This window comes from Elephas maximus, chromosome 7 (genome assembly GCF_024166365.1).
Source record: "Elephas maximus indicus isolate mEleMax1 chromosome 7, mEleMax1 primary haplotype, whole genome shotgun sequence".
NCBI classification, from domain to species: Eukaryota; Metazoa; Chordata; class Mammalia; order Proboscidea; family Elephantidae; genus Elephas; species Elephas maximus.
The window spans coordinates 58174768-58246856 of NC_064825.1; the positions used below are offsets into that span (position 1 = coordinate 58174768).

At 37.8% G+C, this 72089-nt stretch overlaps 4 protein-coding genes and 1 pseudogene across 4 annotated transcripts; all 5 read left to right on the forward strand.

Moving 5' to 3' along the window:
* Window positions 1-8391: 8391 nt before the first annotated feature.
* LOC126080033 (olfactory receptor 52N2-like) lies at window positions 8392-13278 on the forward strand (annotated as a pseudogene).
* A 12476-nt stretch (window positions 13279-25754) lies between these two features.
* On the forward strand, window positions 25755-26717 carry LOC126079004 (olfactory receptor 52N2-like). The gene has a single exon (XM_049889876.1). The coding sequence runs from the start codon at window positions 25755-25757 to the stop codon at window positions 26715-26717; it is 963 nt and encodes a 320-aa protein (XP_049745833.1).
* A 9066-nt stretch (window positions 26718-35783) lies between these two features.
* Window positions 35784-36743, forward strand: LOC126079005 (olfactory receptor 52N2-like). The gene has a single exon (XM_049889878.1). It carries the CDS (start codon window positions 35784-35786, stop codon window positions 36741-36743), a length of 960 nt encoding a protein of 319 aa, XP_049745835.1.
* Window positions 36744-48535: 11792 nt separating this feature from the next.
* LOC126078986 (olfactory receptor 52N2-like) lies at window positions 48536-49483 on the forward strand. Its single transcript, XM_049889849.1, has one exon. The coding sequence runs from the start codon at window positions 48536-48538 to the stop codon at window positions 49481-49483; it is 948 nt and encodes a 315-aa protein (XP_049745806.1).
* An 8573-nt stretch (window positions 49484-58056) lies between these two features.
* Window positions 58057-58995, forward strand: LOC126079594 (olfactory receptor 52E8-like). Its single transcript, XM_049890688.1, has one exon. The coding sequence runs from the start codon at window positions 58057-58059 to the stop codon at window positions 58993-58995; it is 939 nt and encodes a 312-aa protein (XP_049746645.1).
* Window positions 58996-72089: the final 13094 nt, after the last annotated feature.

Here is a 72089-nt window from a genome sequence, read left to right on the forward strand (position 1 = left end):
TCAATAGTGGGAACCAGGCACCATCGGGTTGTTCTGGGTTCAGTCTGTTGGAGACTGTGGCACTTGTGGCCCATTAGTCCTTTTTCCCTTGTGTCTTTGGTTTTCTTCATTCTCCTTTGCTCCAGCCAGGGTGGGACTAGTAGATGTATTTTTGATGACAGCTTGGAAGCTTTTAAGACCCCAGATGATACTCATCACAGTTGGTTGTAGACAATGTTATGCCAACCGAGCAAGATGTCTTCTGAGACCATGGTCCCCAGCCCTCAACCCAGTAGCTCCATACCTTAGAACATTTGGATGTGTCTGAGAAGCTTCTGTGACTCTGCTCTGGTCAAGTTGTGCTGACTTCTCTGTATTGTGTACTGTCTTACCCTTTACCAAAGTTACCACTTATTCACTATCTAGTGAGTATTTTTCCCTCCCTACCTGCCCCCCTCCCCATAACCATCAACAATTTTATCTTTCTGTGTGGAAACATTTTCATGTGTAGTGGTATTATACAGTATTTTTCCTTTTCTGATTGACTTATTTCACTCAGCATAATGCTTTCCAGATTTATCCATTTTGTGAGATGTTTCACAGATTCATCATTGTGCTTTATCATTGCCTAGTATTCCATCGTGTGTATATACCATACTTTGTTTATCCATTCATCTGTTGATGGGCACTTAGGTTGTTTCCATCCTTTTGCTCTTGTGAATAATGCTGCACTGAACATGGGTGTGCATATTTATATTTGTGTGACAGCCCTTATTTCTCTAGGACACATTCCTAGGAGTGGAATTGCTCAGTCATATGGTATTTCTTTTCTAGTTTTTTAAGGACGTTCCATATCGTTTTCCAAAATTGTTTTAACATTTTGCATTCCCACCAGCAGTGCACAAGAGTTCCAATGTTCCTGCAACCTCCGCAACATTTGTTATTTTCTGTTTCTTTGATTCATGCCAGCCTTGTTGGGGTGAGATGACATCTCACCATAGTTTTGATTTGCATTTCTCTAATTGCTAGTGATCACGAACACTTCCTTATGTGTCTGTTAGCTGCCTGAATGTCGTCTTTGATGAAGTGCCTGTTCATATGTTTTGCCCATTTTTTAATTGGGATTATCTGTCTTTTTGTTGTAGAGGTGTTGGATTTTTACATAGATTTTAGAGGTAAGAACTTTGTCAGTCATGTCATAGACAAAAATTTTTTCCTCGTCTGTAGGTTCTCTATTTACTCTTTTGAAGAAGTCTTTTGATGAGCATAAGTGCTTAATTTTTAGACAAACCCATTTATATTGCTTATCTTCTGGTGTTTCTGTATTATTAATTATGATATGTATCTTGTTTCTGGAATATATACGGGCCCTAGTGTTGACCCTATTATTTTCTTCCATGATTTTCGTAGTTTCTGGTTTTATATTTAGGCCTTTGATCCATTTTGTATTAGTTTTTGTGTATGGCATGAGGTATGGGCCCTGTTTCATTTTTTGGAAATGAACATCTGGTTTTTCCAGCAGCATTTGTTAAAAAGACTGTCTTTTCCCTATTTAATGGACTTTGCACCATTGTCAAAGATCAGGTGGCCATAGGTAGATGAGTTTACATCTGGGTTCTCAATTCTGTTCCATTGGCCAATATATCTGTCATTGTATCAGCACTAGGCTGTTTTGACTACCATAGCTGTATAGTAGGTTCTGAGGTCAGGTTTCGAGAGGTTATTCTTCTTCAATAATGCTTTACTTATCCAGGGCCTTCTTCCTTTTCATAAAAAGTTAATGATTAGTTTTTCCGTCTCCTTGAAGAATGCTGTTGGTATTTGGATTGGAATTGCTTTGTGTTTGTAGATTGCTTGGGGTAGAATTGACATTTTCACAATGTTGAGTCTACTTATCCATGATCATGATTTGTTCTTCCGTTTATGTAGATCTCTTTTTATTTACTTAATATAGTTTTTAATTAGAAACACAAAGATGCAAAAAAAAAAAAAAAACTTCAGGCAAGTATATTGCCATTCAAATTTTCATAACTTAGGGAAATTTCTAGCAGAGCCTAGGTCTTGGCGCACATATCTTCCCTTTGCTAGTTTACTATTTATTTTATTTAGATATTACTTTACCCAATGCTATTACCTGGGTTTTTCATTTATGTATTTAGCTGTCTGCTCTCAAGTGAGATTTCTCATTATTGGTGATTCTCACCCTTCCTGTGGTGTAGAGCTTGTTTTGTTTTGTGTGGTGTGCTTTGGCAAGTGGGTTGGTTCTCCACAAGAAAAAAATCCAGATTTTCTGGGTTCCTGCTCACTGTAGCTGCCTGTTCTAGGAGAAAGATGGGCTACTGCACCAGATTTCTCCTTACTGTTTTCACTTTCCCATAGACTGCATTCACTTCCACCAACTACCTACTACTAATAGTTGTAGTAGAGTCATTCTTATGGTAACCCCTAAATATCATGGAGGAGTACCTGGGGGCACAAACAGTTAAGTGCTTGACAACTAACTGGAAGGTTAGCAGTTCAAACCCACTGAAAGATGTCTCAAAAGAAAGACCTGGAGATTTGCTCCTGAAAGGTCACAGCCTTGAAAGCCCATTGGAGCACACTTCTGGAGCCAACAAACTAGTGAGTGTTCGTAATTCTGGTCACAATGTTTTCTGTTTCCTTCCAAGAAATCTTTTCATATTGGGACAGTTTCATTTCATCCTTCCATGTTTCTTGGCAGAAGAATGAAAAAATCTGTTTTGGAAGATGTACAGCCAGAAGGTTCCTTAGAAGGGAGGATGGGGAGATTTTGTCTCAAGTACTTTGGACATGTTATCAGGAGGGACCAGTCCTTGGAGAAGGGCATCATGCTTGGTAAAGTAGACAGTCAGTGAAAAAGAGGAAGATCCTCAACAAGATGGATTGACGCAGTGGCTACAACAACGGGCTCAAGCATAGCAACGATTGTGAGGATGCTGCAGGATTAGGCATTGCTTCACTGTGTTGTGCGTAGTGTCGCTATGCGTTAGAACTGACTCAATGACACCTGACAACAACGATGTTTCCTTACATTTGATTAGGATCTAGTAAAGTAATGTCACTTAAAGAACGTTAGATTTCTTCTGAGACAGAGGTGAGCAGGAAGGGATAAACAAGGCATTTAATACTGCATTATTTCACATGAACAATAAAACCCTGCTTTATTACACAAAATATATTTGAATGAATTTCCATGGTAGAAGATTCTGAAACTGTTTATTCTTAATATTTTTCAGAAAGCTTTGAAACCCATTCATGCCATGTGGATAATGCTAGGTCAAAAGTTATAAAGCTGGAATTGAAGTCCTCTGGGAAGTTAGATATAATCCCATGTTTATAATTCAGTAGATGCCTCTTCCCTACAGGGAAAAGATTTTAAAGTTTGAGGTTTATATATATATTTTCCTCCTGCTCAAATATAATCTAAACATGGGCAAAACTAAAATTTAACTCCTCTCCTAACAGAGACCTATGAGACATTTGTCTGTGAAGCCCCAAACGATTTTTTCTCCTTTTGCTTGGAAACTCCCCAGAGAACCGGGTAATTGTTGTTATTTAAGGTAACTAACGCATTGCAATTGTCTCTGACTAAGATCAGTCATGAACGTGGTGATATCTGGCAACATGGTGAGTTTGGATGATATAGAAGGAAAAAGAAAGGAAAAAAAATTTCATAAGATGAATAAGCAATCCTGCTACTAAATAGGGGGGATTTGAATCAACATGGTTGAATAAGGAACACTCTGAATAATCTTGCTTTTTAGACTTCTGAAACCAAAGAGAATTTCAAACTGCCTTTAGGAAAGGGAAAAATAAGTGGGAAAAATTAAACATTGTTTAGGCACTGGAAGGAGCCTTGGTGGCACAGTGGTTAACTGCTTGGCTGCTAACCAACAGGTTGGTGGTTCAAACCCACCATTCCCTCCATGGGACAAAGATGTAGCAGTCTACTTCAGTAAAGATTACATCCTTGGAGATCCTATGGGGCAGTTCTACTCTGTTTTATAGGGTTACTATGAGTTGGAATTGACTTGATGGCAATGGGTTTTAGCCACTGGAGGAAGGAGACTCCATGATGTTAACGTGACAACAGGGACCAAAGAGATAATTTTACAGACAAGCACTTTGCTGTACAATATTAGAGTAAATGTTTCTACTCTCCATAGATGGAGAATGTTTCCTTAGAAAGTAGTAAGATCTCTGTTGCTGAAAATTAATTAGTGAAAGAATTCGAAGGAATTCCAGTGTAGCCCTACTTCCTGACAAGAAAGCTCATGAAACATGCCATTCTCCCATTGCTTGGATACATCTGATGACAGTAATCTCATTATCTTACTAGGAATTTCTAACTGCATGAATAGATTCAATATTACTTGAAACTGAATCTACTTTTCTGTAACTTTTTGCCTTCATCATATACTTGCCCTTAGGGCATGCAAAATGACACAAGAGGCAATTGCTTACATCTACTCCATATATTCTGCTGGTTTGTGCTGTTGAGTCAATTCTGACTCATAGTGACTACATATGACAGAGTAGAGCTGTTCCATATGGTTTCCTAGGCTGTAATCTTTATGGAAGCGGATTGCCACATCTCTCCTAAGAAGCTGCTGGTGGATTGGAACTGCTGACCCTTCTGTTAGCAGCTGAGCGCTTAACCACTGTGTCACCAGGGCTCCCCATATACTCTAGCCAATTGTATAATCTACAAGTTCATTAAAAGCTATATTTAAGCCCCAGATGTCATAAAATCATGTTTGCCTTCTTCCAGATGCAATCTTAGTTTTTAATATGTACATTAACTTATTAACATATTTATGAACAAACAGAACAAAAAAAATGGTCTGAAATGTATTCATCTCTTTAATCATTCATTCATTCTACACATATTTATTGTGCCAGTAACTACTTTATGTGCAAGAAATACACCAGTGAAGAAAATAGACAAAAATCACTGTGCATATAAATTTTACATTCATAGGGAACAACAGACAATACTAATTTCTGTGGAGTAAAGAAAAACTGGAAAGTAAGATGTGTAATGTCAATATTGGCAAGAGTGGTGCACTTTTAAATTTGGAGGCAAAGAAAAACTTCACTTTTATCTTGACACTGAATAGAGAGACCTGAAGTCATCAAAACACGCATCATGGTAATGCCTGGGGATGAACTTACCAGACAATGAAGTACAAAGGCTAGTGCAAAGGCCCTAAGTTGTACACATGCTTGTTGAGTTTGAGAAACCTCGGGTAGGTATGGATAGGCTAAGACAGTCAGAGTTAGAGTAGCGGGACACATAATCAGAGATAAAAAAGGGTCCTAATCATATAAGGTTTTGCCAACAATAATAAGGACTTTGGTTTTTGCTCTGAGATGAAAGAACACTAGAGGTTTTGAGGAACAGCTAGACATGTTTTTAATTAAATTACATGTATTTTATTAGCAAAATAATGAAAATAAAAGCTACCAAAATTAATTGTGATAGTATTATATATGTTGATTATTATATTCCAGGCTGTGCCGAAAATTTCCATGGTTTACTCAAGTTAATGGTTAAAGTATTTCAGAGCGAAGCAAATTGAAGTTTAGAGTTACTGCGTTCACAGGGCTGGTAATTGACCAAGAATTTAACCTCAGCGTGTTTCATTCCAAACAAAACACAAAACTAACCCATTGCTGTCAAGTCAATTCCAACTTATAGAGACACCCTCATTTTTATTCCTTATTCCAGGTGAAAAGAATGCTGTCTGCTCAAAATTTCTGTATCTGGAATTACAACATTTCCCTTCTCCCTGAGGTACAGCTAGTTCAGCACAAAAGTTTCCCCCACTGAAATCTATGGAAAGGAGGGAGGTATTTCCTTAGGAGATTGTTAGAGGGGATACAGCATGTGCTGTGTTCCTGTGTCCTTTCTGTCTTTGTCTCTTTTTCTTGCCCTGATTCTCTTATGTCCTCTGAGTAGAGAAAATGATAGCTTTATGAGCAGCATCACATCTTAGGAGAGGAAGAGGCTGGCCTTCCCAAAATACCACATAAATCTGTGCTCTGTGGAACCTCACAAACATGTTCTATTTGGTTAACGCATCATCATAAAGAGCTCCTGATTAAAAGGGGAGGGGGAAAGAAAGAAAGAGAGATAGAGAGAATGAAAGAGACAGAGAGAGAAAGAAAGAAAAGAAAGAAAGAAAATTATCATTTTAGAAACCGTAAAAATAAGACTACCAAGACTGGATATGGCATAGATGCAAGGCTCTTTTCAGAGGTAGAATAAACTTACAATCATGGTCATGTTTTTGAAATGAAAGTAAGTCAATTATTTAGCCTAAGATGTTCTACAAAACAATAATGAAGAAATAATGGAAAGGAAAAAGAAAATTGTGTCAGCAAAATGTTTACTAAATACCTAAAAAAGAGGAAAAGACTAGAGCCGATGATTTTTTAAAGCAATTTTTGGCATGAAAAAGGGCAAAACTCAAGATAAAATGCAGGCCAATGGTATTCAACCTTTGGCTATCAAGCAGAGGCAAAGTTGGCACTTTTCAGAACCTCTCCATGCTTCAACTAGAAGTATTTGCTTTTGTCTTTTTTATACATTGAGAATGTTTATATGATGTCATTTTAAAAATCTTTTATGATTAAAACCAATGGTTAAAAAATAACACCTACAGAATAGAAAACTCTAGGATAAATCCTTTCAAAAAAGAGAAAATAGAAGCACCAAAATGAAAAGTGCAGTACAGACTGCTTATGGCTTATATTAAAATATAACAAAAGGTGATTTATAATAATTTGTGAAAACGTAATAAAATGTACAGTGCTTTGGGAAAATGAATAACTCAAGTTAATAGTCTAAAACCAGCAATAACTAAGGAAGAAATTTAAAAAATATAAAGTAAAGAAGAATTTTCTACAAAAATAAATATAAGTCCCTAGAGTCTTATGATTTTAATCAGGAAAGATTTTTCAATTTAGATCTGTGTTCCAAAACATAGAAGAAGGGTGGAAAGCTAATAGTTCTCAAAAAACAAACCAAGAAATTAATAAGGATTGCATCTTTTCCAATATAATTTGTCATAGTCATTTGGGGGCTAGAAATAATACACCAAAAAAAACCATAAAATATAATTATAGATTTTGTACTGATCTACATAGAAATTTGATAAGAATCATTAGAAAGCATGAGAATTAATTAAGAGTTTAACAATGTTATTGGTTAAATGTAAATACTACAAAAATTTTTCATGTTTACCAGCAATGAACAATTCGAGATTGAATTCAAATGCACTAGCAACACTTTATAAGTTGTATCTTAGTATATAACTATCTGGTCTTCTGTTTTTGATAGTTCTGACGTGAAAAATCTAGACTTGCCAGGTTTTAGACTTGTAGGTAGATTAGGCTGAGTCCCATAATATATTTGTGTAATACGTAGGTGCTCAAATACTTCATTGACTCTAGTCCACTGGGCACATATAAAAAACTTCTTGGAAGAAGGAAAACTATATGTGTGCGGTGGCAGGGGAGAAGAGAATCACTATTATTTAAACAGGGTTGATAATTTGGAAATTGTTGAGGGAAAAAAAACAAGTATTAGTCACTGGGCTGGGAATAAGAGCAGGTGCATATAGACAAAAGAAACTGGGTGGCACATGCTGTTTGTCAACAGCTATTAACCTGAAGTTTGGTGGTTTCAACTCACTTTAGAGGCTCTGAGGAAGAAAGGCCTGGTGAACTGCTTCACCAAAAATTAAAACCAAGAAAACCCTACGAAGCAGTTCTACTTTGTATCACGTGATTACATAAGTCAGAATGGACTCAATAGCAATGGGTTTGTTGGGGTTTTTTTTGTTGTTGTTTTTAGACGTTGCCTTTTTTTTTTGCTTGTTTTTTGTTCTTTTTTTAGACATACATGTAGACAGAGTTCACAGTATAAAATCAAGCCAGGCTAAGGCTTTGTTACTATGCTTTCATTCTGTTAGATCCTTCGGTGGCACAAACAGCTTGTGCTCATCTGCTGACCCAGGGGATTGAGGGTTCAAACCCACCCAGCAGTGCCACTGAAGAAACGTCTGAAAACCTGCTTTCATAAAGACCACAGTCAGGAAAACACTATGAAGCAATTCTAACCTGTAACATGTGGGGCCAGTGTAAGTTGGAATTGGCTGCATGGTAATTGGTTTTTTTATTCTCTTGATTCGGTAACAGGATCAGGACACTCAGTAGAATCAAAGAATATTAGTCTGGATACAAAGAGATGAATTTTGTTCTTAAATCCATTATTTATATGGTGCAAAATACTTGTTCATCTTTTGTCTCTGGCTGAAAATAACAACGTTGCTCTCTTCTTCTATAAAACAGTGCAGAGAGTAGTGTGCCCTCCAGTCGATCACCATGCATGGAGCCAACACCTCCAGCCTGACACCAAAGTACTTCATTCTCAATGGAATTCCTGGGCTGGAAGCTGCACACATCTGGATCTCCCTGCCATTCTGCTTCATGTACATCATTGCTGTAGTGGGAAACTGTGGGCTCATTTACCTCATCAGCCATGAGGAGAACCTTCATCGGCCCATATATTACTTTCTAGCCCTGTTGTCCTTTACAGATGTTAGTGGGTGCACTTCATTTGTCCCCAATATGTTATGCATCTTTTGGTTCAGTCTCAAAGAGATTGACTTTAATGCTTGTCTTGTACAGATGTTTTTCATACATATGCTGACAGGCATGGAGTCTGGGGTGCTTATGCTCACGGCTCTGGACAGCTATGTGGCCATTTGCTACCCTATATGCTATTCCACCATCCTCACCCACACTGTAACTATCAAGGTTGGGCTTGCCACCTTCATGTGAAGTGTGTTGCTCATGATCCCATTCACTCTTCTGATCAAGTGTCTTCCCTACTGCAAGGGCAACCTTATCCATCACACTTACTGTGACCATATGTCTGTGGCCAAATTATCCTGTGGCAATGTTAAGATTAATGCTATCTATGGTCTCATAGCTGCCATATTGATTGGGGGATTTGACATGTTCTGTATCTCTCTGTCTTACATCATGATCATTCGTGCTGTACTGAATCTGTCATCTGCAGATGCTGGCCACAAAGCCTTCAGCACCTGTACATCACACATATGTGCTATTGTCATTACCTATGTTCCAGCTTTCTTTAACTTCTTCACTCACCGCTTTGGGGGAGGCACCATACCTTACCATATCCACATCTTTATTGCCAACCTCTATCGCTGCCTCCCACCTTGAATCCAGTTGTCTATGGAGTGAAGACAAAGCAGATGCGAACAGGAACTGGATGCAAATAGGTGCACAGAGAGAGAGATTAATTATATTGGTAAAAGTTAAATCTCTCTTACCTTTTAATGTAAAGGGTATATTTTGATATTATGTATATAGGGTGAGATGACTGTGAAATATATTAATCAATTATGTATTTTTACAGTGTGATTTTCACATATTTGGAAGCAAAATCTGACATTTAAAAAAATTCTACCATTATAAAAGTGCCCACATCTGACATAAATTGTAAGATGCTGAGTAGCTTGCCATTAATAAATTTATTATATCTTGGGATTATGTTTTCGGTTTCGGAAATTTTGTTCATCAGAGTATTTTCATTGCAACCATACCAAAACAGTATCAAAGTGATTAAGGAATTACTTTTCCTAAAATGTCATTTATTAAACATTTAGAATTTGTCAGGAACTATAATGTTTTATATATTTTATTTCATTGAAATTTTACATCAGAACTATGGGATAAGTTTAATTATCTCCATTTTATAGAAGAGGAATATGAGCTATACGAACAGGAAACCCAAAAAACCAAACCAAACCCAGTGCCGTCGAGTTGATTCTGAGTCATAGCGACTCTGTAGGACAGAGTAGAACTGCCCCATAGAGTTTCCAAGGAGCACCTGGTGGATTCGAACTGCCAACCCTTTGGTTAGCAGCCATAGCACTTAACCACTATGCCACCAGGGTTTCCATATGAACAGTAAGACTAGGTAAATCTCAGAACATTAAGATTGAATATTAATAAAAAATAACAATATGTAATTGGGTGGGAATTGGGGGCAGCAGGTGCAACAACAGTGTCTACTGAGAGTTATGTTTTATGTTTTACTGAACTAGCAATGCTCAGGCAAAATTAAAAGTGGAATCTTATCTTTTTCCCTGATTTCTGCTTCTCAGTATCAATAAATGAAAAATTTAACTTTTCTTGCATGAAAAAGCACCATAGATGTGGATTATCTCTAAAGAAAGCTTAAAGCTAATTTGAAAGCTGTTTTATAGAAAAACTGAAAAACGATCAATACTGCACAAAAACATGGCTTAATTATTTTGTGGAATGACTAAAGATGAGAAGTTTGAATTTAAGACTTTTATATCTGGCATATATTTGAAGAATGATCAGTAGTTGGAAAATATGGCCTTGGTGATAAAAACAAAGCTGGAGATCACGTGATAGAATTTTGTAAGACCAACAGCTTTTTTGCAAATACCTTTTTTCAACAACATGAACAGCGACTATACATGTTGATCTCAGCAGATGGAATACACAGGAACCAAATCGACTACCTTTGTGGAACGAGACTATGGAAAGCTCAATATCATCAGTCAGAACAATGTCAACGGCCACTTGTGGAACAGATCATCAATTTCTCATATGAAAGTTCAAGTTGAAGCTGAAGAAACTAGAATCAGTCCACTAGAGTAAAAGTATGACCCTGAGTGTATCCTACCTGAATTTAGAGACCATTTCAAGCATAGATTTGAACCTTTGAACACTAAAGACTGAAGATCAGACATGTGGGATGACATCAAGGACATCATACATGAAGAAAGCAAAAGATCATTGAAAAGACAAGAATGGAAGAAAAGACAAAAAGGGATGTCAGAAGAGAATCTGAAACTTACTCTTGAATGTCAAGTAGTTAAATCAAATGGGAGAAATGATGACTTAAAAGAGCTGAACAGAAGATTTCAAAAGGCAGCTCTAGCAGAAGTTAAGTATTATAATGACATGTCCAAAGAGTTGGAATTAGAAAACCAAAAGGGAAGAACACACTTGGCATTTCTCAAGCTGAAAGAACTGAAGAAAAAATTCAAGCCCTGAGCTCCAATAGTGAAGTAATCAATGTGCAAAATACTGGAAGATGCAGGAAGCATCAAAAGAAGATGGAAGGAATACACAGAGTCACTGTACTAAAAAGAATTGGCAGACATTAAGTCATTTAAAGAGGTAGCATATGATCAAGAACTGATGGTACTGAAGGAAGAAGTCCAAGCTGCTCTGAAGACACTGGTGAAAAACGAGCCTTCAGGAACTGATGGACTACCAACTGAGATGTTTCAATAAAGGGATAAAGCACTGGAAGTGCTCACTTGATATGACAAGATATTTGGAAGAGAGCTACTTGGCCAACTGACTGGAAGAGATCATATTTATGCCTATTCCCAAGAAAGGTGATCCAAGGAAATGTAGAAATTATTGGGAAATATCATTAATATCACATGAAAGTAAAATTTTTCTGAAGATCATTCAAAAGTGATTGCAGCAGTACACTGACAGGGAACTGCCAGAAATTGAAGCCAGATTCAGAAGAACACATGGAACAAGGGATATCATTGCTGATGCTAGATGAATACTGGCTGAAAGTAGAGAATACCAGGAGGATGTTTACCTGTGTTTTATTGAATATGCAAAGGCATTTGACTGTGTGGATCATAACAAATTATGGATAACATTGTAAAGAATGGGAATTCCAGAACACTCAATTGTACTCATGAGGAACCTATGCATAGATCAAGAGGCAGTAGTTCAAACAGAGTGAGAGAATACAACGGGGTTTAAAGTCGGGAAAGATGTGTGTCAGGGTTGTATCCTTTCACAATATTTATTCAATCATGATGCTGAGCAAATAATCTGAGAAGCTAGATTATACGAAGAAGAACAAGACATCAGGATTGGAAGAAGACTCATTAACAACCCATATTATGAAGGTGACACAACTTTGCTTGCTGAAAATGAAGAGGACTTGAAGCACTTACTGATGAAGATCAAAGACTATAGCCTTCAGCATGGAATCCAGCTCAACATAAAGAACAAATCAGCCACATGAGGATAAATGGAGAAAAGATTGAAGTCATCAAGTATTTCATTTCACTTGGATCCACAATCAACAACCATGGAAGCAGCTGCCAGGAAATCAAATGATGCATTGCATTGGGCAAATCTGCTGAAGAGGACCCCCTTTAAAGTGTTAAAAAGCAAAGATGGCACTTTAAGGACTAAGGTGGGCCTGACCCAAGCCATGGTGTTTTCAATTGCCTCATATGCATGTGAAAGCTGGACAATGAATAAGGAAGAATGAAGAAGAGTTGATGCCAGTGAGTTGTGTTGGTGCAAAATATTGAATATACCAGGGACTGCCAAAAGAAAGAACAAATCTGTCTTGGAAGAAGTGCTGCCAGAATGCTCCTTAGAAGTGAGGATCACCAGACTTCATCTCACATACTTTGGACATGTTATCAGGAGGGACCAGTCCCTGGAGAAGGACATCATGCTTGGTAAAGTGGAGGGTCTGTGAAAAAGAGGAAGACCCTCAAAGAGATGGACTGACACAGTGGCTGCACCAGTGAGGTCAAACATAACAATGATAATGACCATGACACAGGACCGGCCAGTGTTTCATTCTGTGGTACATAGGGTTGTTATGAATCTGAATCAACTGGACAGCACCTAACAACAACTCATTTGACATAAGAAGTCACAGGTATTTTACTGAAGAGAAAAGACGTTTGATATTGGTCTGTGTTAAAAATTTTTATAGAGACAAGAGTTTAAATAGCTCCCATGGGTCAAGATCTAAACAAAAATTAGTCCCAAGGCCATTACAAGAAACAAGAACTATTTGAAGAACTGAAACTAGACAAGTTTTTCATATCAGCATGAGTTAGCCAGTTAGCCATATTATCAGTAGGAGTTAGCAACATTCATCCAACCAAGACAAGTCAGTTTAGCATTCAGTGAACAACTTCCACAAAACAAAAGGAAAATTAGGTGTTATTAACCAATCAAAGCAAAGAGCAAGACACTTATCTAAGCTTTTAAAGGGCATTGTAATAGCGTAAACTCAAGCCTGTCATTATTTTCAGTTTCGTTGCACCCTGTTGGAAACAGTTCCTCACTCAATACATCCTATTAACTTTAATTGATTCATTGATCAAATTTTTCTTTTTGACATCTGAGATTTCCCCCTGATTCCTTTGGAATGATTAATCTCTGCAGAAACCAGATAATTGAGCAGGCAGTTTGCATCCATAAAGACTACAGCTTTGGAAACCCTATGGGGCAGTTCTACTTTGTCCAGATAATGGTATCTATGAGAAAGAAGAAATAATAATTTTAAGGGAAGGAAAAGGGGAGATGTTGGGGGAGGGGTAAAATTATTCTTCTCTTCTTATTACTTCAAGTATAGGGACTTCATTTAGATTAACATCCTTAGCTGCTCATCCTAACCCTCGTTCCACTGAATAGGAGAGATGTTTCTTATCTTCAGTTGGAACACTGCCCCTCGCACCAGTCAATCTCCCTGTCTGAACAAACCACACATTCTGATCTTCCCACATTCACGCCATTAGAGGCCAGCACGTCGTGGGGAGGCTTGCATTTGTCTACGAAAGAAACATGTAAAGCTTTATTCTCCCAGATGTATGTCATAAAATTGTTGATATTTTGCATCAACTTCCTTCCTCCTGCATGTCTCAGCTCTGAACTGCAGAAGAAAGGATAGGTGTACTATGAAGAGGCCCTAAAAACTCCCCACAAGTATTAAGGTAAAACAAGGAAAAGATAGATAAATGAATGAGATAAGGGAGAGAGAAAAAGCAAGAACACAGTTGCATAATTAATTGACATAAGTACAGTGAACTTGTATCATAGTACAAATTACAACTGTCAGAAAAGGCTTTCAGAGGAATTTAGTACTTAAGCTGATATTGAAAGATGAGTTGGTGTTATTTAGGTAGAAGAAAGATGGAAGACAAAAATTATTTTAGGGAGAGGAAATGGCCTGTACTGAGGACTGGAGGAAGAACATGCTACATTAAGGTACGGAGAACCAGTTCTTGCTGGGTTTATATGTCATTTTTCAACTCTATTGTAGAAATACCATTTTTGCTATAGTACAGAAAATTGAAAAAATAGTGTTTCAAAGTAAACAGTGGGAAAATATGGGTAAACATGTGGAATATACATGAAGTTAAACCTTGGCCTCATATCATATACTTCTGATATACATGGTTAAATAAAACAATGAAATTCATGAAAACTGGAAATTAAAAAAAAAAAAACAACTCAAGAATGGGTCAAGTTCTGTCAATGCTAATCTTAATACAAACATTTATAAGCAAAAGTGATAAATTATAGGGTCCCACCAAGACCTACTGCACCCTATCACCTCTCTTTCTAAAAAGTTACCTAAACGATTCTGATGCAGTTGAAGATAACTCGTTAGGGGCCATGGACCCCAAGTTAAGAACCCCCGATCTATATTTAATCAACAGTTCATGCCAATTTTCATTTTCCTAAATTTTTATATCTAAAAGGAAAGGGTTTATGCAGAGAGACACATATTTTTGGAATACAGTTGCACTGATTTAGTTATTATCAAAATAATTTTAAATGCATTCTATTGTGTTTTTTAAACAAAGTCAAGTTTCTATATTCAAATGAAAGTAGCCTTTCCAACTAGTCACTTTGAACACAACTGGATTATTGCCAGTAGGCCAGAATCTATGAGAAATTTTTAAATAATTATAAGGTCAGTGACCATGAAGAAACTCCTACTCAGTATTAATGGGAAGACATACACACTTTAAGGGGGGAGGGAAGGAGTAGGGTGTACTCCTTTCTAGTAACATTAATAATGCTAAAAAACTAAAGGATAACAAAAAAAGTGATATATACTTTAGAAAATACTTACATGGGAAACTCCTGGAAGTATACAAGCCAGAATTTATTCTTTAATAACATTTACCTCTGAGAAGTGAGGTGAGAAGTCAGTGTACCGGGTGCTAAAACTTTATTTTCTACTTTATATCATTTCCCACATAAGGTTTAAGTATCAAAAGATTTTGCTTTGTGTTTTATTTTTCAATAAAAAGGAAGAAAGATAATACCAACTCTGTACCATAAAATAAAATCTAAAGTATAATACTAACTTGAAAAAATGTTTGCAAACTATGACTGAAAATGGGCTCAAATATTTAGTATTAAAAAGTGCCTTGAAATTCAGTAAAATAAACAGTAAAACCCCCACCGAAAATGGGAAAGGAGGTGAATGAATAATCACAGGATGAGAAAATAATTGACCAAAAACATTAAAAAAAATTGTGATTATGAAATCACTACTAACGAAGTTAATGCGAATTCAAGACCAAACACCAGAAGACAGCATTCTCCCTGTCCTGCTGGGGTGACAAGTACATACAGTAATGAGGGCTTACAGAGCGACGGTCCACTCCCTGATGGAAGTAAAATTCAGAACAAACGTTCTAGAGATGATTTGTCCCAGGATTTATCAACATAATTAAAATTGCCCATGCCTTTTGACCCCATAAACTTTGATCCTACTTCCAGTTATCTGAAGAGAGGAAAGGATCAGTGTTATAAACAGAATGGATAAGGATATTAATGAAAGAAAAATTTTGATAGAAAAAATAATAAATAATTCAAATATTTAATAATGAAATGCTTAATTAAATTTAGTACAGCAATAGCATGGAAGGGCTCTCCAGGTGGTAGAAACAGTTAATGTGTTTTGCTGCTAATATAAAAGTTGGAGGTTCAAGCCCATCCAGAGAAGCTTTGGAAGAAAGTCCTGGCAATCTACTTCTGAAAAATCAGCTGCTGAAAACCCTACGGAGCAAAGTTTTACTCTGACACATATGGGTGGACATGAGTCAGAGTCAACTTGAGGGCAGCTGGTCAGTAAATATAATGGTATGAAAAAATGGTCACAAAATAATATTAGGGAGAGAAAGTAATAGTGTACAAAACCCCATATAGTCTGAAATTTGTTTAAAAAAACACTAAAATATTATACATAATAGCTATAAAATCACTAAAGGAAATGCTCAACACTTTTTACTATAACGATTCCTCTGTGTTGGGATTGAGAGTGATTTACCAACTCTTTGTTACACGTTCCTGCAGTTTTCAGATTTTCCTCACTGAAGACCTATTTCTTTCATAATTAGAGGAAAAACATTTAGAAAATGTTTGGTGGCTTGGTGGCTATGTTTTCCACTTGGGAAAATGAGTTAAATGTTGATGCATTTTTTCTTTCTATACTTCAAAGCCTCTAAATACAGATCTGTTACTCAAAGTTCATTCCCTTTCCAAAAGATTCCTCTGAAACTTCTAATTGAAAAAAACTCAATGAGCCTGGAGACATCTTGCTGGCAATTCCCCAAGGAAACTGAAAACCCTATGTAAGGAGACATCAACCCAGGTTTTGAAGAACCCCCAAAGATTCTCAGCCATGCATAGGGATTTAATTGTGCCTATCACAGAGGTGAGTTTAGGCAAGTTCAAAATAATACCTATCTTAGGAAAACGCAAATTGCTCGCCAAGAACGCAACAGCTTAAAATATGGGGACAGTTAACAAGAGGCAATGTTAGCAAAAGGCAACATTGTTCTCATTTCCTTCTACTTCTTCCCACTCATTTCATCATGGCACATACACAAAAGACTGGGGACCCTGTATATTTTGATTCTCAATTACTCTGGTGTAGGACTATGAAATAATTATTTCTCCACGTGGTGACATTTCTGGAGAGAGATTGTGAGACTTCCATTATGGGAAGGGATCGTTTATTTGAGATAGTTTGGCTTGGGAACCAGAGACCATCAAACTCTAAAACTTGTAGTTCCTTTGTTTTTCATCGCTTCCGTGGCAGCTTCTGTACACTCTGGGGGGTAGGATCAGCCATATCTCCAGAAGCAATTTCCAGAACGTTTAGGTTGCAGGAATATATTCCATGTGTCTTTATAGTCATGTGATCCATGCTATCGCACTGCAAGTGTCTATTTAGTTCTGGATGGCAGGGGTGTCTGGCATTAACTCTGTGCTGCATGGGCTATTTCAGAGGTTAAGGACCATTTTCTCATTAACTTTTTATTTGTGGTAAATACATAGGGAACAAAACATTTTCCTTTTCACAAACCTTTACATGTACAGTTCAGTCCCATTAAATATGTTCATCCTATCATTTTCTTTTTTCATGTAACAGAAATACTTTAACCACTAGGAACCTTCAAATTTTCCTTATAACACATGAGTCTTATCACTGAAATCACATGGGTAGAGGATCACTTTATTCTCACCTGTCCTTATTAGGAGCTTAACTTTCCAGTTTTAACAGAGCTAAAAATTAGCACTTTCGTCCTACCTTAAATTTGATATTCCATATGAAATTTGCCAATAATTACCCACATAACTTGCTCAAGATCATACATTGTTGATGCTCAATAACATATGGGTATGAATAGATGTTTGAATTAGTAAACTTGTGGTATATTTGGTATGTTTGCTACTCCTGAATCCGTAAATGCCTTAAAATACCACTCAACCCTTTCTGCCGCCTCAACAAGAAAGAGCATGCAAAGACGTGATAGTATCTATTGTAGTGATAGCTTGTCCATTTAGAACAGAAGAGATATTATCTAAATTAAATAAGAAAAGGCAGTCAGTGTTCCTTAGGACTCCAAGAAACTTCTGGCTATAATTCTGGTATTGAGGATGGGTTGTTGTGAGTTGCCACTGAATCTGTTCTGACTCATGGCAACCTCACGTATAACAGAAAATGTTGACAGATTTTATCTGTGACATCTTTATGGTCATTGATATGTTTGAATCCGTTGAAGATGGATAGAGAACTTAAAAAAAAAAAAGCCAGGTAGGGAAACCAGAAGGAAATGATGCTGTATCTGACAAAATAAAAAAAAAATTAATAGAATCTTTACTAAGATGTCATAAAACTTACTAATGATGTAGAAATGTAATTTTTTTCTTCTTTTCAAGAATGTCCTATGCATGATATAAGATAAACAGAGTTTGAGTACTAAAAATACCAAATCTTTATTAAATCAAGCATGCATTACTTTCAGTTATTTTACTGAGCATCGCGAATGTATGATCTTTGTGTCTGTGTGGATGTTTGGGTGGTATTACACAATATTTGTCCTTTTTTGTGATTGCCTTATTTCACTTGGCACGATGCCCTCCAGATTCATCTATGTTGTAAGATGTTTCACAGATTCATCATTGCCCTTTATCTTTGAGTAGTGTGTCATTGTGTGTGTATGTACCATAGTTTGTTTATCCATTCATCTGTTGATGGGCCAGGTTGTTTCCAACTTTTCGCTATTGTGAATAATGCTGCAATGAACATGGGTATGCATATGTTTATTCATGTTATGGCTCTTATTTCTCTAGAATATATTCCTAGGTGTGGGATTGCTGGATCATATGGTGTGTCTATTTCTAGCTTTTTAAGGAAGTACCATATCATTTTCCACAGTGATTGTACCATTTTACATTCCCACCAGTACTGCATAAATTCCCAATGTTCCTGCAATCTCTTCAAGATTTGTTATTTTTTTTTTTTATTCGTGCCAGTAATGTTGGGGTGTGATGGTATCTCACAGTGGTTTTGATTTGCATTTCTCTAATTACTAATTGCTAGAGATCTCGAGTATTTCCTCATGTGGCTGTTAGCCACCTGAATGTCTTCTTTGGTAAAATATCTGTTCATATGCTTTGCCCGTTTTTAAGTTGGTTTGTCTTTTGGTTGTTCAGGTGTTGAAGTATTTTATAGATTTTAAAGATTAGACTCTTGTCAGATATGTCATAGCCAAATTTGTTTTCACGGTCTATAGGTTCTTTTTTTTACTCTTTTGGTGAAGTCTTTCGATGAGCATAAGTGTTTAATTTTTGGGACCTCCCAGTTATTTAGTTTCCCTTCTGGTGTTTGTGCATTGTTAGTTATGGCTTATATACTATTTATGCCATGTATTAAGGCCCTAGCATTGTCCCTATTTTTTCTTCCATGATCTATATCATTTTAGATTTTATATTCAGGTCTTTGATACATATTGAGTTAGTTTTTGCATACGTTGTGAGGTAAGGATCGTGTTTCATTTTTTTACAGATGGACATCCAGCACCATTTGTTAAACAGACTGTCTTTTGCCCATTTAACAGACTTTGGGCCTTTGTCATATATCAACTGCCCATAGATGGATGGGTTTAGGTCTGGGTTCTCAGTTCCGTTCCCTTTGTGGATATGTCTGTTGTTGTACCAGTACCAGACTGTTTTGACAACTGTGGCTGTAAAATAGGTTCTACGATCAGGTGCTGTGAGGCCTCCTACTTTGTTTTGCTTCTTCAATAATACTTTATTCACCTGGGACCTCTTCCCTTTCCATGCAAGTTGATTTTTTTCTCCATCTCGTTAAAGAAGGCCATTAATATTTGGACCAGGATTGCATTGTATCTGTAGATTGCTTTGGATAGAATTGATATTTTTCACAATGTTGAGTCCTCCTATCCGTGAGCATGGCATGTTTTTCCACTTTGTAGGTCTCTTTTGGTTTCTTGCAGCAGTGTTTTGTAGTTTTCTTTGTATAGGTCTTTTATGTCTCTTGTTAGATTTATTTCTAAGTACTTTATTTCTTGGGGGGTCTACTGTAAATGGTACTGATTTGCTGATTTCCTTTTCACAGTTCTTACTGTCGATGTAGAGGAATCCTACTAATTTTTGTATGTTAGTATTATATCCTTCTAATTGCTGAAATCTTCTATTAGTTCCAGTAGCTTTTATATGGTTGCTTTGGGGTTTTCTGTGTATAAGATCATGTCTGCAAATACAGATAGTTTAACCTCTTCATTAGCAATTTGGATGCTGTTTATTTCTTTTTCTTGCCTTATTGTTCTAGCTAAGACTTATAGCACAAAGTTGAATAAGAGTAGTGGTAGAGGGCATCCTTGTCTGGTACACATTCTCAAGGGAAATGTTTTCAGTCTCTCTCCACTGAGAATGATGTTAGCTATTGGTTTTGTATAAATGCCATTAATTATGGCAAGGGATTTCCCATCTATTCCTAGTTTGCTGGGAGTTTTTATCAGGAATGGATGTTGGACTTTTTCAAATGCCTTTTCTGTGTTGAGATGATCACGTGATGATTCTTTTGTTTTATCTGTGTGGTGGATTACACTGATTGATTTGGTAGTCTTGAACTATCCTTGCATACTCAATTGGTCATGATGTATTAATCTTTGATATGCTGTTGAATTCTACTGGCTAGAATTTTGCTGAAATTTTTTGTATCTACATTCATGAGGGATATTGGTCTGTAGTTATATTTTTTGGGGTGTCTTTTCCTGGTTTTGGTGCCAGGGTTATGGTGGCTTCAGAGAATGAACTTGGGAGTATTTCTTCCTTTTCTATGCTCTGAAATAGTTTGAGTAGCATTGGTGAAGCTCTTATCTGAAAGATTGATAGAATTCTCCCGTGAAGCCATCTGGACCAGAGCTTTTTTGTTGTTGGTGTTGGGAGTTTTTATTTCCTCTTAAATCTCATTATTTATTATGGGTCTGTTTAGTTTTTCTACCTCAATTTGTATTAGTTTAGGTAGGTAGTGTGTTTCTAGAAACTTTTCCATTTCTGCTAGGTTTTCATATTTGTTAGAGTACAATCTTTTATAATATTCTGTTATGATCCTTTTTATCTCAGTTGGATCTGTTGTGATATCACCCATCTCATTTCTTATTCATGTTATTTGCTTCTTCTCCAGTTTTTCTTTTTCATTGATCAATGGTTTGTTGATTTTTGTTTTGTTTTATTTTCAAAGAACCAACCTTTGGTCTTGTTGATTCAATTGTTTTTCTGATCTCTATTTCATTTATTTCTGCTCAATAGTCTTTATTTTGTCCTTTCTTCTGGTGGTTGTGGGCGTCTTTCACTGCTCTCTTTGTATTTGTTCGAGTTGTAGGATTAATGTTTTGATTTTGGCCCTTTCTTCTTTTTTGATGTGTGCATTTATTGCTACAAATTGACATTTAAGGACTGCTTTTGCTGCCCCAAATGTTTTGGTAAGACGTGTATGCATTCTTATTTGATTCTGTGAATTTCTTTACTCCATCCTTGATTTCTTTTATTACCCAGCAGTTTTTAAGCAAGGTGTTGTTTAGTTTCCATGTATTTGCATTTTTTCTCTGCTATTTCTGTTATTGAGTTCTACTTTTATCGTATTATGATCAGAGAAGATACTTTCCATTATTTCAGTGTTTTGGATTTTGTTAAGGCTTGCTTTGTGGCCTAAAATGTGGTCTATTCTGGAGACTGTTCCGTGTATGTTGGAAATAAATGTATACTTTGCTGTTGTTGGGTGGAGTGTTCTGTATATGTCTATGAGGCTGTGTTGGTTGATTGTGGCATTTAGATCTTCTGTATCTTTATTTTCTTTCCAGATATTCTTTCCTTCACTGAAAGTGATGTGTTGAAGTCTCCTACTACTATTGTGGAGCTGTCTATTTCTCTTTTCAATGCTGTTAGAGTGTGTTTTATGTATTTTGGAATCCTGTCATTGGATGCATATATATTTATCATGGTTATGTCCTCCTGTGGTATTGACCCTTTAATTATTATATAGTGTCCTTCCATATTCTTTTTAGTGTAGTTTGCACTAAAGTCTATTTTACTAGAGATTAATATTGCCACTCCTCTTTTTTGGTTATTGTTTGCTTGATATATAACTTTTCCATCCTTTGGGTTTCAGTTTTTTTATGTCTTTGTGTCTAAAGTGTGTCTTCTGTAGATAGCATATACGTAGATCAAGATTTTTTATCGATTCTCCTACTCTCTGTCTCTTTACTGGTACATTTAGGCCATTTATATTCAGTGTAATTATTGATAGGTATGAGTTTACTGCTGTCATTTGTGTGTGTGTGTGGTGTTAACAGGTTTTTTGTTCTGCTTAATCTTCTGTACTGAGTTCTTTTTTGTTTATGTATTTTCTTTTCATCTCTTTCATTATCCTTGATTTTGTGTTTGCTGAATGTTTATCTTTTTCTTTTTTTCCTTTTTTTGATGGGTAGGTTTATTAGGTTCCTTTGTGGTTACCTTAAAATTTACATTTATTTTTCTAAGTTTAAAACAGGCTTTTATTTGTTTGGTATCAACTTGACTTTCTCTCCATACAGAAGCTCTATCTGTACACCATTTATTCCCTCTTTTTTGTTGTGACATTTTCATTTACATATTGACATCTCCAGTTCCCTATTTTCAGTCTTTTAGCTTTGTTTTGTTTTTGTGAATTCCGTATCTGGGTTGCTATCTGGTTGATCTGTCATGTGTCCTAGTCTTGGATTTTTGTTTGATGTTCGCTGTTTGTCCAGAGGACTCCCTTTAATATTTCTTTTAATTTTGGTTTTTACATATTTTTTTTAATTTCTGTTCATCTGGAAATGACCTAATTTCATCATCATATCTGATTTTTGACTGTAAGGTTCCCCCGCCCCATAAGGGTTTTATATATGTCATCCAATTGCCATCTTGCCTGTATGGTTTCTGCTGAGTAATCATAGCTGAGTCTTTTTGGTTCTCCTTCGTAGGTGACTTTTTGTTTATCCCTAGCTGCTCCTAGATTTTTTGCCTTTGATTTTGACTAGTTTGATTATAACATGTCTTGGCGACTTTCTTTTGGAGTCTATCCTGCATGGAGTTTGTTGAGCTTCTTGGATAGATATCTTCTCATTTTTCCTGATATTAAGGAAGTTTTCTGCCAGCAAATCTTCAACAACTCTCTTTGTGTTTTCCATTATCCTCCCCTGTTCTGGAACTCTAATCACATGTAGGTTTTTCCTCTTGATAGTATCCCACATAATTCTTAGGATTTCTTCTTTCTTTTTTCTGATTTTTCCTCAGGAAGATTGGTGTCAAGGGATTTATCTTCAATCTCACTAATTTTGACTTCCCTTGTCTCAATTTTGCCCCTATGACCTTCTACTGAATTGTCTAATTCTGAAATTTTATTGTTTGGATTTCTAGTTGTTACTTTCAATTGGTTTCTAGTAGCCTATTTATTCTGTCATTTTTTTCTTGTATTGTTTTCCTGAATTCTTCTATTGCTTTGTCTATGTGTTTCTGGGTTTTATCTGTGTTGTCCCTGATTGCCTTCTTGAACTCTTGGAAGGTTCTGTATAGCTTTTCAAGTTCTTTATCAGGAAACTCTACTGCCTTATCTTCCTCTGGAAAGTTTTCTGATTCTTTATTTTGGCCACTGGCTAGAATCATCTTGTCCTGCTTCTTTATGTGATTTGATATTGACTGTTGTCTCCAAGGCATCAAGAAGTTATTGCATTTATTTATTTTATTTTGTTTATTTCATCCTGGATTTTTGTTTTGTTTTGATATGTCCAAGTAGGCTCGGTGTGTTTGCTACTCTGGTTGTTAATCTGGCCACATTGAAGCTCTCACTTCCTGTCTCCAGGTGTGGGGAGCAATTACTAGGTGTGTGAGCCCAGGACTCTGTTCACTGTTCTTATGGGGCTGCTGAGGATGTAGGTGATGTTGTTGGTGAGGTGATGTATGTGTCCTGCTGATCACCTGGCTGTGGGTTCCAGGGGTATTCTCCCTGGCCATTCATTGGTTGCTATGTACACTCTCCCACTTGCTGAATGGTTGTGATGAGGGTGCCTGGGTCATTGCTCACCAAGTGCATGATGTGGAGGCTCTCAACCTGGGTGGGCAGGGCTATGTAGGGGTGTTTGGAGCAGATACAGGTCTCTGGTTGCAGTCTGGTATAATTTGGGGGTGAGACCCTGTACTGTTGGCTGCCTCCATGTGCCCAGAACAAGTCATGCTCCTGTCTGCTACAGCACAAAGAAGGGTTAGTGCAGCTAGTCCTTGGACACCCAGTGCTATTGGCTGGAGGGATTGGGGAGCACCACTGGTTCCTAGGCCCCCACTGTGGGCAACTGGATGGACTGAGTGGTGACACTGCCCCCTAGGCCCATGGTGTGGGTGATCAAGTTCTGTTCTTTGGGGGCCGGTTGGTGTCAAATGCCACAGATCTGCAGCTTCCACTTGTCTGCTACAGGTGAAAATGAGTTTAAACTGGAATTCCTGCCCACTTTGTCCTAAGGGTATGCTGTTCCAGGTCGGCAAGCAAAGCACTGGTACAGGTGATCAGCAGAGGTGAAGGGCACTGCAAGTCTGTGAGCCCTTGCACCAGTGGCAGAGCTAAAGGACAGGCACCTCAGACCAGGATGAGAGCTACAGGCTTAGGGGATGGGGCGGTGTCAAATGTCAAAGATCAGAAGCTCCTACTTGGTTGCTGATGGTGAAAATGGGCTTCAGCTGGAAACTCTGCCTGCCTAATGCCAGTGTGGGTGTGCTGTGTGCAGAAATGGCCAGCAAGGCACTGGCGGGTGTGATCAGAATGGTGGAGGGTGCTTCAAGACCATGGACCCCTGTGCCAGCGTCTGGGTGAAGGGGCATGCACCTCAAGACCAGGGCTGTGAGTTCCTGACTTAGGGGATGTGGAGGTGTTCGATGCCACTGAACTGAGCTGGAGGGAGAGGGAGGTGAATGAGAGAGAGAGAGAGAGCTCCTTAGCCTGTGGAGCTCTGTTGGAGGTGTGGGGCTGTGGTACACAAGATGGGTTGGCAGCATGCACTTAATCTTCATAGGTCTGGTATCGTTCCTGTTTGATTCTGGAGTTGAGTGTTGAGTTGCTCCTTGCTTAGCTGCACCAGGTGGGGTGGGTTTCTGCTTGGGATGCTACTGCTTGTGTCAATATGTCTGCACTGTACAGGTTCGGCTAGCAGGACGCCAGTGATTCAGCAACCTGTAATTCTCCATTTCTGCTGTTTTTGAATTGTCTCTCCTTCCACCTATCACTCAGTCCAATTCTTCAGATTTGTCTTTGTTGCTTAGAGTTTCTAGATTGTCATGTGTATGCAATTCTCATTTTTTATTTTTACGTTCTTTGTGGTAAGGGGGACTACAGGAAGCATTAGACTATTCCACCATCTTGGCCCTCTCTCATAGAATATATGATCTTGAGCAAGTTATATGAGATATTATTGTCATAGTTTATATGAAACATAAGCTTTCTTCATAATCTTTAAAGCAGTACAAAAGTATTAATTTGTGGGTTGCTACTTAAACCATAAAGTTAAACTGCTGATAATGAGTGGTCATATTTTGGCAATACTCTAATCATATTCATGTGATTTTAGTGAGAAGACTTGGGTACAAATATCTGGGGAAAACCTGAGAGGAGAGAGTAGGATTGGCTTATTGGAAGGAAGAAGAAAATTGCAGCCCCAGGCATGTCTTGTTATTGGGATGTGGTGAGTATAAGAGGAATGCTGGGTAGAGGTGTGAAAAGTGAGGATAGTTACTTAGACAAAGTATAAAACGAGACAACTAGTAGTGTAAAACTATACTGCTTACTTAATTTTAGAGATTATAGATCAAAGACTCACTTGCTAAAGCTGGAAAAAATCTTAATATCAAAATAAGATGAAAGTTCATGACATTTATGAATCCTAATGTCTAAACCAATCCCTTTTACCTGGACTCTACTCTTATCTCTCTCTTTCCCTTCTATGCAGAAAAAAAATTGCTGTTAAAGAATGTAAAATGCCCTTTTATCGGTCATTATGTCTGGTGCCAACAGCTCCAGCCTGACCCCAGGGTTCTTTATCTTGAATGGCATCCCTGGACTGGAAACTGCACACATCTGGATCTCCCTGCCATTCTACTTCATGTACATCATCGCTGTGGTGGGGAACTGTGGGCTCATCTACCTCATCAGCCATGAGGAGGCTCTGCACAGGCCTATGTACTATTTTTTAGTCCTGCTGTCCTTTACTGATGTTACTTCATGCACTACCACTGTACCCAATATGCTCTGCATATTCTGGTTCAACCTCAAGGAGATTGACTTTAAAGCCTGCTTGGCCCAGATGTTTTTTGTGCACATGTTGACTGCAATGGAATCTGGGGTGCTCATGCTCATGGCACTGGACCACTACATGGCCATCTGTTACCCCTTGCGTTATGCCACCATCCTTACCAACCCTGTCATCGCCAAGGCTGGTCTTGCCACCTTTTTGAGAAGTGTGATATTCTTTATGCCGTTCACCTTCCTCACCAAGAGCCTGCAATACTGCCAAGGCAACTTCATTCCTCACACTTACTGTGACCACATGTCTGTGGCCAAAGTGTCCTGTGGCAATTTCAAGGCCAATGCTATTTATGGCCTCTTGGCAGCTCTCCTGATTGGGGGCTTTGATATGTTTTGCATCTCAGTGTCTTACACGATGATCCTGAAGACAGTGGTGATCTTGTCATCAGCAGATGCTCGTCACAAGGCCTTCAGCACCTGTACCTCTCACATATGTGCTATTGTCATCACATATGTTCCAGCCTTATTCACTATTTTTACTCACCGTTTTGGGGGACAAAACATTCCCCACCATGTCCATATCATTATTGCTAATCTCTATTTGATGTTGCCTCCTACCCTGAACCCCATTGTTTATGGAGTCAAGACCAAGCAGATCCGGGAAGGAGTTGTCAAATTATTATTTAGGGAAAAAGACGTCTTAACAATGAAATAAATTGATGAATTAATATCAAAATACAAGAGAAGACAAAGAACACTTTAGAGAAATCTCTTGAGTGTAAAATTAAGTGAAAGTGTTGTCATTCCAGAAAGCAAGGTTCATTTGAATATTTTATATAATATTAACCCACTGCCTTTAACTGAACTATTTTTTGTGGCACACTATCAATGATAATAAATAAATAAATAAGTAAAACCAAACTAAAGTCACTGCCATTGGGTCAATTCTGACTCATAGAGACCTTTTAGGTTTGCCTTCCGAGTTAGAGGAGTTCTTTCTTAAAAGGAATTCCACATCAGCGTAATTTCTAAGTTGCTTAGAAGCAGTTGTATTGCTTAGACTCCTAATATATTTTACATGTTAAACAAATCTGAAATGTCATGTACCTTGGGGGACAAAATTAAAGGATACCCTGATCATTTGAAGACCTATTCTTGGAGGAAAGTAATAATAATTTAAAGGATCTTAGAGTCTGTGTAAAAAAGTGTCTTTAAAAACTTGTTTTAGTGACTCCATTTACCACCACTATTCCTCTTTCTGTACAAATTTGTGCACTTGTTTTAGTTATGCAGCAAAAAGATGAAGCAGCTAAGAACTACATTTGAGTCACTGCTGGACTCCTAATTAGCCTGAACACTGTGTGCATTCTGATTTCCATGCCCTATATTTTTCTATTGAATTAAGTAAATCTCATTCTGGATTAAAACTTAATGAGTTTTGTGAACTTTATTGCTAAAACCAAACTCCATACCACTATTGATAGTTATAAAATGTACATTTATAAATATTTAAGTATATCATTGAAAGTAGTTAGAAAAATATGCTATTTTTCTACTAGAAATGTTGAAAACTATGATGTGTAATGTAGATTTTTCTGAAATTATGCTGTGATAAAATTGCTAGCATAATTTAGAGTATCATTTTCCAGTTGCCATTGAGTCCATTTTGACTCCTGGTGACCCCATGTAGGTCAGACTAGAACTCTGCTCCACAAAGCTTTCAATGGCTTATTATTTTGTAGTAAATTGCCAGGCCTTTCTTCCAAGGTGTTTGGGTGGACTCAAACCACCAACCTTCAGTTAAATGGCTGAACATTTACCTGTTTCTGAGACCCAAGTACCCCAAGTTGTTATTAGATACTTCTAAAATGGTATTTTGGGGCTTCCAATTAGAATGGCAATTTAAATAAAAACAGAAATGTGTACACCCCTGTACCCTAAATGCATAGAAAAAAGTGGTTAAATATATTTTTGAAACTATAGGAAGAAAAAATTAAGCAAGAATATAATCTCAAGATTCTGGAAATAGAGGGGAAAATCATAGAGAAAAGTAGGAGATGAGAACTCACTGTCCATATAAACACCCTACTTAGTCATATGTTTTCAACATTGGGAATTTATTGTCTAGGTGAAATGGTGAGGCATAACATGAAGCCTAGAATCTGGACTCACTGAACAGTTTTTGAATGGGAACTAAAATATGCCCATCAGCTCAAAGACATAGATAGAATTATACTGCTATGATAATTTGAGGAAAGACCAATGTAATACATATAGCAAAACCCAAATCAAACCCAAACACTAAACACATTGCCATCGAGTCAATTCTAACTCACTATGACCTCGTGTTACAAAGTAGCACTACAACATAGGATCTTCTTGGCTGTAATAAAGAAATGGTTAAACATTCGACTACTATCCAAAAGGTTGGCAGTCGAACAACCCAAAAGTGCCTTAGAAGACAGGCCTGGCAATTTGCTTCCAAAAAATCACAATCTTGAAAACCCTGTGCATTCGACTCCGTACACATGGGGTCAACTTGGTTCCAGCAAGTAACAACAACATCATGGCCTCATTAACATAAAAAAAATTCTTATTTCCAAACAGGGTCGCATTCACGAGTACAGGTATTAAGATTTCCACATATGTTCTGGGGGGTACACAATTTAATCCATAACGAATAGTATGTGTATCATTAAAAATTACAAGATATTTTCTGAATGTTTCAGCTGCTACTTCTCATTTTGAGTCACGTCACGTCAACAAGTGAAAGTCTCAGAAGCTTTACTCCATCCATTTCACTTTGAGAAGACCGCACTTAGTCCGCTGCATTTTGAGTGCCTTCCAACCCGAGGAGCTCATCTTACAGCACTATATCAAACAACTTTCTGCTGCCATTCACAAGGTTTTCGCTGGCCAACGTTTTTTGAAACTAGATTCCCAGATATTTCTTCCTATTCTTTCTTAGTCTGAAAGCTCTGTGGAAGCCAGTCCACCTGAGGTAACCCTGTTGGAATTTGAAATACCTATGACACATTTTTTTTTTTTTTTTTTTTTATGACACATAGCTTCTGGTGTAGTGGTTAAGTGCTCCGGCTGCTAACCAAAAAGTCGGCAGTTCGAATCCGCCAGGCTCTCCTTGGGAACTCTATCGGGCAATTCTACTCTGTCCTATAGGGTCACTATGAGTGGAATCCACTTGATGGCAGTGGGTTTATGACATAGCTTCCAGCATTACAGCAACACACAAGCCACCACAGCATGACAAACCGACAGACGAGTGGAAGTAACAAATAGTATGTGTATCATTAAGATTACAAGATGTTTTCTAAATGTTTATACCAATTTGTTAATGTAGAAACAAAGAAAAATATTAGAAATATAAACACTCTCAGCTTTTGTGTCTTTTTAACACATTTTAGTACTGAATATATATATTTTCAATATTATCTCAATATATATATTAATAAGCTCAATATATATTTTAATAAGCTGCTTTTTCATTGTAATTGAAAGATACAATGCACATTATTTTGATTCTTGAGTAGGTTAGGAGTCAGAAGTCAAAATTTATTTTTCTCATGTGGATATCCAGTTGACCAACACCGCTAACTAAAATAAATGGTATTTCTTCACTGAGTAACAGTGCCACTTTTGCATACCTTGAATGGATTTATTTCTGGTCACTCCATTCTGTTCCACTGGTCTATTTTCTTCCAGAGTTATACTCTCTTTACTACTATAATTTTATAATGAACTTTAATATTTTAAAGTTATCAAATTTTTTTTTCCTTTTCAAAAAACACCACCAAAATATATGGACTAGAACACATAAAGAGAGCCATTACATGCTTATCAATAAAAAAATGGCTAAACTGGTATTCTTCTACCGTCGTCTGCCCTACAGCCATGATCTTTTGTTCTTGTTGCTCTAAAAGTATCGTGTAAGCTATTGATGGTGAGTTGCATTTCCAAATAAATTATAGTATCAGCTTTTTATTTAAAATAATAATTTCTGGGAGTTTTGTTGTCATTTCATTGAATTTAGAAATCTTTTTGGTATGCAATTATCTCTGTACAATGCCTAGGCTTCCAATCCCTGAATGTATAAAGTTTTAAAGTTGGCCCTGGAGGCTTTCACATCTTTGGTTAAATTAATTCCTAGGTATTTGAAACTGTTGCAAAGGACAGCATTTTTCTTTCTTTCTTTTCTTTTATTGTGCTTTAAGTGAAAGTTTATAATTCAAGTCAGTTTTTCATACAAAAACTTGTGCACACATTGTTATATGACCCTAGTTCCTCTCCTTACAATGTGACAGCACACTCTTTCTCTTCACCCTGTATTTCCCATGTTCATTCAACCAGCCCCTGTCTCCCTCTGCCTTCTCATCTCGCCTCCAGACAGGAGCTGCTCATATAAGCTCACATGTCTACTTGAGCTAAGAGCATATTCCTCATCAGCATCATTTTGTCTTATACTTCACTACGAGTCAGAATCGACTCGACAGCACTGAGTTTCTGGGTTGGTTGGTCCAGTCTAATCTTTGTCTGAAGAGCTGGCTTTGAGAATGGTTTTAGTTTTGGGCTAGCAGAGAGTCTGGGGGCCATGACCTCTGGGGTCCCTCCAGGCTCAGTCAGACCATTAAGTCTGGTCTTTTTACTAGAACTTGAGGTATGCATCCCATTTTTCTCCTGCTCCATCAGGGATTCTCTGTTGTGTTCCCTGTCAGCGTAGTCATTGGTGGTAACCAGGCACCATCTAGTTCTTCCAGTCTCAGTCTGATGTAGTCCCTGGTTTATGTGGCCCTTTCTTTCTCTAGGGCTCATATTTTTCCTTGTGTCTTTGGTGTTCTTCTTTGCTCCAGGTGGGCTGAGACTAATTGATGCCTCTTAGGTGGCCACTTGTTAGATTTTAAGACCCCAGATTCCACTCACAAAACTGGGATGCAGAATGTTTTCATAATATACTTTGTTATGCCAGTTGACCTACATGCCCCCTGAAGCCATGATCCCCAGACCCCCAGCCCCTGCTACTCTGTCCCTGGAAGAGTTTGGTTGTATTCAGGAAACTTCTTAGCTTTTGTATTAGAGGACAGCATTTTTAAATCTTTGTTTTTTACTTCATGTTACAGATTATTAATAAAATTTTTGTTTACCAACACTGTCTTCAGTGGCATTCTTAAATTAATGTATAAATTCTAATAATCCATCTTTAGATTCAATTAGCTTTTCCGTATACCAAAAAATTTGTTACTGTCAAGTCAATTCCAATTCATAGCAATCCTGCACAACAGAGTAGGGTTCCCGAGGAGCAAAGGTGGATTTGAACTGCAGACATATTGGATACCACCCAAGCTCTTAAGCACTGTGCCACCAGGGCTCTGCTTTTCTACATTGTAGTCGATAATCACAGTATTAATTATTCATGTTCAATTCTTTACATACTTAGCCTCATTTCACTGGATGGAATTTCAACACAGCGTTGAATAGGAAAAAAAAGTAAGAGTTAAATCTTAGGTTTGTTCTGATCTCAGAAAGGATGTTTTCAATATTTTACTAAGTTTAATGCTTCTTGTAGGTTTTTATATACCCTTTACTAAGCCAGGAAACCCCAGTGGGGTAGTGGTTAAGTGCTACAGCTACTAACCAAAAAGGTCGGCAGTTCGAATCCACCAGGCACTGCTTGGAAACCCTACTCTGTCCTATCAGGTCACTATGAGTCACAATCAACTCAAGGCAGAGGGTTTGGGTTTTTTTTTGTTTGTTTTTATTAGGCCAGTACTTTTTGTTGCTGTTGTTATTGGGGTATAATTTACATACAATACAATGCACAGCTTTCAAGTATTCACTTTAATAAGGTCTGACAACTGCATATGCCTATATAATGCCCCATAAGATAAAGAACATTTCTATCACTACATAAATTCTCCTAGTGCTCCTATAAGTCGTACCCTCCCAGAGGCTGTCATTTTATCATGTCTATCACCTTTTTTTTTATCACCTTAGATTAGAATGGCCTATTTTTGGACTTCATATAAATGGAATCATAAAATATGTACGTTTTGTTTCTAGGTTCTTTGACTAATATAATATTTTTATATCCATTCATGTTGTTGCATATATAAATAGTTTGTTCCTTATTACTTATGAGTCATAAAGCATTGTATGAATATACCACATATCTTGTTCCATTCTTTGGTTCATTGATAGGTTATATAAGCAATCACATACAAGTCTTTGTGTGGACAAATATTTTCATTTTTCTTTGCTAAAAACCTAAGAATGGAATTGTGGGTCATAGAGTTGGAGCACGTATAACCTAATAGGAAACTGTTCTACAAAGTGCTCAGACCATTTTATACTCCCAGTAACAAAGTGTTAGAGTTACAGTTCCTGGGGTGTTTGATAATACACTTTCAGTGACTATGTAAAGAATTCTTTTAACATTTGTTCTAAGTTTAGGAGAAATACTCCCAAGTTTGCTATCTGAAATAGCAGAAGCATTTCAAGTGTTCCCCCCCCCCCAAATCGTTTCTGTATCACACTTCACAGCAATATATTAAGAAGGGAATATCAGGTAATAAAATATTTGTAAAAATCTATACAAAACTGCTTTGCCACCATCCCCAAACTATAAATAAAAATGTGTTTGTATGTGTGTGTGTGTGTGTGTTCTTTATTCACACCTGGGAGAAGACATGTAACATTGTTACTACTACTGCTTTTCTCAAAAGGACCAAAGAATATTTATCCTCTAACCTGAGCCCTCTGGGATATCCATCTGTGGAGGCCCAATCAGCTGTAAGCACTCAAGCCTGGAGAATCCTCAAAGGGTACAGAAATGCTAGGTAGAGTTGAGACTCAATTGTTGTAGAAATCTTGGTGCTACAGAGTCTCAGTCATGCACAGCAGTCTGGTCTTTGCTGATACTGAGGTAAGGGTGGGCAATTCCCAAAGACTCTTACTTTCCTAAAATGCAAAGCTTTTCTTACAAGAAATACAAGTGCTTGGGATGTAGTTGATGGGAAGCTCAGTATTTCTTTTCTTAACTCCAACCAGAAAAGTGGCCCATTTGTTTGGGGACTAAGAAGGGAAACAGAGTTTCCTTAATAGTGAAATAAATTTAAAACTACCTCATGCTTCACTGGAGATGAAGGAGTCCAGGCAAGAATGGGTGCCAGAGGGAGGATTACAAAAGTTTTTGCTGTAATTAAGGGAGCAGTGGTGGCACAGTGGTTAAAAGCAACAGTGAGTTATGGCTGCTAACCAAAAAGTCAGCAGTTCATAATCCACCAACCACTCCCTGGAAACTCTACGGGGCACTTCTGCTCAGTTCAGTAGGTTCGCTGTGAGTCAGAATCAACTCGACAGCAATCAGTTGACTGGTTTGCTTAATCAGAGCTGGTTCCAGTAGGATTGTTCTTTGTGGGGAAGTGGAAATTAAGCCAAGGTTAGACCTCAATCCTAGAAGGTGTTGGAAAAAATTCCCAGAAAGAACTTTCCTATAGAAATCCTTCCATACAACTCCCCTGTTGTTGTTGTGTGCCCTAGAGTAGGTTCCTACTCAGAGAAACTCTATATGGCAGAGAATAGAACTGTTCCACAGGGTTTCCCAGGCTGTAATCTTTAGGGTAGCAGATCTCCAGGTCTTTTCTCATGTGTAGCATACAGGTGGGTTCAAACTGCTAAGCTTTCAGTTAGCAGCTGAATATTTAACCACTGTGTCACCAGGGCTCCTCAAAACTTTCCTACTAGCTGCCATACAGCACCTGTGTGAGCGAGTTCAGGGATAGTAATATGGCTGTCTCTATAGATGTCTCTTGCTATATAAGGGCTCCCTTATATAAAGCTAAAGGTGGACTTTCCTTAACTTTACTCATTTGTCCTATTTTGTTCCTCAGATACTCTTAAGAATAAGCTGTCTCTCTACTTCTTGAAAATTAGATTCTTCCTGTCGCATTGAGACTTGTTTAAGCTATTTATGCAACTATTCCTCAGGGTTAGGGTCCGTGAATGAGAACAACAGATATAGCTTGTGCATATGGATTTGAAGTCAAAGAAACATGGATTTAAATGTTGGCTCTTGGATCTATCAATTTTTAATTTTTGTGGCCTTATGCATTTTATTGAGTGTTCCTGGGTTTTGATTTCCTCATGTATAAAATGAGGAAAATAACATATACCCAGAATGTCACTGTAAACTTCAGTACATAAATCAATCCCCAATGAAATATTAGGTTAACGAGTGGAGACAATTTTGCCTGTTTTGTTCACTATTTTATCCTAGAAACTGGAATGGTTCCCAGCACAGGAAAAACCATTAAGAAATACCTGTTAAGTAAATAATATATTATAATATATAACATGCATTGATTACTTAATAGATGGCAGGCATCACTTGAGGGAATTACTTCACATTTAACCATTCTAGCACCTCTAGGTGATATGCAGTATTGTTACTCCCCACTTGAAAGGTGACGAAAATTGTACCAAGAAAGTTTGATACTTGCACAAGCTCATCCAGCTACGTTAGCATTAGAAACAAGATTTAACCCATAAAGTCAGACTTCCCGATAAAACTCTGCTACTATATTTTCAGAGAGAAGGCACTTAGTCATCTAGTTTTCCTTCTTTTGAATAAAATAAGGAAAGTTTACAAATAGCTTACCCAGTAGCAGAATATATTTGCATCCTTGAGGACCATCTGGGAGGAAGGGTGTGAAGAGAAATATTTTACTGAGGAGGTGGAGGAAAAACTAGTTTTGAGTTTGTTTCTAATTTAATGAGTGTGAATTGATCCTTCAGTTATGTGGTATCACTCTTTGGCCATCCTGAGAGTTTTCTGTAGTGGATGGCCAGATTTAGTTTTATAAGTCAGCTGGGCAGAACCAAGAATTCCTACACCTCATGATATCCTCAAATTCTGGTCCCTTCCTTCCAGTTTTGTAGTTTGAGTACCCTCTGGGACCTTAGGAGGAGCAGAACATTAGAAATGTCAGTCCATAGAAACCTGTTGTCTGTGTAGAAGTCAAAAAGCTTAGTTACCTAGAGTTGGAAGGAGGCTTGGAGGGATTAGCAGGATGAGATTTCCCTGAAATTCCTTCTGGAATTAAAGGACTTATACATTTTTTTTTCTCTAAAAAAATTAGAACATATTTTAACCTTAAAGGAGTCCTAGTGACTAGCATTTACATTCTAAAGTTGACTTGTACATTCTCTCAGTCTGATTAGCATCTTCAAATATCATACTAGATTTCCCACCTGAAAGTACACAATAGGACTTGAGTGAGAGCATTGCCGAGCAGCTCCATTTGAAATTACACAAACTACCCAAGAGAAGTTTGGTGTCATGGGATGCTTTATATTGAAACAGGGTGTGATAGTAATAGCAATAGCAAACAACCACAGCAATAATTTCTAATATTTATCAAGTATTCAGTGAATGCTATGCACAGTTCTAGAACTTTATATAATTACCTTATGAATAATTTGGACAACTTACTGAGGTTCACACAATTATTATCCTCACTTTAGATTGAGGAAGCTGAGGTATAAGAGGTTAAATGTCTTGCCAATTTCACAAACTAGGTAAGAAGCGGTGGCATATGCAGCTAGCAATCTGACTCCAATGACTTAGCCACTGCTCCTCATTTCAAAAGTCTTATGAGATGCACTTTCTCATAGATGGTTTCCAAGCTTTCTACTTATCTTTGAATAATTTTCCTGTCTAGAGATCCACCACTTTTAAAGAATGTAATATGCTCTCCTCCTGTCTGCTATTATGTCTGGGGCCAACAGCTCCAGCCTGACCCCAGGGTTTTTTATCTTGAATGGTGTCCCTGGACTGGAAGCTGCACACATCTGGATCTCCCTGCCATTTTGCTTCATGTACATCATCGCTGTGGTGGGGAACTGTGGGCTCATCTACCTCATCAGCCATGAGGAGGCTCTGCACAGGCCCATGTACTATTTCCTAGCCCTGCTGTCCTTCACTGATGTTGCCTTGTGCACCACCACTGTACCCAATATGCTCTGCATATTCTGGTTCGACCTCAAGGAGATTGACTTTAATGCCTGCCTAGTCCAGATGTTTTTTGTACACATGTTGACTGGGATGGAGTCTGGGGTGCTCATGCTCATGGCACTGGACCGCTATGTGGCCATCTGTTACCCCTTGCATTATGCCACCATCCTCACCAACCCTGTCATCACCAAGGCTGGTCTTGCCACCTTTCTGAGGAGTGTGATGCTCATCATGCCATTTACCTTCCTCACCAAGCACCTACCCTACTGCCGGGGCAACTTCATTCCTCACACTTATTGTGACCACATGTCTGTGGCCAAACTGTCTTGTGGCAATTACAAGGCCAATGCTATTTATGGTCTCTTGGCAGCTCTCCTGATTGGGGGTTTTGATATGTTTTGTATCTCAGTGTCTTACACGATGATCCTGAGGACGGTGGTGAGTTTGTCATCTGCAGATGCTCGTCACAAGGCCTTCAGCACCTGTACCTCCCACATATGTGCTATTGTCATCACATATGTTCCAGCCTTATTCACTATTTTTACTCACCGTTTTGGGGGACAAAACATTCCCCACCATGTCCATATCATTATTGCTAATCTCTATTTGATGTTGCCTCCTACCCTGAACCCCATTGTTTATGGAGTCAAGACCAAGCAGATCCAGGAAGGAGTTATGAAATTATTTTTTACGGAGGAAAATGTCTTGATGAAATAATACCAAAATACAAGGGAAGACAAAAAATACTTTAGAGAAAACTCATGAGTGTGAAATTAAACCAAAGATGTCTCATTCCAGAAAGCAAGATTTATTGAATATTTTATATTAACTGGATTTTTTTAGTGGCACTCTATCAATGATAAGAAACAATTAAATAAAAGATGTGCCACCTGTATTAAAGGAGTTCTCTCTTAAAAAGAATTCCACATTAGTGTAATTTCTAGGTTGTTAGGAAGCAATTGTATTGCTTAGGCTGCTAATATATTTTGCATGTCAAACAAATCTCAAACGTGATGTACATTAGAAAGAAAGTTAAGGATATCCTGATCCTTTGAAAACGTATTCTTGGAGTTAAGTAATAATAAATTAAGGCATCTCAGAGTCTATGTAAAAAGGTCTTACACCTTTGTTTTAGTGACTCCATTTACCACCACTATTCCTTTTGCTGCACAATTTTGTGCACCTTGTTTTAGTTACGTCTACAAAAAAAAAAAAAAAATTTTTTTTTTATCTAAGTTTCCTTGGCTTTTCAAAATCAAGAAGAATTATATTCATATATTTATATCAGTGTGATCTAAACGAAGAATAGTGGTAAATAGAGTAATGAAAAATTTTTAACAAGTAATTATTCAAAGTTAATTCTGAGAGATTTTTTAAGGAGATATGGAATATGTCTTATAAATCTTTGCTAAGTGGTGGTAAAAAAATAGAAGACATTCACCAGTAAAATCTATGAACATTTTGGTTTGGCTGGCTTTACAGAATTAACCAATTGCTATCCCACTCTGGACAGGTGTAAGGGAAGTATATACTCAGTAAGAGAAGATGACCGAGGAATAAGAACTCAGTGTCATCGGCAGGGAAAGAGGAAAAAAAGGTGATGAACGTATTACCATGGAGTCAATTCCTTCGTAGGAACCCTATAGGACAGAGTCGAACTTCCCCATAGGGTTTCCAAGGTACTCTTTATGGAGGCAGATTGGCATATCTTTCTCCCACAGATCAGTTGGTAGGTTTCCAAAGCCCACCTTTCAGTTAGCAGTCCAGCATTTAACTACTGCCCCACAAAGTTCCAAAGTGATAGGAATGGTGGATACATGAGGGAGGATAAGCTGTAGCAAAAGAGAAAGAACAGTTTACTAAGCAAAGCTTTGTGCTCTTGCACTGGTTTTAGTAGGAACAGGTCTTCCGTTTCTTGGCTAGGTAGCTGAAGTTCTGTGTTAGATGCTTTATAAAGCCTTTCAGAGGACTTATTATCAGTGAGTAGTCCCTCTCCATCTTAAAAAAAAAAAAAAAAAAAACACTTACTTATGGGTGGAATTTGCTCTTTGTCCAGGGAGAGACTGCACGTTTCATTTCCTCCACCAGGAATGTCCCATCATTCACCATTCTTTCTTCTTCATCTTAATAATCTTTCTTATCCTTTAGTTGTTAGTTTAAAAGTCGTTCATCTCCCCTTGTATTTTTACTTCAGATGATTGTCCTTCACAATTCATGTAATGTCTGACTCCTATCTCATCTGAGAGCAGGAAACAATACTTTTTTGTCTTTTGTTTTGTTTTACTCTAATTCCAATACCCACAATAGGACCTGGGACTTAGTAGCTATACAATATGTGTTTGATACATGAATGAATGGATGAATAATCTGCTTTTGTGCTTAGTCAATATGATCTTTAAAATTATTTCAGAAAAAAAATGCTAGATACAGTTGACAAAATTTCTCAACCACACCCCCAAATGCTAAGGCAGTCTTATTTATTTCATTGTCCATTAAATCTTAGTTCAATTGTAGAGAAGAGATATTCTCTCCAAAAATACATCTTTTGCTGTTAAGTAAGTGAAATGTTTATTTTTAAATTACATATTCCTTATTATACTTCTTTTACACTCAAATCTACTCCAACCTTTTGACCATAATTAATCAGTGCAGTAAAATGATACTTTCTACAATAGCTAAAATAAAATAGGATATCTTACCAGCTTTGACAAATTTAGAAACAGAACAACTGGGTAGTCACTGGTAAAAATGTAATTCATATATACTGAAATGAATTAGCCTGTATTTTCAAAGTAAGGCAGCCTCACATCACTATCAAAGGTGTCAACTTTTAATCCCCACAACAAAGGTTCGGAGAAGGACATCATGCTTGGTAAAGTAGACGGTCAGCAAAAAAGAGGAAGACCCTCAATGAGATGGATTGACACAGTGGCTGCAGCAATGGGCTCAAGCATAACAAGGATCATAAGGGTGCTGCAGAACTGGGCAGTGTGTCGTTTTGTGGTACATAGGGTAGCTTAGTTGGAACCGGCTCGACAGCACCAAACGACAACAGCACAAAGCTTCGGTTCTCAAATTTGCCATTTCTTAACCATATGACCATTGGCATATTATTTAACCTCTTTGTCCCTCTGGTCCCTAATCTATAAATCGGAGAAGATAATGGTATTTCTCTCATAAGGTGGTTGTGAGAATTACATGAGTAATCCATCTAAAGTTTTTAAAACAATGCCTGGCACATACCGGAACCCCCCCTCCAAAAAAAAAAAAACTTACAACAACTACTAAAAAAAAAAAATAGGTACTGTTATTCTATAAACACAAATTAGAGTTGTGAGTTGTCTAAGCCTCACCAGAAAACCCTGACGGCCTAGTGGTTAAGAGCTCTGGCTGCTAACAAAATGTCGTAGTTTTGAATCCACCAGGAGCTCCTTGAAAGCTCTATGGGACAGTTCTTCTCTGTCCTGTAGGGTTGCTATGAGTCAGCAGCAATGGTTTTTTTTTTTTTTTTTTTGAAGGCTCATCAAATAATTGCCAGAAACACTGTATAGAACTGACTGCCCATTTTTTTCACAGACAACTTTGGGTTTAGTATCATATGCCAACATTCAAGTCTTCTGTTGCATTCTTTATATTGCATCTTTCCCATTCTTACACTCCAGTCAAACACCAAGTGTGTGCTGAACGTCCCAATATCGTTACACCCTGAGCTACAGTACAGAGATTTTAGCAGCGCTGTGGAGGATAATCATCTCCAAACTACGTGCTGCTCTTTCTTTCATGAGCCCAGAATCAACTCTATTATATGCAGAATATAGCATATCTTATAGCAATCACAATCTTATAGCAATATTTGAAATTAAAGCCATTTAGAAAGTAAAAGGCCAGAGCTGACGAATAAGCAAAACAGTTCTACCTTTACTGGTAAACTCTTTTGCAGCTATCCGAGTTTAACTGTTCCTTCTTCTAAGCCTCTCTTCCCTTTCCCTGCCAAATGCAAACTCTTCCTCTCTCATGATAACAAAAATGTAAAATCTCTATCAATTGGTTTGAAAAGTTTTTTAAAACAGAAGTGAAACAACTTGGGGAAGTGCATGCTGAGGTATTTTACATAATAGCAATAATATCTTTTTTTTGAAGCACAGTGGAAAATTCCTTCCTATAATTTGACTCCAAAGAGATGTTGATGGCTCAGAGCTAATTTACATTACCCCCAAGTCAGGCACAAGTATTGACCTTGTCCTCTGTAACCAGGCCCTGTTCCCATGCAGCAAAACATGAAGCAGCTAAGAAGCTACATTTGGATCTCTGCTGGGTCCCTATGTAGCCTGAATACTCTGTGCATGCTGATTTCCTATGCAACCCTATAGGACAGAGTAGGATTAAGTAAATCTCATTCTGGATTAACACCTATGCAGTTTTGTGAATTTTTTTGCTAATCAAAACTTCATACCACTGTTGATAGTTATAAAATGTACATTTATAAATACTTAAGTAAATCATTGAAAGACATTAGAAAAGTATGCAATTTTTTTCTCCTAGAAATGTTGAAGACTGATATATAATGCAGAGCTTTCTGAAATTATGTTGTGATAAAGGTGCTAGCATAACTTAGAGGATCATTTTCTGGTTGCTACTGAGTTGATTTTGACTCCTGGTGACCCCTGTAGGTTGGGCTAGAACTGTGCTGCATAGAATTTTCAATGCCTGATTATTTGAAAGCATATTGCCAGGCCTTTCTTCCAAGGTGCTTTTGAGAGGATTCCAACCACCCACCTTTCAGTTAATGGTTGAGTGCTTATCTGTTTGCTCCACCCAGGGACTCCAAGTTATTATTAGATCCTACTCAACTGGTGATTTAGGGCTTTCAATCAGAATGTCAGCTTGAATATGTGTGTATACCCTTATACTCTAAACACATAGAAACGCTGGTTAAGTGTATTTTTGAAACTATAGAGAGCAAAACTAAAAGCAAGAATAGAATCTTGAGATTCTGGGAATAAAAGAGGGAAATCACAGAGGAAAGCAGGAGATGAAAATTCACTGTCCATATGAAGACCCTACTTAATCATATGCTTTCAGCATTGGGAATTTATGTGAAATGCTGAGGCATAACATGAAACCTAGAATCTGGACTCATTGCATAGGTTTTGAATGAGAACGAAAATACGTACGTCCATCAGCTCAAAGACACAGATAAAATTATTCTATTATGATGATTTAAGAAAAGACCAATGTAACACATCTTGCAAAACCAAAAACCAAACAAACAAAACCAAATGCTAAACTCATTGCCGTTGAGTCAACTCTGGCTTATGATGACGTCATGTGTCACAAAGTAGAACCACACCATAAGGTTTTCTTGGCTGTAATCTTTAGAGAGGAAACCTTGGTTGCGTAGTGGTTGAACTACAGCTGCTAACCAAAAGGTCAGCAGTTCAAATACACCAAGTGCTCCTTGGAAACCCTATGGGGCAGTTCTACTCTCTCCTGTAGGATTGCTATGAGTTGGAATCAACTCGATGGCAATGGGTGAGGTAAGGTAATCTTTAGGCAAGTCCCTGGGTGGTGCAAAGAGTTAAATTTTCAACTACTAGCCATAAGGTTGGCAGTTGAAACCCCCCAAAAGTGCCTCAGAAAACAGTCCTGGTGATCTGCTTCCAAAAAATCACAGCCTTGAAAACCTTATGCGTTCTACTCTGGGTCAACTCGGTTCCAGTAACTAACAAAAACAGCACTGCGTCATTAACATAACAAGACAAAAGTTCTTGTTTCCAGACAGGGTCATCATATTCACAGGCACAGGCGTAAAGACTTCAAGATGTGTTTTTAGGGTACACAATTCAACCCATAACAAATACTTGGTACACCATTAAGATTACAAAATATTTTCTGAATGTTTCAGCTGTTTTTCTCATTTTGTGTGGTACCACCTCAACAAGTGAAGATTCCAGAAGCCTTACTCCACCCACGTCATTAAGGTCAACTTTACTGTGAGGAGGCAGTACTTCCACTGCTGTATTTTGAGTGTCTTTTAACCCAGGGGCTTATTTTCTGGCACTGTATCAAACAATGTTCCACTGCAATTCACAACGTTTTCACTGGCCAATTTTCTTTTTTGGAAGTAGTTTGCCAGGTGCTTATTTCTAGTCTGTCTTAGTCTGGAAGCTCTGTTGAAACCTGTCTACCATAGGTGACCCTGCTGGTATTTGAAATACCTGTGTCATAGCTTCCAGCAACACAGCAACACACAAGCCGCCACAGTATGACAAACTGACAGACAAGTGGAAGTAACAAATAGTATGTATGTCATTAAGATTACAAGATGCTTTCTAAATGTTTATACCAATTTGCTAATACAGAAACTAAGAAAAGTATTAGAAAAATAGACATTCTCAACTTCTGTGTCTTTTTAAGACCATTTTGGTACTGAAGTCTTCAGCGTATATTTTATATATTATCTCCTGAAATAAGTTGCTTTTTCATTGTAATGAAAAGCTACAATATACATTATTTTGATTCTTGTGTATGTTAGGAGTCAGGAATCAAAATTTGTTTCTCTCATATGATATCCAGTTGACACAACACCAACTAACTGAAATAAATGGTATTTCTTCACTGAATAACAGTGCCACTTTTGCATATTTTCAATGGATTTATTTCTGGTCACTCCATCCTGTTCCATGTGTTTATTTTCTTCCAGACTTATACTGTCTTTATTACTATAATTTTATAACCAATGTTAATATTATAAAGTTATAAAATTTTGTTTTTCCTTTTCAAAAAACAACACCAAAATATGTGGAATAAAACACATAAACAAGAGAAGCATTACTTTTATCCATAAAAGAATGGCTAAATTGTGGTATTCTCCTGCCATTGTCTGGCCTATAGCCATGATCTTGTGTTTGTTTGCATTGCTCTAAAAGCATTGTATAGGCTATTGGTAGTGTGTTGCATTTCCAAATAAATTATAGTATCAGCTTTTTATTTTTAAAAACCAAAATAATAACAATAATTTCTGAGAATTTGGTTGTCATTTCATTGAATTTAGAAATCATTTTGGTATAAAATTACCTCTGTACTGTGTTTAGTCTTCCAGTCCCTGAACGTAGAAAGTTTTAAGGTTTACAGTGGAGACTTTCACATCTTTGGTTAAATTAATTCCTAGGTATTTGAAATAGTTGCAAAGGACAGCATTTTTAAATCTTCGTTTTCTAGTGTATGTTGTTGTTAAGTGCCATCGAGTTGGTTCAGACTCAGGGAAACCCTGTGTACGACAAAAGGAAACACTGCCTGGTCCTGAGCCATCCACACAATCGTTGTTATGCTTGAGCCTGTTATTGCAGCCACTGTGTCCATCCATCTCCTTGAGGGTCTTCCTCCTTTTTGCTGACCCTCCATTTTACCAAGCATTATGTCCCTCTCCAGGGACTGATCCCTCCTGATAAAATGTCCTTTTATAAAAGTAAGATATAGTCTCACTATCCTCACTTCTAAGGAGCATCCTGGTTGTACTTCTTCCAAGACAGATTGGTTCATTTTTTTGGCAGTCCATAGTATATTCAGTATTCTTCACCGACACTGTAATTAAGGCATCAGTTCTTCTTCAGTCTTCCTTATTCATAACCAAGTGTTCACATGTATATGAGGCAATCGAAAATGCCATGGCTTGGGTCAGGCACACCTTAGTCTTCAAAGTGACGTCTTTGTTCTTTAACACTTTAAAGAGGTCTTTGGAGGCAGATTTGCCCAGTACAATGCATCCTTTGATTTCTTGACCGCTGCTTCCCTGGGTATTGTTTGTGGATCCAAGTAAAACGCAATCCTTGACAACTTCAGTCTTTTCTCTGTTTACCCTGATGTTGCTCATTGGTCCAGTTGTGAGGATTTTTGTTTTCTTTATGTTTCTTTATGTTGTGTGGTTTTTGATCTTCATTAGTAAGTCCTTCAAGTCCTCTTCACTTTTAGCAAGCAAGATTGTATCATCTGCATATCCCAGGATGTTTATGAGTCTTCCTTCAATCCTAATGCCTCGTTCTTCTTATAGTCCAATATCCCAGGTTGTTAATGAGTCTTCCTCCAATCTTAATGCCCTGTTCTTCATATAGTTCAGCTTCTCAGATTATTTGTTCAGTACAGATTGAATAAGTACAGTGAAAGGATACAACCGTGATGTATGCCTTTCTTGACTTTAAACCAGACAGTATCCCCTTGTTCTATAAGATGACTGCCTCTTGATCTATGTACAGTTTCCTCATGAGCATGTTTTTCTGTATAGTTGTCCATAATTACAGTTTTAATTAGTTATGTTCAATTCTTAACATTTTTGGCTTCATTTCATTAGATGGGACTTCAGTACAATGCTGAATAAAATAGTTGAATCTTAGGTTTGTTCTCATCTCAGAAAGTATGTTTTTAATATTTTACTTAGTATATGCTTATTGTATGTTTTTAGATACCATTTATTAGGCCAGTACTTTTTCTTGTGGCTGTTATTGAGATAAAATTTACATACAATAAAATGCACAGCTTTCAAGTACCCAGTTTAATAAGTTTTGACAATCGTATATCTATATAATGCCCTATAAAACAAGATAAAGAATATTTCCATCACTACATAAATTCTCCCAGTGCTGCTGTGAGTCATTGCCCTTCCCAGAGGCTATCACTTTCTCATGGCTGTCACCTCAGATTAGTGTTGCCTATTTTTGGACTTCCTATAAATGGAAGCATAAAATATGTGTGCTTTGTGTCTAGGCTCTTTGGCTACTGTAATATTTTTGATGCTCATTTTCGTCATTGCATGTAGAAATAGTTTGTTTCTTATTACTCATAAGCCATAAATCATTGAATGAATATACCACACATCCTTGTTCCATTCTTTGTTTTATTGGTAGTGAGGTTGTATGAGCATTCGTGCACAAGTCTTTGTGTGGACAAATGTTTTCATTTATCTTCATTAAAAATCTAGTAATAGAATTGGTGGGTCACAGGTGTGGAGCATATATAACTTAATAAGAAACTCTTCTGCAAGATGGTCAGGCCATTTTACACTCCCATTAACAATATGTTAGAATTACAGTTTCTGGGGTGTTTTGTGATACACTCTCAGTGACTAGTTTAAGAGCTCTTTTAACATTTGTTCTAAGTTTAGGAGAAATGTTTCTAAGTTCACCATCTGAAATAACAAAAAGTATTTTGATTTTTTTTTCCAGTTCTTTCAGGATCAGCCTTCATAGTAAAATATTAAGGAGGGAATAGCAGGTAACAAAATATTTGTAAAAACCTATGCAAGGCAGTTTTGCCATCACCCCCAAACTACAAATAAACACATAAGTGTTTGCATGCACGTGTGTGTGGTTTATCCATTCATTTATCCAGTAAACTCAGGACTAACCATAAGCCAAATTCTCACTCTCTGTTCTGAGAGAGAGAAAGATTTCATATATTATCATCTATGGTGACATTGGTATTGTGGATGTTTTCACAGAATTTAATGTTTTTTTTGAACTTTCTGATTACATATTTAGACAATTATTTTATAAATCAGTATAAAGGAAAAAACAAGTAATTTTTTATGACTATCAGACCTCTTGGTTAGAATCCACACTTGGGAGAAGATATTTAACCTTAATATCTTAGTATTTTTCTCAAAAGGCCCAAAGGATCTTTTTCCTCTAACCAGAGCCCTCTGGGATATCCAACTGTGGGGACCCAAACAGCTATAAATACTCAAGTCTGGAGAATGCTGAAAGGGTGCAGAAATGCTAGGTACAGTTGAGACTCAATTGTTGTAGAACTCTTGGTACTACAGAGTCTCAGTCATGCATAGAAGTCTGGTCTTTGCTGATACTGAGGTAAGGGTGAGCAATTCCCAAAGACTCTTACTTTCCTAAAATGCAAAGCTTTTCTTACAAGAAACACAAGAACTTGGGATGTAGTTGATGGGAAGTTCAGTATTTCTCTTCTTAACTCCGGCCAGAAAAGAGGTCCATTTGTTTGAGGACTAAGAAGGGAAGCAGAGTTTCCATAATAGCGAAATAAATTTAAAACTACCTCATACTTCACTGGAGATGAAGGAGTCCAGGCAAGAGTGGGTTCAATGAGAGGATTACGAAATTTTTGCCTTAATTAAGGGAGACATATAGTCAATCAGAGCTGCTTCCAGTACGAATGTTCTTTGTGGGGAAGTGGAAATTAAGCCAACATTAGACTTCAATTCTAAAGAAAAAAGTTACCAGAAGGAACTATAGAAATCCTTCCATACAACGCCCCTGTTATTGTTATTGTTGTGTGTTCTGGCTTTGATTCCGACTCATATCAATCCTGTATGACAGAGAGTAGAACTGACTCACAGGGTTTCTTAGGCTGTAATCTTTATAGGAGCAGATCACCAGCTCTTTTCTCCTCTGAAGCATATAGGTGGGTTCGAACTGCTAACCTTTTATGTAACAGTTGAGCACTTAACCATTGCATCACCAGGGCTCCTTATAAGTTCCCTACCAAGTGCCTACACCATCTGTCTGAGCACTTCCAGGAACAGGGATTTGGCTGTCTTCACAGATGGCTGTTGCTATGTGGAAGGCTCCTTTATACAAAACTAAAGACGACTTTCTTTAAATGTATACATTTGTCTTATTTTCTTCCTCAGATACTATTTAAGAATAAGGTTTCTCTCTACCTCTTGAAAATTAGATACTTCCCGTCTCATCGTGACTTGCTTAAGCTATTTATGCAACTATTCCTAGGGGTTGGGGTCAGTGAATAAGGAGAACAGATACAGATTGAGCACGTGGATTTGAAGTCAAACAAACATGGTTTTAAATGTTGGCTCTTGCTTCTATCAATTTTTAATTTTTGTGGCCTTAGGCATTTTATTAAGTCTTCCTGGGCTTCCATTTCCTCAACTATAAAATGAGGAATATAATTTACCCATAATATTACTGTAAACTTTAATACATAAATCAACCCCCAGTGTAATATTAGCTTCATAAATGGAGAAAATTTTGTCTGTTTTGCTCACTAAAACGTATCCCTAGAAACTGAAATGGTACCTAACATAGGAAGAACCACTAATAAATATCTGTGAAGTAAATAATATATTATAATAGATAACATACAGTGATTGCTTAATAGATGGCAGGCGTCACTTAGGGGGGGAATTACTTCTCATTTAACCATTCTAGCACCTCCAGGTGGTACGCAGTATTATTACTCCCGACTTTAAAGGTAATGAAAATTGTATCAAGAAAGTTTGTTACTTGCACAAGCTCATCCAGCTAAATTAGCATTAGAAACAAGATTTGACCCTTGCAGTCTGACTGCCCAGTAAAACTGCTATTTTTTAGCATATATGCTTAGTCATCTAGTTTTTCTTCTTTTGAATAAAATAAGGAAAGTTTATAAATAGCTCACCCAGTAGCAGAATATATTTGCATCCTTGAGGATCCTCTGGAAGGAAGGGTGTACAGAGAATTGTTTTACTGAGCAGGTGGAAGAAAAAACTGGTTCTAAGTTTGTTTCTGTTTTAATGAATGTGGATTGATTGTTTATTCACCTAGCATCAATCTTAGATGATCCTGCGAGTTTTCTGTAGTGGGTGACCAGTGTTAGTTCTACGAGCTAGTTGGGCAGAACCAATATAATTCCTACTCCTCCCGATATCCTCAAATTCTGGTCCCCTCCTTCCAGTTTTGTGGTTTGGGAGCCCTCTGGCTACCTTAGAAGGAAAAAAGCATTGGAAATGGCATCCCATAGAGAACAGTTCTCTGTGCAAAAGTCAAAATGCTTAATAACCTAGAGTTGGTAGGAGGCTTGGAAGGATTTAGCAGGATGAGACTTCCCTGAATTTCATTCCAGAATTAAGGGACTTTTACCATTTTTTCTCTCTAAAACATTAGAACATTATCTTAACCTTATAGGAGTCCTAGTAAGTAGCATTTACATTCTAAAGTTCACTTCACACTCTCTCAATATGATTTTTTTCCCACCCAAAAGTACACAATAGAACTTGAGTGAGAGCATTGCTGAGTAGCTCCATTTGAAATTACCCAAACGACCCCAGATAAATATGATGTACAGGAACGCTTTACCTTGAAACAGGGAATGATAGCAACAGCAAACAACCACAGCAATTATTTCTGGTATTTACCAAGTACTCACTGGCTACTATGCGCAGTTTTAGCACTTTATGTACATTATCTTACTGAATAATTTGGACAACTTACTGAGGATAAAAAATAATTTTCCTCACATTAGATTGAGGAAATTGAGGAATAAGAGATTAAATAACTTGCCAATATCACAAGCTAGGTAAGAAGTGGTGGACTATACAGCTGGCCAATCTGACTCCAATGACTTAGTCACTACTCCTCATTTTAAATGTCTTATGAAAACCACTTTCTCATATTTGGTTTCCAAGCTTTCTACTCATCTTTGAATTATTTTCCTGTCTAGAGATCCACCACTTTTAAAGAATGCAATATGCTCTCCTCCTGTCAGCTATTATGTCTGGGGCCGACAGCTCCAGCCTGACCCCAGGGTTCTTTTTCTTGAATGGTGTCCCTGGACTGGAAGCTGCACACATCTGGATCTCCCTGCCATTTTGCTTCATGTACATCATCGCTGTGGTGGGGAACTGTGGGCTCATCTACCTCATCAGCCATGAGGAAGCTCTGCACAGGCCCATGTACTATTTTCTGGCCCTGCTGTCCTTCACTGACGTCACTTTGTGCACCACCACTGTACCCAATATATTCTGGTTCGACCTCAAGGAGATTGACTTTAATGCCTGCCTAGTCCAGATGTTTTTTGTGCACAAGTTGACTGGGATGGAGTCTGGGGTGCTCATGCTCATGGCACTGGACTGCTATGTGGCCATCTGTTACCCCTTGCATTATGTCAGCATCCTCACCAACCGTGTCATCGTCAAGGCTGGTCTTGCCACCTTTCTGAGGAGTGTGATGTTCATCATGCCATTTACCTTCCTCACCAAGCACCTGCCCTACTGCCAGGGTGACTTCATTCCTCACACTTACTGTGACCACATGTCTGTGGCCAAAGTGTCCTGTGGAAGTTTCAAGGTTAATGCTATTTATGGTTTGATGGTCTCTCTCCTAATCGGTGTATTTGATATCTGCTGTATCTCAGTGTTTTACACAATGATCTTGCAGGCTGTAATGAGCTTGTCATCAGCAGATGCTCTTCACAAAGCCTTCAGCACCTGTACATCTCATATCTGTGCCATTGTCATCACGTATGTCCCTGCCTTTTTTACTTTTTTCACCCACCGCTTTGGGGGGCACCTTATCCCCCACCACGTACACATCATTGTGGCCAACCTTTATCTGCTACTGCCCCCTACAATGAACCCAATGGTTTATGGAGTAAAGACCAAGCAGATTCGGGAAGGTGTGATCAAATTTTTACTTGGAGACAAAATTGTCTTTACCTAAGACAAATGAATAATAAAATACATTTATTTCTTAGGGGAAAAAAAAAGAAAAGTTAAGAAGAAATTTGTCAAAGGTGTGGAAGAAATGGTATTAAAACCAATTGTTCTTACACATAGATTTTCTGAAGGCTTCGAAAGTATGATTCAAAGCCTTCGCAGGCATTTCTCTCATGAAATGTTTCTTGTCATCAAAAATCTGATAGAGACAAGAACATAGAATAAAAAAGTAACATACCTATTCCTTCTATAACTTACGTTTTACATTAAAGCTTTTAGATTCACATGTCTAGTGAGACAAGACAGGAAAGATAATAAGGAAACCTGGCCTGGCATTGATGTATATGTTCACTGTGTAAGAAGAGGAGGCTGTGGTGACATGGAGCAAGCATATCCTTTCCATAAAGGACAGATTCTATTCAGATCAAGCATGTTCTTGCCCTAGGGTAGTGTGGGCCCAGTATTGCAATACAGTCCAGTATTTTTCAGGCAATTATATTTAGATGTTTTATGAAATCTCCCAATTTTTATCGTTGGCTAGATGTCTTCAAAAATATGGTTCATACAAGACACGTCTGAGAGTTCTGTTTTTCCATATCATCAGTTTTTGACCTCTATTTAAAATGGACCCAAAAAACATAATTGTCATGTTATCAGCCAAACCAGCAAAAACATTAAGTTACAACTGTATGTCATAATCCATTCATTTATTCACCCATTTATTTACCCATTCATTCTTTCTTTTCTGGGCACTTATTTAAGTCTTATTATTAGCCTCACTAGAGTTAACCTCTGGAAAGATGCTGAGGTTGAATTCATGACAAAGAAAGATAATTTCATAGAAATGTATACATAGCCTGCTATACTAAACATGAGGAGCTTACTAGGCTAAAAAGTCAAACCCATGGTAAATCTTTTAGCCTTTAATTTTCACTGACAACTGTGTTATGTAGCTTTAAGACTGTCCCAGTGGAAAACCTTTTTCTACCCTGCCTGATGTGCAAAGAAGTTTCTAAAAATATGTTTTTTTCTGAACTCTCCTCATTCACTCAAGCTGCTCTGTTTTTCCTTGTTGCCAAGCTGGGACTACAGAATCTTGCTTCACCAGCCTCTGCAACCCATCTCCCTTTCCAGTGCAAGGAATTGTTGTTTTCTCTTCTCATGTTGTTGCTAAATTTTTTCCGTGATTCTTTTCCAATCTCCCTATTTATGGGCATATTCTCTCCTGGTCTACCTGTACCATTTTTTGATCTTTAGCAAATTTTGTAAGCCTTCCTCTTGTTATTTGACTTGTGACTACCAATGCTTCTGCTGTTTGCGATTAGAGATGCTTTGTACTTTTTGTATGGATATATTTCACATCTCTATTTCTTATTTTTCTAGCTATTTTTTTTTTTTTGTGACTCAAAACCTTCAATGGTATTTAAATCAGATATCTAAGGCATAATTTCAAGGTTTAGAATTTTAAAAGTAATAAATACTTGTTTTAAAAGTCATCAAAATGTATAGATTCAAATGAAAATATTATTACATGCTACCCCTTCTACTTTACAGGAGTCATTGATTGACCCTTCCAAATACATTCAGTGACTATGCTCCTGTTAAGGGTCTCTAGGTGGTGCAAAGGCTTTGCTCTCAACTGCTAGCTGAAAGGTTAGTGGTTAGAACGCATCCAGAGGTACTGTGGAAGAAAAGGCCTGGCAATCTGATTATGTTAAGATTACAGCCAGGAAAAGCCCATGGAACAGTCTTACTCTGCAACACATAGCTCTGCCCTGAGCCCCAATCCACTCAACAACAACTAAGGACATTAATAAATGCTTCTGTGAATAAATTATTCATAGCCAAGTCAAAGCACTCCCTCCAATGGTGTGGTACATTTCATACATTCTTGACTACATATATTTTTGAAAACATTAAACTAGTATCTCCCTCCTGCATCTATTTCCCCTTGTTCCAGATCATTCTCTTCAACATATAATATTCCTGCAATCAAACCCAAACCTGTTGCTGTCCAATCAATTCCGACTCATAATGACCCTATAGGATAGAGTAGAACTGCCTCATAGGGTTTCCAAGGACTGGCTGGTGGATTTGAACTGCTGACCATTTGGTTAGCAGGCATAGCCCTCAACCACTGCACCGCCAGGACACCTTTGCTGCAATAAAAAAAAAAAAAAAAAATAGCTCCTATTAAAATAAAAACAACAAAAGAAACAATAATAAAATCTAAATCTCACTTCCTCCTCCAGATTGACATATAACTCTGTTTCCTTTTGACAAAATTTCACAAAAAAGATTTTCACTACTTAAAATCTGTACTTACTCTCCACTCATTTTTTCTGAGCCCACTCTACTCAGGCTCTGATCCCACACTTCTCCAAAACGTCTAAGTCACTGTCACCTCCAAGCTATTGAAGATGGTCAAATTGCATTTTTTATCCAATGGCAGCATTCGATGGAGTTAATTTCTTCATCCTTACTAAATAATTATTTTCATTTAGATGCTGAGGTCTTTTAAAACTCCTACCTCACTGGCCACTATTGATCATCATGTTTTGCATTTTTCTACTCCTCTCTTTGTTTTTTGAGTACCCCGTGCTCAAAGGACTTCTCTTCTGTATATACCTGCCTGCTCCTTATGTGATTTCATCCAATCCCATCACCTTAAATATCATCTGTAACTCTTTCATATCTCCAGCATGCAGCCTTCCTCAGAACTCACGACTTGCATGTAGAGCTACTTACTCCATGGGTCTATTTATCTGTTGATTTAACTCTTGGCATATTTAAAATTAACTCCTATTTTCCACCAAAACTGCTCTTTGTGTTGTTCCTCATCTCAGTAAAATGTAACTCCAAATTTCTTGTTGACAGGTCAAAATCGTGGAGTCGTTTTTGATTTTTTTTGTTTGTTTCTCATACTCACAATCATTCAACAAATTGTGTTAGCTCTATCTTCAGTATATACAGATTCTGACCAGTTCTCAACACCTGCACCATGGCCATTACAGGCTATCAGAACTTGTTATTGCAATACCTTCTAACTGGTCTTGCTTCCCCACCTTTTCTTGCAAAGCAGCTAAAATGATTCTTTTAAAGTATGAGTCAGATATGTCGCTCTTCAGCCCCAATTGCTCCAATGCTTTCTCATTTTATTTAGAATGAAAGGAAAATCCTTACCATGTGCCACAGGATCTAAACCCTGGTTTTCTCTCTGATATTATCTACTACTGCTCTCCGTTTTCCTTACTCTATCAAGTCACTTGGATGTGAATTTTATTTTTCAAACATGACAAGTATGTTCTTTCTTTGGTAATTTTCATTAGGCATTCCCATCTGTCTACCTGAAATGGACTTCTCTTTATCTCTTCCTCAACAGTTTCTTTCAAGGCTTTACTCAAAATACCACTTATTGCGGAGATCTTCCCTGAGTCTACAGCTTTCAATAACAATTAATAACTACAAGTCCTATTCCTCTCATCCAGTTTATTTTCTTCATAATTAATGCCATTGAACTGCACATGTGATTTTTCTTAAATCGGTACAGATATTAACTTTTTAAAAATAGTTAAAATATCATTGTAGTTCATAATGTAATATATTAATTATCTGTGGTTGAGCAAAAAATTACTCCAGAGACCATGGTCTCAGGGAACAACTAGCTCAATTGGCATAACATAGTTTATAAAGAAAATGTTCTACATCCTACTTTAATGAGTAGTGTCTGGGGTCTTAAAATCTTGTGAGTGGCCATCTAAGATATTCCACAGGTCTCACCCTGTTGAGAGCAAGGGAGAATGAAAACCGAAAACACAAGGGAAAGATTAGTTCAAAGGACTAATGGACCACAACTACCACAGCCTCCACCAGACTGAGTCCAGTACAACTAGATGGTACCTGGCTACCACCTCTGATTGTTTTGACAGGGATCACAATAAAGGGTCCTGGATAGAGATAGAGAAAAATGTAGAACAAAATTCTAACTCAAAAAAAGACCAGACTTACTGGCCTCATAGAGACTGGTCTGGCCAGAGTGTGTGGCCCCTGGATACCCTTTTAACTCAGTAATGAAGTCACTTCTGAGGTTTACCCTTCAGCCAAAGATTGGACAGACCCATAAAACAAAATGAGACTAAAGGGGCACACCAGCCGAGGGACAAGGACTAGAAGGCAGGAGGGGTCAGGACAGCTGGCAATTGGGAACCCAATATCTAGAAAGGAGAGTGTTGACATGTTGTGGGGTTGGTAACCAATTTCACAAACACAATACTTGTACTAATTGTTTATTCAAAAGTTAGTTTGTTCTGTAAACCTTCATCTAAAATACAATTAAAAAAAAATACCTGGAATTTAACAGCTTAAAACAGCAAACATTTATTGGCATGCACAGACAAAGTCTAGGCCTGAATAAGGAGGCTGGTCAACAAATGTTCATAGTGACTTATATTTTTTTCCATTGGTGGGTCTTGCATAAACAGGAAGAGTATCCCATAGTTGTTGTTAATGGCCTTAGAAGGAGTTGGCCAGGAGGGAATAAATTCCACTGAAGACACTCTTGAAATGGGGTTGGAGCTTAAAGGGAGGCTAAATCAGCACCTCAATGTTAAAGAAGGAGATAGACTCCATTATGCATACGGCTCAACTGGTACTGTAGAAGAAAATATAATTTAAAATTTCAAATGCACAAGAAAGACCCTTGATGAAATGTACCCATATCTGTGTCATACTGTCTTAGTTGTATAGTGCTTCTCTAACAGAAATATCACAAGTGGGTGGCTTTAACAAACAGAAATTTATTTTCTAACAGGTAGGAGGCTAGAAGTCCTAATTCAGGATCCCAGCTCTAGGGGAAGGGTTTCTCTCTCTGTCAGCTTTGGAACAAGGTCCTTGTCTCTTTTGAGCTTCTGTTCCTCAGTGGTCTTCTTATAGTTTAGCATCTATCTTCCCCCATCTGTCCTTGCTTGCTTGGTTGCTTGCTCAATCTGCTCTTTTATATCTCAAAAGAGATTTATCTAAGACATACTCTGCACTAATACTGCCTCATTAACACAATAAAGAGAACCTAGTCGTACTGGCTTTCTTCCCAAATGGGGTTATAACCACAGATATGGGGGTTAGGACTGACAACACATATTTTAGGGGGGCTCATTTTAATTCACAACATATAGCAATGTGGAACAAATAAGTGAATTCCCTGACTCTCATTCTGAGCTGGGAAGGATCACTTTTAGCTGGCACACTATTGCTAGGATGATATTCGACCTTGTTAAGTGGGAGTGAAGGGGGGAGGCTTAAATTGTAGGGTACATGTGACACCTGATTGTGACCTCCCAGCCTTCCCTCCCTCATCATAAAGTTAATAAGTTCAAGGTGGACCAAGCAAGATCACTGAACTAACGGGGGGGGGGGGGGGTTCCCTGATTAAGGGAACAAATGTGATGAGATTTATTGTATTCCAAACCTATTTTTATGAGACAAAACACTGGGATGCAGAGACTCTCCCCATAATTGTTGAAGGGTTTGACGCTCATGTACTGATCACTTAATATCTTACATAAATCCGATATTAAGGAAGATGGGGACAATGAGGATTCCACAATTGTACTCCTTCCTCCCTATGAGATTAGGATAGCCAAGTAGTTACTCCACAGGCATAAGCCAAGGGACCCCTGGCACCCTGAAGTCATCTGATGACTTGTATGCCAAGTCAGAGACTTTGAATTCCAATTGTAGTCATCCTTGCATACCAATTTGAGCATTAGAAAGATAATTCTTTACTGTTAGGATATAAAAAAAAAAAATTTTTTTTTTTTTTTTAATAAATATTAAATTCATGCTTTATATCTTCCACAGATACTGGGAACAAGAGAACACTGGAAAAGCTGACACAAAGACAAATTTTATGTGCCTAGCACCTGCTTTCATTGAAAGTTTGAATGACCAACTTGCCTAATGATACACACACCCTGACTAAAACTATCCCTTCTATATTTTACCATGGAAGTGTCCACCATTCCATTCTTAAGCACCCACTAGTGTCATCTCTAATGATGTCCATGATATGGCTCTTAGGCTTATGAGTTTCAAAGGTCTGGGTTCCTGTTGGAGGCCACTCCTTGGGATAATGGTGAGACTGATAAATAAGGGTTAACCTTTAAGATTTCCTGCAGGTTGGACACTTAGAGAAGTAGTTGGTTTCCTACAGAATACCATCAAAACTGGCTATAGATAAGTAATAAGTCCAATCAACACTGGAAGAATGCTGAGAAAGTGGACCATGATACCAGTTGTTCATATCACATATGTTAGTAAATGGTTAAGTTCTCTGCTATTTCTTCCCTTTGTTTTGTTCTCCTACTTCTCACTGACTTCTCAAGTTTCTATATTATATTTAATAACCTGTGTCAACTACATATGGAAGGATTTCCAGCCTCTTTATACCCATCACTCTGTTGCGCTGCTTTGGTATACCTGCTCATCTGTGGTGTTCTCTAGACCACAAAAACCTAATCTATGTTGGTCTGAACAAAAAGTACATGAGAAGAAATATCTAAGCTCTGAATATTGACACGGTAGAGTAGGGCTGTTTCTGCCAGGTCACATTGCTGTTGGATCTTAGAAGAGAGGATACTAGACTCTCTGTATGGTTTCAGAATGCAGTACATAGTAGAGACTGGAAAATCTGCTACTTCTCCAGTCTCTGTGAATTTGTACTAATTAGCAGGTTCTAGAAGCCTCAACATGTGTGATATCTGGCCATTCCCCCTTATTTAACCCAGAGTGGTAATGTCTTGGAGTCCTTAAACTCACTGCTATTCAGCACTGCTTACATATGCCATTAATCTTATACTCGTTATTTTATATTCATTTTTTCTCTAGACTATATCACACGATTCCAATTATACTCTCTTGCTTCTCTTGTTATTACTCAAGTCCAACATCTTCTTGAGAGCTTGATTCTATTGGGCAAAATTGAAGCTCAGGGGTAGGTCTGTGGGGATGATCAGAAGAGGTTAGTGGAAGATGGTAGCCATAGATCCATCCCATAGTTCAGAATATAGTCACAGGAGGATTAACAATTTTCTTCCAGGAAGAGGAACCTGCCAGACCCTAGAGATTAATGGTCCTGTGGGAGCTGGGCTGGAGGTGGAAAGCCTGCTGCAGTACAAGTATAAACTTTCCTTTGTAGGGCTGACAAATAGAATGAAGTCAGAAGGGGAGATGTTGCAGTAGTCTGATCATGACTAAGTCTAGCGATACTGTTCAAGACTGGGCTCTGGAATGGAGGCACCAGAAATGAATGATAGGAGATCTGAGACATTGTGACATATCCAGACACCCCTAGAATAAAGCTGGAGCTGAAATGTGCAGAAGAGTTTTAGACCATGTAGCAGAAGCATAAGGTAGGTGTTTGAATGTTTTTGGTAGAGATAAAGTCTCCTGTTGTGTTGCTTCTTAATTTCAGGTGTATTAAAATCACAGATCAAAGAGGGTATTTACTACAGTGTACATTTTTTCCTAGGGAGAATTTTTAAAGTAAATGTCTATGGAAATTTCAATCAATACCTCTACAAAGCCTTTGAAAATGAGTAATTCCCTGATTTGTCTACCTTACCCAAGTCTCTCTTAGTCTAGGTGCTCAGGGCACCTCCTGAGCAGAGAGCTGCAACTTACCATACCAGCCAATTAGTAGGAAAGAAGGAGAAAATAACATAAGGACGAAGAGTTCCATAGCTTCCTGTACTCCTTCTCACGATCCTGCTTTCTGATTCCCCAGAGAGAGGGTGACTGACTTCTCTAAAGCCCTGTTCCATAGCCTTAATAAATCTACTACCATTGAGTCAATTCTGACTCGTAGCAACCCCATAGGGTTTCCTAGGCTGTAAATTTCTACAGAGACAGACTGCCACATTCTTCTCCTCTGGAGTAGCTGAGTTTCAAACCTGACTTTTCAGTTAGCAGTCGATCACTTTAACCACTGCACCACAAGGGCTTCTTACTAGAGAATAGCAATTGTCACTACTTTCAGTTCATGTTGGAATGAAAGAGTATTCTTTCAAGAATGTAAACCTAAGTGTCATTCTATATCTTAAACATATTTAATTTTCATTATTAAGTTTAACACAAATCATCTCCATGCTGCATTCATGTTTCTGCTTAAATATCACTTTGTTAGAAACGAATTCCCTCATGACCGTATTTAAAATGGCACCGATTCCAGAATCATTATCCAATTGTCATGATTTATTTTACTTCAAAGCACAAAGAATATATATAAATGTATATATGTATACTTTTTTTGTTTATTTAGTTTGTCTCACCCCAAAATAATACCATGAAATTAAATCAGAAACTTTACCTGATTTATCTGACGTACTTTAGAAGAACTAAATTAATATTTTTTAATGTTTGAATAAATCTATCACTCAAATACTGACATATAACCTTCTTCACGATTTCTTGCTGATTGCTGCTATAAATTTATTGTACTTTCTTTATTTGATGTCATTTGAATTTTTAAATTGTTTGTTAACCTGTTTGTTGTCTCTCAGATTCCAAAAGAACAGAGAGAGGATGTCCCGCTCAAATGATACCGAATTCCACCCCTCGTCTTTCCTCCTGCTGGGTGTTCCAGGTCTTGAAGAGATGCACATTTGGATCGGGTTCCCTTTTTGCTCTGTATATTTGGTTTCCCTTGTAGGGAACATCACTATCTTGTTTGTAATCCAGACTGAAAGCAGCCTTCATCAGCCCATGTTTTATTTTTTGGCCATGTTAGCCTCCATTGATCTGGGCCTGTCCACATCCACTATCCCCAAGATGCTGGGCATCTTCTGGTTTAACTTGAGAGAGATTAGCTTTGGGAGCTGTGTCACACAGATGTTCTTCATTCATATGCTGACTGCTATGGAGACTGTTGTGTTGGTTGCTATGGCCTTCAATCGCTATGTAGCCATCTGCAACCCTCTCCAGTACAGCCTGATTCTCACAAGCAGAACCATTGGTCTCATCCTGGTGGTGGTATTTGTTGTCAATTTCATTTTGGTTATCCCCTTGGTGTTTCTCATCTTGAGGCTTCCCTTCTCTGGACACCATATAATCCCCTACACATACTGTGAGCACATGAGAATCGCTCAGCTGGCCTGTGCCAACATAAAGGTAAACATGATATTTGGATTAACTCTTATATCACTGGTGCTTGTTGATGTGATTCTGATTGTCATCTCCTATGTGAGAATACTCCGGGCTGTCTTCTGCCTTCCTTCTCGAGACGCCAGACTCAAGGCACTTAATACGTGTGGCTCCCGCATCTGTGTAATCCTAGTCTTCTTCACACCAGCTTTTTTTTCCTTCATGACCCACCGGTTTGGCAGGAATGTTCCCGGATACATTCACATCCTTCTGGCCAATTTGTATGTTGTTGTTCCACCTGCCCTTAATCCTGTGATCTATGGGGTCAGGACTAAGCAAATTCGGGAGAGGATTTCAAGCACCTTTTTGAAAAAAGACTAACATAAACCTTCTCAAAAATATGCATTTCAACCAAGGGAAAACAGGTTGCGTTTCTCCAGTACAGACTCTTGGCAACAGCGAAAAAGACCCTGACCTTAGTATTATGCCATTCATAATTTCTTCAGACACCCACTACAAAGCACATAATGTAATTAATGTCAGAAAAATCACTGTGAACATTTCTAGAATTCCAAAGGTCTAGGGTAACTTATTTACAAGGTTTTTATTACTATTATTATTCTGTTTAACCTCTACAGAGCAAAGTCTGGTAGAAAGGATTACGTGGAACAAAATGCTTCTTTTCCTTTGCAGATTGTTGACTCTGTTGGCCACATTTTTAAATTGATATATATCCCTGCATCAAAGAGTACAGGTCTTGTGACAGATTCTTTCATTCCTTTCTTAATTGCTTACTTATTCTTATCCATACATTTTTTATTAATACTTTATTACATGCCAGAAACTGATAGGTCCTAAAGATATAAGAAGGAGAGAAGAATTTGGAGAAATTTCCCCATGATGATGTAGCACTGTATGGAGTGTTTCTAGGCTCATCATATCTATGCAGATCTTCCCATAAGTGAATTTGTTTGTCTGTAGATGTGTGTGTGTGTGTGGAGAGAGAGGCTGAAAAATTCATAGAAACATCAATAACACAGGGAACTTAAAGTGCCGAAGACACCCCCAAATGGGTGAATTACTGTACGTGTCAATCACATTCTCAAAGGCCAACTGTAAAGTTCTAGCATTGCTCTCAGGCTCACATACTACTTATCTGTTCACTCATTCACCATATATTAAACATCTTGTAATGTCCAGCCTTTTCTCAACTTGCTCTTCTTCCTTGTGACTTATCAGATGAAAGTCAACATCATATCCACTTTGTTATATTTTTTTAATCAATGGTAGATATTTAGTTAGTGTTTACCTCATGGTATCTTGTTACTCACAGTGTAGGTGCTTAATAATTGATTATTTTTCCTTTCTTAAAATTCAAATATAGGACATATAGAGAAGTAAAAGAATCTTTCATATACCACTCAATAAACTTACAAATGTATAAGCCTATGCAATACCAGCAAGCAGGATCCTGCATGTTGGAACACCTTTTTTGAAATTTTCTAATTTTATTTTTCACAGTGGCTGGGACTGGCTCATGAAGTCAGTGCTAACTTAAACTTGAAAGCAGGGTGCTCTGAGCCCAGGCAGAGACTTGCTTGGTCCTTGTCCCTGTCTGTTCCCTTTAGAATTCTCCTTGGGATGCTCCCCACCCCTCTACCCTGCATTCATGTGGTTGAACAGATACCCCAAAGAGCTCTAGGACTTGCATTTATGGAGTTATCCAGGGCCTTTTGGCTGGTCCCAATTCTAGGATAGTAGCCTGAAAAGCTGAGTGCTCCACTGGCTAGTACAGTATTTATTTCATGGACTTGTTAAAGATAAAGATTGGGCTGTCAGATAGTGCTGGCATGCTCATTTTGCGTGACTAAAATTTATATAGACAAAGATCCCACAAAGAATATTTGCCTGGGGACCTGCACACTTTATGGACAGCCCTGAACCTATGTAATCATCACCCAGACAAAATATGTGGCACTACAAAAGAAGAGTTGATGCGTTTGAATTGTGGTGTTGGTGAAGAATATTGAATATACCATGGACTGCCAAAAGAACAAACAAATCTGTCTTAGAAGAAGTACAACCAGAATGCCCCTTAGAAGCAAGGATGCCAAGACTGCGTCTTGCACACTTTGGACATGTTGTCAGGAGGGATGAGTCCCTGGAGAAGGACATCATGCTTGGCAGAGTACAGGGTCAGCAGAAAAGAGGAAGACCCTCAATGAGGTGCATTGACACAGTGGCTGCAACAATGAGCTCAAGCATAACAACGATTGTAAGGATGGCCCAGGACCGGGCAGTGTTTCGTCCTGTTGTGCATAGGGTCACTATGAGTCGGAACTGACTCGACGGCACCTAACAACAACAACACCAACAATCCAGAAGAGCCCTCCATGCCTCTAAGATCAATACCTCCCCAAATTCATCACTTTCCTGATTTTATTACTGTAGATTAGTTAGTTTGTGTGTTTCATATAAATTAAATTATGTAATATGTACCTTTTGTGACTGATTTCTTTCACTCGAAATTAACACCTTTGAGAATTACTCATGTGATTGTATAAGGAGCAGTTTGTTACTTTTTTTTTGCCCAGTATTTCATTGTATAGATATACCAAATTTGATTATCTATTCTGGATGAGAATTTAGGTTTTATCCAATATTTGGCTATTATGAATAAAGCTGTTGTAAATATTCTTGTACATGTCATCTGGAAGACATTTGTAGTCAGTCATAACCCTTAAGGACAAAATTGCTGGGTGATAGCAAGGGTGCATTTTAAAGCTTTACTAGAAAGTGCCAAACAGTTTTCCAAAACTATATACTTTTCTCCATTTCTACCAGTTACATACAAGCATTCCAATTGCTGTACAACCTCACTAGCACTATCAGTTCTGTGTATATGTTGTGTGTGTTTGCTTGTGTTGGGATGTGTGTGTTTGATTATTTGTTTCCATTATGGCTGGAATGTCATGCTAGCTTGCTGTGGTTTTAATATGTAGTTCCCTGATACTAATGATGTTGTGAACCTATCAGCCACCTGGATGTCATCTTTAGTAGAGCGCAAATTTCTTCAAAATTGTGTTATCTGTCTTTTTTTTTTTTTTTTTTACCAAGCTGTAAAAGTTATTTTGTAGTCTGTGTATGAGTCCTTTCTCAGATACATGGCTTGCAAATATCATCTTCCACAATGTGGATTGCATTTTCGCTCTTTTAATGGTGCCTTCTAATGAATTCAAGCTCCTACTTTTAATGAAATCCATTTTATTAATATTTCTCATTAAAGTTAATATTCTTTGTGTCCTATTGAAGAAATCTATGCCTAACACAATAGCATGAAAACATTCTCCTATATTACCGTCAACGTTTTTTTATTATTTCATTTTCTTTATTTGGGTCTCTGTTCTACTCAGAATTGATTTTTTTGTCTGATATGAAATAGGGTAAACTTTCATATGTGAACATTCAATTGATCTAGTGCCATTTATTGCATGACACCTTTTTGTAAATCAAATATTGGTATATAAGTAGTCTGTTTCTAGATTCACTCTTCTGTTCCACTCATTTCTTTTTCTATCCATATGCCAATACTATGCCATCCTAATTAGCATAGCTTTATAATAATGAATATTGATATCTGGTAGGGCCTACAAATCATATCCAAGAGTTAATACAACATATAGATGAAGATTCCAGATCTATGATGCATGACCAGATCTATCAAAGCAGCAAAAGAAGAGATCAATGGAGAGAAATGAGAAATCATTCTGGATGTTTATGGACATATGTGAGCAGATCCACTGAAGGAGCATGAAAGAGAATGAGAAAGAGGAGACTGGGGCAAGAGAAAGACTGGACAGCAGTCTAAATGCCTTGCTGTCTGATCAAGGGTCTAATTCTTGGAGCTCTTTAAGGCAGGAATTTGGTTCCCAATTCTGTTTCATGGCCTCAGGATTCAGCGATGGAGGGACCTCACCTCCTCCCTGCCAGAAGTCCAAACAAATCACTTACAGTTTGAGATGATAAATCAGTGGCTTGATCCACCATTTCATCATCTTACCAAAACCAATTGCCTTCAGCATTTATCGATATCCAGTTCTTATAGATCTGTGCTGGAGACCAACTCCATTTCTTGGAGGACACCCTGAAGGGATCAGTCAAATTGACACTACCTTCGTACCCATAATACATTTGAGAAGGTTTCTCAAGCTTCCATTAGGAACTTATTTTAGAATCTATGATACAACAAATCTGTCCTTCAATGCCTTCAAAATTTTCAATCTGAACCACACATTTTGTTGACCCTTTACCATCCACTCACTCATCCATACACCCATTTGTCATTGCTAAATGTGCCAGACAATGTTCCAGGCACTGAATAAACAGTTCTCCTACACTTGTTGGCTGCTTGCTGTGGACCAGGTTCAGCGCTAGGTGCTGAAATTCCCGTGCTCAGTGACTCTCAAATGTCTTCTTAAGGATACTAAGTTACCTGTTTGAACCTGGATGCCTTTATTTTATCATGTTTATTAGCAAAAACTAGACATAGCTTAGAAGCCTGGATTTGGGGGAAAAATCAACAATATTATTATAAGTCAATAAAATGTAAAAATAAACAACTGTTGAAAGGAATGAAGGAATATGCCTTAAATAGCTCTAGAAGGAAATAAAAGCAGCAAGTGTCAGAGTTGGTCTTTGAGGAGAAGAACCAGAGAAACTGAAGTCAGTGGGATGAGGTTTTTTTTTGTTTTAAATCTCTATACTCTCCCATGAAATTTTTTAAGTGGTGCACAAATTCTTTTCAAACATAGTTAAAAATATTTATAGTAGTTGTTTTTGTCTCCTCTCATTAAGTAGGACAAGTGCCATTTTTATTTATTTGGAATCGTTTTATTTTTTGTTTGTTTTATTCAGATGGTACTACAAAAAGGAGACAACCAAGTAAATATATATGGTAAAATTCCAACCTATAGGCCCAACTTCTAAGTAAAGATTCGTATTAATGACCTAGAATAGGACATTGTCGCTCTCCAAACACCTAGAAAAATACAGCGTTACATACTAAATATAAACTTCCAAGTCATATTCAGTGGATAAATGTATATTTAAATATCTTTAGATTATAATATTCCACATACCCATTTAGAATATTTTAGGAATTATAGTTAATGATCTAACAAAGTGACACTTATTTTTACTTAAATGAGATTATCGATTTGCTTTAGTACTCACTTCTTTTGCACCATCTTGCCTTCTGCTTTTAGTTCATTTCTTGAGAAGTTGTATCAGATAACACATGTAGTATATTGAAGGATGCATTGCGTATTAAAAGATGTTTTCTCTTGTGTTATTGCGTTAAAAATCTGGGACCTAGAATTTTCTGTAAGTATAGATTTTTCTTCCTAGCATTTAATGTTTAATGTTGGAAAGTAGAACGTTTGAGGGCCACTTAATATTTTTAGACATGGAAAAAATCATGAAGGACAAACAGTAAACACCATCATCCTACCACATAATGTAGAATTAAACATGACTCTGTTGTCCACACTCAGCTTCAGAATGGTTATTTGGGAAGTAATTTGTGGGTCCTATTATTCTTCATAGGGTTGTAAGTGCTGGGATATGTATAAATGTAGAATATTTATTAAAAAACAAAAAACGACCTACTGCTATCGAGTCGACTTCCACTCATAGTGACCCCATGGGTTTCTAAGACTATACATCTCTACGGAAGCAGACTGCCACATCTTCCTCCTGGGAGCAGCTGCTAGTTTTGGACCACCAACTTTTAGTTAGCAGTCGGTTGCTTTAACCACTGTACCACCAGGGCTCCTTAGAATACTTATAATATATTTTATATATGTTGTGGCAGAGAGACCTTTGGTTGTTCTCCATGTTAACACCTTGCAACATCTCTTTCTCTTGATTGTAGGTGGGACCAGTGACTTCCCTCTAACAGTAGAATATGGCAAAGGTGATAAAATGTCACTTCCATAATTATTCTATGAGATATGTATGTATGTGTTAAATGTCCTTGCCTAGACATATTTAAGTTTTTAATAAGTAAGCTAATAATAGCATTATTACTAATACTACCATGTATTGTGTATATTGTGTGTGTATATATGTTTCTGTGTGCATGTGTGTGACTGTGCATGTATCTCTGTGTGTTAAAACATATATATAACATGTCCCTGGTTGGCACAAATGATTTGTGTTCAGCTGATAAGCAAAAGGTTCACAGTCTTAACTCACCCATCAGCACAACAGAAGAAAATGCATAGTGAGCCACTTCCATAAAGAGTTACAGCAAAAAATAGAAAAACCTATGAAGCAAGTCTACTTTGTAACACATCAGAATCAACTCTATGACACAAGACAGCAACAACATGTATATAACATTTTATATATATGTACATATGTATAACATTATATATGACATATATACATATACACACACACACATACATATACTATTAGCACTTGGTAGCATGCACTAGAGATCCTCCCTGCTGGCTTGAAGTAAATAGTCACATTAAGGAATTCAATGACAAGAAAATGTAGATGGAACTATGGTAGGTCTCTAGGACCTGGGAGGGGCCTCCAGTCTACAACTTGTAAATATCTGGGATACTAATTAATACAGACAAAAGTAAATGAGTTCTGACAACAATCAGAATGAGCATGGAAGCAGATTCTTCCCCAGTCAAGCCTCCAGATGAAAATGCAGCCCATGTGATACATTGTTTACAGCCTTTGAGTTCCTGAGCAGAAGACATAGTTAAGATGTACATGAAATCCTGACCCATACGAACTCTGAGATAATAAATCTTGCTGTTTCAGTCCAGTAAGTTGTCACAATGAAATATATAACTAATATCTCGCTATAAATGATATAAAAAAGAAACGGTCCATTTCTTAAGAAAAAAATATTTAGCTACATCTCAAATGATGTGGCTGATACTTTCAAATAACTCCAGAAAAGGACAGGGCATAAAATAATAAAGAAAGCATTGTGGCAAAAACGTCATAATTATTGAAATAATATAATGATATAAAAAGGGTTTTTCACAGTTGGGAATGATTTATAAAATTAACATTTATGTAAGAGAGGTGTTCTTAACATCTCTACTAATAGGATAAAGTAGCTTGTGGCCCCACCAATTGTCAGTTTGTTGTACTATGGTGGCTTGCATGTTGCTGTAATGCTGGAAGCTATGCGACCAGTATTTCAAATACCAGTACTACCTTGAGTATATCCCACCTGAATTTAGAGACCATCTCAAGAACAAATTTGATGCATTGAGCCTAATGATTGATGGCCATGGGATGACACCAAAGACATCACGCATGAAGAAAGCAAAAGGTCATTAAAAAGACAGAAAAGAAAAAAGACCAAAATGGATGTCAGCAGGGACTCTGAAACATGCTTTTGAATGCAGCTTAGCTAAAGCAAACAGAAGAAATGATGAAATAAAAGAGCTGAACAGAAGATTTCAAAGAGTGGCTCGAGAAGACCAAGAGAAGTGTTATAATGAAATGTCCAAAGACCTGGAGTTAGAAAATCGGAAGGGAAGACCACTCTTGGAATTTCTCAAGTTGAAAGAAGTGAAGAGAACAATCAAGCCTCGAGCTGCAATATTGAAGGATTCTATGGACAAAATATTGAATAATGCAGGAAGAATCAAAAGAATATGGAAGGAATGCACAGAGCCACTATATCAAAAAAGAATTAGTCAGTGTTCAACATTTTCAGGAGGTAACAAGAACAGATGGTACTGAAGGAAGAAGTCCAAGATGCATTGAAGGCATTGGTAAGAAAATAAGGATCCAGGAATTCACAGAATACCAATTGTGATGTTTCAACAAATGGATGCAACACTGGAAGTGCTCCCTTGTTTTATACCAAGAAATTTGGAAGGCAGCTACCTGGGTAATGAGCTAGAAGAGTTCTATATTTGTGTCCTTCTGAAAGAAAGGTGGTCAAGCCGACTGTGGAAATTATTGAACAGTATAATTAACATCACATAGAAGTAAAATTATGCTGAAGATAATTCAAAAATCGTTGCAACAGTACATCCACAGGAAACTGCCAGAAATTCAAGCAAGATTCAGAAGAGGACATGGAACAACAAATATCATTTTGGATGTCAGATGGATCTTGGCTGAAAGCAGAGAATACCAGAAAGATGTTTACCTTTGTTTTATTGACTCTGCAAAGGCATTCAACCCTGTAGATCATAACAAATTATGGATAACATTGAGAATGGGAATCCCATAACACTTAATTGTGCTCATGTGGAACTTGTACATAGACCAAAAGGCAGTTGTCTGAACACAAGGGGATATAGCATGGTTTAAAATCAGGAAAGGTGTGTGTCAGTGTTGAATTCTTTCACCATACTTTTTCAATCTACATGCTGAGCAAATAATTCGAGAAGGTGGACCATAAGAAGAAGAATGCACCATCAGGATTGGCAGAAGACTCATTAACATCCTGTGATACATAAATGACACAAGTTTCCTCGCTGAGAGCAAAGAAGACTTGAAGCACTTACTGTTGAAGATCAAAGACTACAGACTTAAGTATGGATTACACCATCACATAAAGAAAGCAAAAATCCTCACAACTGGACTAATGAGCAACAACGCTATAAATGGAGAAAAGAGTGATGTTGTCAAGTATTTCATTTTACTTCGGTCCACAGTCAACACCCATGGAAGAAGCTGTCAAGAAATCAAACAATGGAGAGGCAGGGAGAAAACCCTAAGAATCTCATTATTTCCACTCCTGCAGCTATTATTATTATTATTTTTTTTAGCTATTGTGAAGGAGTACTCATGCTGAGATGACCATGTGCCAAGGGTACAGCAGACTGCATGGAGAAGAGCTGTCCTTGAGAGTTTCCCAGACTTTCGTAATTTAAGAATAATATACCAGGAGACAAAGTCAACATGGCGTAATAGACAGAAGCACCACACCATCTCTCTACAGAGAAGGCCCTAAAAAAAGTAAAATAGTTACAATCAACAATCCTGGAACCCTAAGCAGCAAATGAGGGAATAAAGAATTCAACCAAGCACCAAATGGAACAGGAGACTGACAGAGAAAAGACAGCTGCAGAATGGAGGTCCCCTGCCAGCTGGCACAGCATGGCCACACCATCTTGGACCTCTCAGCCATCAAGAGCGGTAGACAGGGAATAGGGGGAGGCAACCTCACGGAGCTCTCAGCAGGAGACAGAGCACCCGTTAACCAGGTATACACACATTCCCAGCTCCCACCCTTCTTCCTTCTGCACAGCCTCCAATGCTTTGCGGTGTGCCAAGGGTGGCTCATCCAGAGAGACGCTGGCTCCTTGCTGCTTGGATTTGCCCTGTACCCACCAGCCAGTTCCTTCAGTGCCATTTTGTTACTGTTGTTTGGCTTCTTTTTTGTTTTCTCTCTCTCGCTCACCTCCTTCCTTTCCTTTCTCTCATCTAACTGGCGCTGTGTGCCATCTCCACCACTTTTTGACAGGCTGTGCCTTCTTCCCCATCTGTGTTACCATGCTGGTGGACTCCCTCAGGGCATTTTCTTTTTCTTGGTTTCTTGACTCTCTCTAACTTCCTTCCTTTCCTTTTGCCATGTGCTGTCTCCACCACTTTTCGAAGGACTGTGCCACACCACTGGGCTAGGGAACCTCCAGCACTTGGTTTACTCAGTCTCCACTGCCACACCAGTGGGCACTCTGAAGGCATTTTTTTTTTCATGGTTTCTTATCTCTCTCTACCTTTCTTCCCTTCTTTTGTCCCAATAATCTGTTCGTATGTGCTGTCTCTGCTAGGCTGTGCCACACTGCTAGGCTGGGGAGCTGCAGGCACCTGGCTTCACAAGTCCCTGCTGCCACACCAGTGGGCTCCCTCAGGACATTTATGTATGTGTGTGTGTATATATATACGTGTATATATATACATATATATATACATCTTTCTTAGTTTCTTGTCTCTCTCTACCTTCCTTACTTTCCCTTCTCCCAACCAACAGGCCACATGTGCCATCCCCACTACTTTGTGGCAGGCTGTGCCACACCACTTGGCTGGAAAACCGCTGGTACACAGCTGCTCCAGTTCACGCCAACATTCCGGTGAGCTCCCATAGGGCATTTATTTATTTACTTTTCCTCCTAGTTTGTTATACCTTCTTTCCTTTCCTTTCTTCTGAATACCTGGCCTCGTGTGCCATCTTTGCCACTTTTTTTTTTAATCGTGCCTTAAGCAAAAGTTTAAAATTTAACAATACACATATTGTTATGTGACCGTAGTTGCTCTCCCCACAATGTGACGGCACACTCCATCTTTCCACCCTGTATTTTCCGTGTCCATTCAATCAGGTCCTGTCCTCCTCTGCCTTCTCTTCTCGCCTCCAGACAGGAGCTGCCCACGTAGCCTCATGTGTCTACTTCGGCTAAAAAGCACACTCCTTACCAGTATTATTTTATGTCTTATAGTCCAGTCTAATATTTGTCTGAAGAGTTGGCTTTGGGAATGGTTTTAGTTTTGGGCTAACAGAGAGTCCAGGGGCCATGACCTCTGGGGTCTCTCTAGTCTCAGTCATACCATTAATGACCAAGGTGCTGTTCAGTTTCAGTTTCCATGTGTTTGATTTTTTTTTTCCTTGCTTTTTCCGTTATTGATTTCTACTTTTATGGCTTTATGGTCAGAAAATATGCTTTGTAATATTACAATATTTTTGATTCTGTTAAGGCGTGCTTTATGACCTAATATGTGGTCTCTTCTGGAGAATGTTCCATGTGTATTGGAAAAGAAAGTATATTTAGCTGCTGTTGGGTAGAGGGTTCTGTATATGTCTATGAGAACAAGTTGGTTGATTGTGCAATTAGATCTTCTGTGTTTTTATTGAGCTTCTTTCTGAATGTTCTGTCCTTCACCAAAGGGTGTGTTGAAGTCTCCTACTATTATTGTGGAGCCTTCCATCTCACCTTTCAATGCTGTTAGAGTTTGTTTTATGGATTTTGGAGACCTGTCATTGGGTGCATTAATATTTTGTATGGTTATATCCTCCTGGTATACTGGCAGTTTCATCATTATATAGTGTCCTTCCTTACCCTTTGTGGTGGATTTTACTTTAAAGTCTATTTTGTCAGAATTTAATATTGTCATTCCTGCTCTTTTTTGATTTTTTTTTTCCATTCTTTGAGTTTTAGTTTGTATTTTTAAGTCTAAGGTGTGTCTCTTGTAGGCAGCATATAGACAGATTGTGTTTTTTTGTCCATCTACCACTCTCTGTCTCTTTATTGATGCATTTAGTCCATCTACATTCAGTGTAATTATTGATAGGTATGAGTTCAGTGCTGTCATTTTGATCTCTTTTTTTGTGTGTGTTGTTGACAGTTTCTTCCACTTAATTTTCTGTGCTGTGCCATTTTTCTTTATATATTTTCTTTTCCTCTTTTTCATTGTTGTTGCTTTCGTATTTGCTGAGTCTTTATGTTTTTCTTGTTTTTTATTTTGATGTGTAGGGGTCTTACTTTCCAATGTGGTTACCTTATTATTTACCCCTATTTTGCTAAATCTAAAACTTTTATTTTTTTATATCTCCTTAATTTCCTCTCCATATGAAAGTTCTATGACTACATTTTTTAGTCCCTCTTTTTTGTTTTAATGTTGTCATCTTTTACATAATGACATCTCTGTTTCCCTGTTCTGAGCATTTTAGCTTTGATTTATTTTTGTGATTTCCCTATCTGAGTTCATATCTGGTTGCTGTGTCCTGTGTTCTAGTCTTGGGTTATCTAATGTTATTGACTTTCTAAGTAGGCAACTCCTTTTAGTATTTCTTGTAATTTTGGTCTGGCTTTTGCAAATTTCCTAAACTTCTGTTTATCTGGAAAAGTCTTAACTTCACCTTCATATTTGAGAGACAGTTTTGCTGTATATGTAATTCTTGGCTGGCATTTTTTTTTTCCTTCAAGGCTTTATGTATGTCACCCCATTGCCTTCTTTCCTGCATGGTTTGTGCTGAATAGTCCGAAATTAGTCTTCTTGACTTTCCTTTGTAGGTGATTTTTCATTTATCTGTAGCCACTCTTAAAAGTCTCTTTGTCTTTCGTTTTGGCAAGTTTGATTATAATATGTCTTGGTGACTTTCTTTTGGGATCAACCTTGTGTAGAGTTCGAAAAGCATCTTGGATAGATATGTCCTCATCTTTCATGATATCAGGGAACTTTTCTGCCAACAAATCTTCAACAATTTTCTCTGTATTTTCTGTTAAACCTTCCTGTTCTGTTACTCGAAACACTCATGTGTTATTTCCCTTGATAGAGTCCCACATAGTTCTTAGGGTTTCTTTGTTTTTTTTTTTTTTTAATTTTTTGTATGATTTTTCCTCAAATATGTTATTGTCAAGTGCTTTACCTTCAATCTCACTAACTCTGACTTCGATTTCCTCAATTCTCCTATGACTTTCTATTGAGTTGTCTAATTCTGACATTTTATTGTTAATCTTTTGAATTTCTGTTTGGTGTCTCTTTATAGATTCTTGCAGCCTATGAAATTAGTCAATACGCTCTTCTCTAATCTTCTTAAATTCCTCTAATACTATGTCTGTGTGTTCCTTGGCTTATCTTGCATTTTGCCTGATCTCTTTCCCGATCTCTTTGAAGTTCTGTATATTAACCTTTTGTATTCTACCTCTGTTAGTTCCAGGAAGTCATCTTCATCCAGAAGATTTCCTGATTCTTTGTTTTGGGAGCTTGCTGAAGCCATCAGGGTGTGCCTCTTTATGTGATTTGATATTGACTGTTGTCTCTGAGCCATCAATAAGCTATTGTATTTATTTTATGCCTGCTTACTGTGCCCTGGCTTTTTGTTTTGTTGTGCTGTGATATGCCTAAATAGCTGCTCAAGAGAGCTAGTTTGATTATTGGTGCCTTTGAAACTCTAATATCCTGTTACCAGGTGGTTAAAGCCATTACTAAGTATATGAGCCCAGGGGTCCATTTACATTTCTTGTATGGATTCAGCTCAGGTGTCCAGGTAGTCCATCACCAAGTGTGTAGTGCAGGCTCTCACCTACATCTTAGATGAGCAGGGGTGATTGGTGTAAGCACAGGTATATGGCTGCAGTAGGGGGTCATGCGCTGAGCAAGGCAGGGGACTGACAACCGCCCCTGAGTTTTTGTGAGAAAAGTGTGTCCCTGTTCCCAAGGGCACCTAGGTGGGTGAGTTTTGCAGCCAGACTATGCATACCCAATGCTGTTTGCTGCAAGGACTGGGAAGCATCACTTATGCTTGGACCCCTGTCACAGGTGGCTAGGTGGTATGGGTGAAATCACCAGTCCTCAGGCCCTTGATGTGGGTGAGGACCCTACTTAATAGGCAGAGTGGCATCACATGTCACAAACCTACCTCTCCACTATATAGGTGAAAGTGTTGAAGTTAGAATTCAGGTATATACCCTGTAGTACTGTGC

What these genes read in the sequence shown, in the direction of transcription:
- LOC126079004 (XM_049889876.1), top strand. Translation starts at nt 25,755, where the DNA reads ATGTCTGGTGCCAACAGCTCCAGCCTGACCCCAGGGTTCTTTATCTTG.
- LOC126079005 (XM_049889878.1), top strand. Translation starts at nt 35,784, where the DNA reads ATGTCTGGGGCCAACAGCTCCAGCCTGACCCCAGGGTTTTTTATCTTG.
- LOC126078986 (XM_049889849.1), top strand. Translation starts at nt 48,536, where the DNA reads ATGTCTGGGGCCGACAGCTCCAGCCTGACCCCAGGGTTCTTTTTCTTG.
- LOC126079594 (XM_049890688.1), top strand. Translation starts at nt 58,057, where the DNA reads ATGTCCCGCTCAAATGATACCGAATTCCACCCCTCGTCTTTCCTCCTG.